Consider the following 72,089-nt stretch of genomic DNA (forward strand, 5'->3'; position numbering starts at 1 on the left):
ATGGACTTATCCTGCTTAAACCATCAGTACATTTGGACACTATTTTCATGGTAGAGCATGCTTTCCTGCAGCTGGCTAAATTATCTGTGCTTACAAAGAAATATAATGAATTTAGCTTTTTTTCCTATATGTGAGGGAATCACAAGTAGATCTCAGCCTTAGCTTCCCCTCACATAAGCTTTCTCAGACTGTAGTTACTAATTTCAAGAATTCGCTATAATTTTATAACAGACTAAGCATCGCACATTTTGATTTTTCTTGATACATTCATAATTTTGAATGTATCCTTAAAGAATGAAATAATAATTAAATACATTATTAAACATAAAATATTCAATAATTGAATAATTGGGAATGAGTTATTTTAAACTGAGTGATTGCTTAAAAAACAGAAATAAGCAGGAAATTTGGATGAGCCCACTCAATGTTTTTGCAAATCCACTCATTTTTTAAATGTATACACTTGCAAACATGCCATTTAGCTTTTTTTTTTTTTTAATTTGTGTCTGTGTATGACAGAGCATACTGCAGTGGATTATGGACTGTGACTAGCCACATAGCTGGTAACAAATACAGAAGTATGAATTTGCCACCTGACAACTTGTGATTGATCACCTAAATCACATGCCACTGTAACTATTCGTCCTACAGTTTGATGTATCTATTCCTGTCCCTCTTCCTTACAGCTTGAGTGGTTGAATCTTGTACTTTGAATTGGTAAGGGCTTTTTTCAGCATGAGTTCAATAGCCATAGGATGAAAATGAAGTCTTTTCAGTTGAGTGATAAGGAAGGATTAGGTTTGCCAGAAACACCATGCTTTGCATACAGAAATAGATGTTGGCATGGAGTACAGCCACTACAAAGGCACTGATGCAAAAAAAATTAACCTGTAAGATTATTTTTACTAGCAGTACAGATAAAATTGCATAGGTATAGCTGAGTGGTTCTGCAGGCCTTGATTCTTTGCTCCTTCGGATTGGACTCACTTGTTTTTCATTCCTTTGTTTTAAACTGGGTTATCACAGTTGGTACCGAACACGTGGGGCATCCTGTTGTGACAAGAGCAAAAACCTGGGTAGACAGAGGTATGTGCTCCAGGAATTTGAAAGAGAATAAAGGCATAGAATGAGATTTCCCTTTAAAGATCAAGTCCCTAGAGTTAAATATTACATCACAGCAATGCACTGTAAGTCAAAAGGGCTGGAAATTATAAATTGCAAGTTTGGATGATTCATGCTGTCTGGCAGAATCCAAAGCTTTGAGGGTGAATTGAAAATATCCTGTCACAGCTGGATTTATATAAACCTCTGGGCCAAATGCTGAGTCCACCAGTATCAATGGTAAGGCATGCAGATGTCACTGGAAACAAAATGGCACAGCTGTGTGAAAAACAGTGCACTCAGCTACATGGTCTGGTCTGGTCTGTGTGTGAGCAGACTGGAGTGTTATTCAAGCTTACCAGATGACTTCTAAGGGCACAGTTGCGTGCAAGTCACCCCCTTATAAAATGTGAGTCGTTATATGTTCTTAGACTAGTTTTCGTTCACAAGATGTAAAGTATAATGTAAGTAGTCTGCTTAAATGAATAAGCTTGATAGCTGGTAGTGCTCAGCATCTTTCCTGCTGTTCAAGTCAATGTAAATTATGGATGTTCTGATCAAATTACTTTTGAATTAACCAGACCATTTACTCAATGGTTACTTTTTCTCTGAAGATAAATGAGAGGGATTCCCATTCTAATCAAAACAAAATATAGAAAAGGAAATCAATTACTATTTAATGTTTTTTTTCCATCACTGTGTGCTGGAAAGCATCCAGAGGGACTTGGGCTTAAAACTGCAAAAAACATAAAATGCAGGAACATGGCTGGGTTTTACCTATTGGGTTTTTTTTATTTATTTTGTATGCTATCAGAAAATACTGTCAGAGTGTGGGTTTGTTGGGCTTTGGGTTTGTTCGTTTTTTTTTTTTTTAAAAAAAAGGTTAAAAAAATTCTAAACAATTAATTAAGGAAAAACAGACTACAGTAGATTGCTTTGTGCAATCAATCAAAATCTGTTAATACAGGTACAAAACACCTCCAAGCAAAACATTAAAAAACAGCCGACCCTATATATAAACCAGTGTGATTTTGCTGAATTCATTAATGAATAACTTAGTGGATTAGGGCTTGATAGATGGAGTGCTCGCATCCAGATGTTTACTGTGATTTGTCAATGGCCTTGTACTTAATCCTCCTGAACAGGAAATATGAGTCTTTTCTCTGCGGTCTCCCTTGAGGACTGTGGCAGTCTCTCTCTCTGGCCTGAATCATCTCAACACAGGATCAGGCTGCTGGGGAATTAACCAAGTGGAGGAGACATGGATTTGTTTTTAACCCATTCAGTTTCCTCTCAGCTTCAGCTGACTTCCTCACCATCTGCCATGATAGGCAAATTCTTTAGTTAAGACATGGAGAGGAAAAAAAGGAGTCACCCGTGTCACCCCACGAGGAACATTCATGGGGTCCCTGACCCCATAAAACGTGTCAAAGCAAACATATTTAGTCCTACCACCACTGAGGAGGAGGGCTGTGGGCAGATTAAGCCTCTAGATGCTGGTGTGTGCATCTCTCCACATCTCAGCATTGTACTTTTATTTTTGTGATGCTGCAGCTCCACAACCACTGTCAGTGACAGGGATGGCCCAAAAGGGAGTATCTGTGAAAAGACTGGATGTCCCTAAGGTCATACCTTAGTCAGTTATACCAGAGAGTATGTAGTGTGTGTGTATGTGCGTTTGTGTATGACTAAAGGAATACAGCTATTGAATGACAGCTCCCAGCACCTACATCACTGCCTTTTCTATGTAATGTATTGAGTGATGCCCATCAGCCCATGATGGCTTGGATCAGCCAGTTGCGGTCTGCCCCAGTACCTGAGAACAGGGGAGGCCAGTGCAAAGCTGAAAATGCAGCAGCAGAAGTGAGGCAGTTACAGCTATCTCCTACGTGGTGCAGGTGCCCATGATTACACAGGTCTGAGCATAGACATGCCCCCAGCATGTACAGGGCATAAAGATATGTTTATTCTTTTCTCCCCATGGCAGTTAAAGTGCCATTGGGGATGCAGCCTGCCTTTAGGTAGAAGATAAAGAATCTCTAGCCTGGACAGAGTTTCTTCTGCAAAGCTTGTATAAGCCCCTTATTGGTGCTAGCTGGTAAAGTAGAGACTCTTAGAAGAACTGCATTTAAGCAGCCCCTTGAGGCTGCCTACCCAGGGCAGTCCCATTTACTAGCCCCTTAGCCAGCCACAGGAGAAAACCTGCAAATGACTCTGCAGGATAAGCAGCTAAGAGTGCTGTGTGGACCTGGTATGGGGAGGAAAAGCAACACCCCAGTCAGAGAGCATGACAACAAGTTATTATAACTGGATTAGAAAAACCAGAGTGGCAGTGGGAGCTGGAGAGAATGGTTAAGTTTTGGTGTGGATGAGCTAGAGTGTAAGGGACTGATTGCATGCATGTATGTGCTCAGGGTAAAAACTACTTCTTGCTAAATCACAATGAAAAAAAGCAGAGACGTGAGGGAGCAGGCACAAGTGCCAGCAAGTCATCAGTTTTATGTTGTGTAACTGGTTACATCCATATGCAGGTGAAAGCAGTTAAGTGTCTGTGGATGCCTGTGACTGGCCCTGTGAAAGGGACCTAGTCGCTGAGCAGACTCTGAAGGTGGTTGTTGTGACAGCCAGGTGCCACAGTTCCTAGGGTGCGAGTTAATAATCTTGACTGGCAATGCCTCTGGGAGATCTGTATGGACATGTCTAGGGATGTTTCCTCTTGAAATAAAGTGTTATTTCTGAGGTAAGGTTTAAAAGGAGAATATCTTGCATTACAAGAGCTGACTGTGCAAGCTCTTCCTCCAGCTATAATATCTGGCATTCACTGAAAACAGATGAGCCAATACCTGCTGGGGTGCGCAAGTGTGTCTGTATTTATCGCAGTTTTCTGGTCCCAAAAGGTGTTATACACATTTTGAAGGTTTAATACATTATTCCATTAAATAACTGTAAATTAAAGGGTCATTATTTTAAAAGGGCTGCTCTAGAAAACTTATCTGTCATTTTGCATCTAGCAAATACTTGTGTGACTAAAGTGGTCCTTCACTGCAAGCACAGTGGCAGAACAGGTCAGCGATTCTGTGCTAGAGTTCTCAGAAGTAAATTAAGGGACACAATCCTGTTATGAGCAATTTATCTCTTACAGTAACCAGTTAATGTAATCACGGTTTTCTTTTTGGGCAGTTTCTAACATCTTTGGGCATATTTCATGCACAGAGGTGACATTTTAAATTAAGTGAAAACCCACTAATCCCTGTAAATCTAGGTAAACTTTTTGAGGGAGCTGTCAGTACTGGCACAAGGATTGAGTAAAAAAGTCACTGCAGTGATTCCAACTGAAGGGCAAAATGGTCTTTCACTTAATATTTTCTATACATATTTTGTTTGAAACCGAGAAACTGCAGGAATGGAGAGGCATATATATATATATATATGTTTTAAACCTATAGTATTTGTATACATATTAAGTATATTCCCATGTAGATCTTCAGTAGAATAGATGGGTCCATGATCAAATAAGATCTTAGCAAATAAGCATGGCAAATAAGATCTTAGCATCGATTGTATTACTGAACTGTAATTGAAGTCACTGTGTAAAGCTGCTTCAATTCCTTTTCTTTAATAAAATGTGCATCTACTGAAACATATCAGCCCTGGACGTGGGTTTAAGAATGCATCAAAGGGAAAGTACAGTTTGCAAATGCCAACATGAAGGTAACCCGATGGAAATGTTGTCATTTGCTGGCTTTGGAAGCACCTTTCTGGTGCTGCACCATGATAAACTGGGGGGAATGCAGGGGGGGGGAGAACAAGCAAAACTGAAAAAAAAAAAAAAAGAAAAAGAAAATACCCAATCCCTCCCTTTGTTCTCATTACGCTGGGGGGGGGGGGGGAGGGGGGGGAAGGGGAGCACACACACCCCAAGAAGCACCAGGAATCCCCGGGGCTTTCGTTTATTATTTATGATTTTCATTACCGGGGACTGCGGGTTGAGAGCCAGAGCCCTCTCTGCGAGTAATCCCTTTAGCAAGAAAATCACGCGTGGGGGCCGCACCGCTATCCCCACGGGGAGGAGGGATTCCCCCTTCTCAGGAGCGGGTCCCCGCCGCGAAGCCCCTGTCCGTCTCCCCATATCCCTTCGACGCCGCGGTCCAGCGGAACCTGCGGGCATTCTCAGCGGCCGCTCTGCTGGGGGCCCACGGGTGCGATACACTGCCAGGAGCGTGTCGCTGCTCCGGTGCGGAGCCCTCCCGCGGGGCGGAGCGGGGGGGAAACGGCATCCCGGTGCCTGCACAGGAGCGCGGAGGAGAAGGGATCCTCTTTGACGTCAAGCGACCATAATATAATGATCGCTCGTTCATATCCGGGTCCCCGGGCGGCTTCCCCGGCCGCCGGTCGGCCGTGCGACGCCGCGCAGTGAGGCGGAGGCAGGCAGGGCAGGGCAGGGCAGAGCAGGGCAGGGCAGGGCAGGGCAGGGCAGGGCGGTCGGCCGGAGGTGACCGGCGGCGGCGGGGGCGGCAGCGGAGCGGCGAGCGCAGCATGCCCGCCGCCTCAGACGCGCCTGCCTCCTGCCGCCGCTGCCCATGGAGATCGCGCTGGTGACTCTGGAGAACGGCGGCACCACGGCCATCGCAGGCGGCGAAGATGCCACGGCCGGCGGCAGTGCCCGGGCTCGGCGGAGGGGCAACTTGCTGCACATCGCCGGCTCCGCCGCTACCGCTCCGCGGGTGAACGACGGCAAGGAGGGTGCCCCGCCGCCGCCGCCGGAGGACGAGGAGCGGCCCCCGCTAACCCCTCGGGGAGGCGGCGAGAGGCGCCGCAGCGGCAACGCGTGCGGCACCAACGAGCGGGCGGCAGAGCGTGCAGCGGCCCCTACGCCCCAACCGCCACCGCAGCCGCCGCCGCGCCGCGGTGCGGGGATGGAGATGGGCCCTTCGGAGGAAGGGGGGCACCGCCGGGGCATGGCCATGGCGGTGGCGGGCGAGGAAGAGGAGGAGGAGGCGGCGGCGGCTGCGGTGGCGAGCCAGGGCGCCATGCACCACCAGCGGGTGCTGATCAACATCTCGGGGCTGCGCTTCGAGACCCAGCTCGGCACCCTCAATCAGTTCCCCGACACGCTGCTGGGGGACCCGGATAAGCGCATGCGTTACTTCGACCCGCTCCGCAACGAGTACTTCTTCGACCGCAACCGGCCCAGCTTCGACGGGATCCTCTACTTTTATCAGTCCGGGGGCAAGCTCCGTCGGCCCGTCAATGTCTCCATCGATGTCTTTGCCGATGAGATCCGCTTCTACCAGTTGGGTGAGGAGGCCATGGAGCGCTTCCGGGAGGACGAGGGCTTCATCAAAGAGGAGGAAAAGCCTCTGCCCCACAACGAGTTCCAGCGACAGGTCTGGCTCATCTTTGAGTACCCTGAGAGCTCCAGCTCAGCCCGAGCCATCGCTATTGTCTCCGTGCTGGTTATCCTCATCTCCATCATCACCTTCTGCCTGGAGACCCTGCCAGAATTCAGGGATGAGAGAGAGATGCCTGTGCCCCAGCCCACACAAGGTGGAGGTTTGAACGGCACGACTGTGGAACCCCAACCCATGCAGCCACCCAGTAGTCTCTCTGACCCCTTCTTCATCATTGAGACCACATGTGTTATCTGGTTCACCTTTGAGCTCCTCGTCCGTTTCTTCGCCTGCCCCAGCAAATCTGAGTTCTCCCGCAACATCATGAACATCATTGACATCGTGGCCATCATTCCCTACTTCATCACTCTGGGAACTGAGCTGGCCCAGCAGCAGCAGCCTGGGACTGGCAGCAGCAATGGGGGTGGGGGCCAGCAGCAAGCCATGTCCCTGGCCATCCTCAGAGTCATCCGCCTGGTCAGAGTCTTCAGGATCTTCAAGCTCTCCAGGCACTCCAAGGGACTGCAGATCTTGGGACAGACCTTGAAAGCCAGCATGAGGGAGCTGGGCCTCCTCATCTTTTTCCTTTTCATCGGGGTGATCCTATTCTCCAGTGCTGTCTACTTTGCCGAAGCTGATGACCCTGAGTCTCATTTCTCCAGCATCCCTGATGCCTTCTGGTGGGCAGTGGTAACCATGACCACTGTGGGATATGGGGACATGCGACCTGTCACCGTCGGGGGCAAGATTGTGGGTTCTTTGTGTGCCATTGCGGGTGTGCTCACCATTGCCCTGCCTGTCCCTGTCATTGTGTCCAATTTCAATTATTTCTACCACCGAGAGACTGATCATGAGCAAGCTGTTCTCAAAGATGAACACAGTAGTGCGCAGGGCAGTACAGCGGGGGGAGATGTGAAGAGAAGAGCCAGTAGAAACTCTCTGAACAAATCTGTTGTGCACTTGGAAAACAGTGAGGGGTTCAACAACGGCACCGGCTCCTTAGAGAAAACCAATATCAAAGCAAAAAGTAACGTAGATCTCAGAAAATCCCTCTATGCTCTCTGTCTGGACACCAACAGGGAAACAGACCTGTAAGGAGGGGAGAGAGTTAGTTCAGAGATGCAGAAGGATTTGCTGGTGTCAGAAACTTACTACTATAATTATTATTTTGGTACCAGTTAGTTTTTTTAACTCAGGCTGTATTTTGTAAATTGATCACTGTCCTGAGTAGTCCTCCAGGAATACATGTTTTTATGTTCTTTTTCCATGACACAAAGGGTCACCTATTTTTAAAATAGACTAAGAACAAGCTATGCTCCATGATGCAGGAGCTGGTAAATTACAACAGTGCAAAATCTAATTTGTAGAAACTTATTTTGGCAAATGGTGGTTGCTTTTAAATGGGTCATTTGTAACCAATTCAGCTGCTCCATGTTTAGTATTAAAGAGTTGGAGGATGCGTGTGTGGAGAATGAATGGATTGGGGGGGAGGGAGGTTGAGGTTTTTGTACTGTAGTTTCAAATTGAAATTATTCCAGTATGTTTTCTATCTGTATAATTGTATTTATAGTTGAAAGGGGATTTTTTATTCCTGTGAAATGCAACATCCTTAAAGCACTAGGAACATCAGCAGATCAGCACTTTCTGAGTTTTCCACTTGTGGTCTGTACAGATTGGTTACATAGTATGTGAAGTGAATTTGGTGCTTTTAACCCTATAGCAGAAAAATTCTATTGTCATTGATATGTTAGTTTCTTGTGAGCCTTAAATTATTAAATATTGTAGATACACTTCTTTATAAATAACTTTATTAATTACCTTGCTGTTTCAGAATTTCTAAATAATTTAGTCCTGTGCTTTACTGTCCCCACTCAAAAAAAAAAAAAAAAAAGTATGTGTAGTTTTTGTGGGTTTTGTAGTTTTACAGGTTTATGTCTATCTTCATTAGTTTTTTGAGACCCAAAGAGAAAAAAATACTGTCTGCTGTTACTGGTTTTGATCCAAGTGCACAACAGAGTAAAAACACGAGGGAGTGGATAGATATGAAAAGAGTATGAGTGCAATATCTGCAAAACTGTTTTCAGTGTACAGATTACTTTGGCATGCGTATCAGTTACCTTTATTCATCCATACCATTTATGTACACAGTTCACTGGTTCTAATTATCATAGACTGGAAATGGATGGCACTTGAAAGAGTCTAACATGGCATGCCGTGCTCTTAAATAACCATTGCGTGGCTTATATCTTGGACTTGGATGGAAAGCATCACCTTTCATCAAAACACATCCTTGTTTTCTTTTTATTTCCAAACAAAACCTTTTCAGTACTGTGGATTTTACAGTTAAGATGTTGCTGAAAGACAAATGACAGCTTATCTTCATCATGATAACACAGCACTGTACAGCTTACTAGTGAAGATGGACACAAAGTTGCTTCTTTAACTCAAAAAGCTGTGTTATTGTTTCTATTGCAAAGGACTCTTGTTTTCCCCTGAAACTTCTGTTTTATTAATGAAGGATGTTTCATGCCTTCACCACATACAGTGGCAGAGCAAGACTAGCAGAAAGAGAAGTCTTGATTGTCAACACTCAAGGTTTGTTTCTAACAAGTTTTCTAATACAACTTAAGTAAATACTAAATCAGGATTATAAATTATGCAGGTATCTCAGCTATATGAACTGTGAAAAATATAAATCAGCTTTGCAAAGCAGTGCTTCGACGTTCTTTCATCCAAACTCAAACTCTGCTTACCTGTCCCTTACCATGCTGTTTAATGATAATGGCCAAATATATGATGTTTTTTCCTTCCCCTTCAATAAAGCAGGCATGGTATGTGCCAGGCAAGTAGTATTTTTCATGTTTGGTATAAAGAGCTGTCAAACATTGCTCAGCCCAAAACCTGGGGAGAGGGGGAAGGATGTTGAATCTGATAATAGAGAACAGGGTCTTTCACATTAATTTTAGATGTTGGTTTCTTGGTTGATTTGCTTGTTTATTTAGAAGGGGATTGATGCTGTAATATGTTGAGAAACTGTTTGCAACATGACTGATTGATGCACAAACTGCCCAGTTCAGCTGCACTCCTGACTTGGGCAGATCTCTTGTTTGCTTTAGTGGGAAATGCAATGCATAATTAGTGGGAAATGCAATGCATAATTGTTGAAATGCAGTGCATAATTAAGCCCTTTAGTAAGGCTGAGCCTAAATGAAACGAGTGATATACTCGCCTGTTGCACACACTGAGATCTAAATCATTGACAGCCGTACAGTGAAGCTCCTTTCTCAGGCAAGTAGTTTGATTTACTTTCAGTGATTAAATCCATCTAACTCACCTGATGTACTGAACAATTCAGTGAGTCTTTCAGGACTGAAGCTTGGTTATGTCTTCCTCTAGCTACTACCTCCACTTCCCTGACCACTTTTGTCTTCCATACTTTGCTCTTCTAGTTGCTTATTGTGCCAAATTAGGCTGTCAGCTCCTTAGAGCTGGGGCAGTGTGTATATGCAGTCCCTCATGTAACAGTGGAACCCTGCTTATGGGGAAGGCTTCTGGATATTAATGATATGGATTACCTAACAGTGATTATTATAATTATGTATATGGGGCTATGGAGAGTGGGTTGAGCATTGCTGATGAAAAGGAAAGGCCTTCTATTCCTCCTTCCTTTTCAGTTTTCTTCCTCCCATTGTGTCTTTTTGTTGCTAACCCTGAATTGATTCTGTCCTTGTGCAAATACAAGTGTAATAAGCACTGCCTTCTCTTCCAGGAGCTGTTTGACCTCACTAATCTGGCAGAAAATCCAATGCAGCAACAAGAAGAACAAAGTAGATATTTTTCTGTCAAATTAGTGAGTTGTAAAGCGAGTGATTGCCAGAGCCAGTGCTAGGAAGGGATGGAGAATGTCCGCAGTTATAGGGAAGTGAGGAAGCAGGGAGGAGTGAAATCCTCACCCTTCAGTGGCAGTGAACTGTTATGTTATCACAACTGCTTGTTGAACCCTTCTGCATGTTTGCAGAGGTAACCCAGGACTTGGTCTTGCAAGGTGCTGGGCCCTTTAACTTCCCACTGGAACCAATCTGCAAAATGCAGCTCTGGATTACAGCGTATGTGCCCTGCTATAACTGAGACTAGAATTCTTCCCAGTCAAGACCAAGCTCTGAGAGCAGAATACCCTGATTACTGCACAGGGTTATATGCAAGCTTGTGAAATCATTCCTCACCTTCAGTTAGAAAGAACATGCTGCATATTTCCGTGTTAAACAAAGAGAACTTTCCAATGAAAAGGAGAACAATTATTCTCAAAATGTGGTTGAAAATATTTGTTTGGATCAGCTTTCTAAACAGTTGTCAACCACAGCTCAGGCAAACTCGGCCTTGACACCTTCTTTACAAGGATGCATTTTATTGGCTTATAAGGCAGTAGAGGATTTGCTTTCTAATGAGAGAGGTTGTTTGCAGAAACTGAGTAATATGACCAGAAACATGGATTGATCACAATTCAGCAAAGCACTTGGTTTGAGCTCAGCTTCAAGCCCATGCTTAAGTAAAGCATTGTTCAGCAGGTATTTTTGGATGCAGTGATCTTTGAGATAGTTATTTAAAAGATGAACTACATACCCTGCTGAAACTTTTGAGCCATTAGTTCCCACTGGACTTTGGTGTAAACATTTAGGTGCATAGTTTGTGAGCCGTAAACAAGTGGCAGTGCAGGACACTGTAAATCAGAGAACCAGATCCTTACTATAGAAAGAGTGCCTCTTCCTGCAGCCACTGCTCACTCATCAGAGCAGTCGTTTTTACATGAACAGTTGCAGGATGAGTATTAGCATTGTCTGCATGAAGAATTGCAGATTTGGCCCAGAGGAGAGTGTAATTGGACTTTCCTGCAGTGAGAACCAGCTTTTGCTATAATTGATTTTGGTGTCAAGAAGCTTCATTGAGTTCAGTAGGCAGCATGTGTCTGTGTCTGGGATACAAACAGTGTAGAAGCCTTGTAACATGTTGATGCAAATTTCCGCTGCAAAAATACATGAAAGGGAGAGCCAAATCACTCTGAGAAAGCTCCTGCAGATGTGAAACAGGAAGAGAGTTTAGGCTGTGTATGCCAGTTCTAGGCTCATTACAAGAAGGAAATCTGTCCAAACCATTATTGATTTTATGTTAGCTGACCTGGAATGAATAGCAAACTGAATAAAACCTCTTTGGAGTATCAAAAGCCACAAGATAGCAGAGCTTAACGAACAGAAAATCATTGTAAATGTAAAAAAAACCACCCGAAACCAAAAAACCAAAGTCAAACCCTAACACTTTTTTGGAAACTTCCTTTACTAGGAGCTACATCACAGAATATTTCTCACCCCATGCATGCCTACATGCCATAGTTAGTAATGGCTTGTTGTTATGTGCAGGACAGTATGTACTGAAATGCATTACCCTTCCATTCTTCCATTTTGGGGATACTGAAGTGGATATTCCTTTGTGTCAGTGGTGATGTTAGTTTGCTTAGCCTGGCCCCAAGGGAAGTCTACATTCCCATTTTACTTTTCCGTCATTCTAAAAAATGGTAAAAACTGGCAGTTACATAACTTCATTCATCTCCTAGCACTTTATGAACAATAGTACAATGATCTTCTATATACAAGCATTGTAGAGGAAAGGCTGTGGGAGGGAGGAAAAACCAAGCCTTTCAAAGGGGAAAAGGATAGGAGAGGCACAAAAATGAGTGGGCTTGGCTGGACTGGGACATCTAAAATACGAGATCTCAGAGGGGGAAGCAGGAAGAGGAGGAGAGAGATTCACCCTGTGGTCTCAATCCTGGTCTCTTGCATGGCTGTTGATGGCTCTGCAGGCAAGGGCTGTATGCCAGTATTTGTGCACTGTGACCCATCTGATGGGGTCACTGAACACTGAGGCAGAGTTAATGCTGCTTTGAACAGCACAGACAAATCTCTCTTTTGTGTGCTCTTTTTATTTGGACTTTGTGAGGAGAAAGTGGCATTTCTGTTGGCTGTTCTGTGGTGTTTCATACTGCAAACAGCACTGTTCTGGTGGTGGTGGTGGTTTTTGGGCTCTTGATTCACAGCACACTGAGTGTTGCTCTGAAGTAGCTTCCCTTCTCCATGCACTGGCTGTTCACCTCTCATTAGGTAACAAAGCAAATAGCAGTGCACTTTTAGTCTCAGTGAAGAGAGGTATGTATGCAAAAAGACTTACTCTTCTGAAATGTATCAGTTAAATGTATTAATTGTGACCTAAACCCTGGAGACCATTTAGCAGCATGCAACAGTGCCGCTTAGCTGTAGTGACAGCTACCTCTGCGAGATTTGTTCAGGTCATTTGGCAAGATGTCATGACCAGTAGTGAAATTTGACAAGGCCTACATGCAGATTGCTGCCACACTTGGGGAATAACAAAAGGAGGGCTTTAAACACCTAATCAAGGCATTGGTCTTGCTGCTTTGCCAGTGATGGAATTGGTATGTCGTATGGCAGTCAGTGTGTCAGAGACCTCGCTTAATAACAAGGTTGATCCTGCTGAGGGCAGAGGAACAGCCAGGAAACTGAGATAAAGCTTTAACATCATCTGCCAGCCTTTGGTGCAGCTTTAGCTTGTCATTGTGTGACCCACCAGTTTCACTAACCTCCCTCCATAGGCTAACTTGGCTACAAATTAAAAAATGGAAGAGAAAAGGCCTTTATAATAACATAGCCTATAAACAATCAAAATCATTGTTCCAAAATCTTTCTGCCAAGGTTTATTTTATATTCAGCAACTCAAAATATTTTCTTAGACCATGCCATTTAGTGTATTTGTAGCTTCGGTACAGTTTGGGGTGGGGTGGGGTGTTCTTGCTGTATGCATTAACCACTCCCCATGTCAGCTTGTTAAATTTCTGTTGCTCTTGCTTTAATTTGGGACATAAGGGTGCTGATATTCTTCAATAAACCTGGGTTATACTGTCTGATGTCCATATGTCAACCCACAGTAGGAATAAACAGTAACTCCAGAACTTAACCTGTGGCTCCATTGGCCAGAGTATCCCTCATATTTGTATGATGAAATATTGTGAAAAATGTGGGCATTGTATCATTAAAATAATGTGAAATAAGAAGCTTTTTGTTAACTGGAATAGGAAAAAACTAAAGCTCATCATGATATGACTAAAGAATTAATTGGAATTAGAAGTTGCAAAGATAAATATCAACTTGTTTAAAGAAAAAGAATAACATTAATACACAATTAGTATATATAGTGCAGTGCTTTCTCGCTTCTGTAATTTGATAACGTAGTGTCCTTATTTGGTACTTTTTGATTCCCAGGTATCTATACTCTTATTTTTACCACTGATGAAAAAGACAAAACCAGAGGCAGACCCAGAGCTGTTGTGAACCAGTACCTTGAAGATGGCTTGTTTACCTGGAAGCATTTTTATTTTCTTTTTTGCTTTTTTTGATAATACCAATTGATGCAATAAAAACTCATTTCTGTCTTCCTGAGTACTACAAGTAAGCATGTTCGTATAGTTAGTATAGCTTGGCTGAAATCATCAGGGTTGAAACCAGTAACTACAGCACCAGATTCTCATCACAGTATCAGCACTTCCTAACTTTGCTTTGTTCCCCACTGTTGTAAATGCATGGGGCTTGATTTTGTGCTTGTACCAAGTCATATGCCACTTTCCTTGAACTTACAGCTCAGCTGCCCTCTGTAAGGTAATCACATATTTTTGCCTATGTGATGAATCTGACTCAGCAAAGAGTTTGTCATTCAGCAATGTGAAATCCCACTCCAGGGCACAATGAACAGGTAGTCCAATTTAGGACTAGCTCTGCATTGCCAGCACTGAGGCTTTCCTTAAGAAGTTTATGCTAAGGACAGATACCTGAATTCTGTTCTCACTGATGCCTGGCTAAATCCAAATCAGAACTGTTAAAATCCAGTGGCTTGGACTGCAGTCTTGTTTCCGTTGCTCTGAAAGAGATGCCACAGGCTTTGTTTTCAGTGAATTTCTTCTTATTTGACTTGATGTGATATGAGAACGGGGTGGCCCTTTCCAGTGGAACAACGTTGCTTCAGATTTGCAGCAAATTGCCTCAATTTTCAGAATTGCCCTGACCTAATAGTAAAATTACAAACCTTCCTGGCTGGCAACAGTGTTTTCATTAGAGCATGGGCTTCCCAGCACACAAACACTATATGATTACTGCAGAATTAATAATTTTCAAAATGGAATTTAGCATTCACCCAAAGTTAGCTGCAGTTTCTCTTCTGTATTAGGAATTCACTCGTGCACTGTAATGAGGAGGATGTTTCTAAAGAAATCATTGTAGGTTTTAGAAGTTGTCTGACATGCAGAAGATGAAAAAGAAAGATATATCCAGTTTCTGTGTTTCAGCTGCAGTGTGCCATGGAGACTGTCATCTGTGATCTTGTGGGAAACAGCTTGCAAGAAGCCAGGGATAACTGCATTTTTTAAAAAACATCCTGTGTTGGTTTCTCCTTTGTAGTTTATGTCACCAATTGCAATTCTTCTCACATGAATAATAACTTAGACTAAGGGTTTCCCAGTCTTCGCTAGTATTATCTGAGAAGATGCAGATTCACTGCTTCTAAAAAGAGGGTGATATGCATTTTTGCCTTCTCTTCCAACTCCAGTTATTTTGTTCTTGGAATACCCTAGGTCTTACCCGTTGTGTTAATACCTCACTGCTCATTTCATCCCTTCCCTTTTGTCACACAGTATACTTGGTAGTGATAGTAGTCATAAGTGGCAGAGCTGTCTTGCTGCTATATGTAATAGATGTGATTAGTGCTGAGCACTCCACAGCTGCCTCCCTTCAGGTTCATGTGGATGTGTTGCTAGAGATGGTTATGTTAAAGTTGACATAGGAAAGCAGGTTGCTAGAGAAGCCACCTTGGATGGAAATGCTGTAATAACTCCCCTGTCAGGGCAGTGGTAATTCTACCCTTCTCCAGTTGTCTGACGTTGAAATATGCTTCTTTCAGATCATGTTTCTAACCCAGGCCAGGCAGTGGTGGTTTCCTGTAGGTGAGGAGTACAATGAAACCTTGCAGCCTTTATCACAAGAATGCAGTTGCATAGTAAATACTCATATTTTGGGTTGCAATTTGTATGAAGGTACTGGAGGAAAAGTTGCAATTTAAATATACTAGATTGGTAGCACAGCTGTCTAAGGGTCTGAGGTGTGTACAGGCAGCAGAGGTTGGTAACATTAAAGTTGTTTATATGGTTGCACTTCAGTGGTTCTATCCTAGCACTTAGTAATTTCCCCAGAGAATCTCATAAATCTATACCAGGATTTTCTTTGCTCCCTCCAGAGTTAGCAGGGACTAGTTAGATTCTACCATACTTAATTCTGTCAAGCAAGTTCGACAAATTTAAAACCTCTTCCACCTCCTCTTCCTCTCCCTCTTCCCTGTTTAAGTGCAATGCATGTGACTGGGGGGGAGGCGCAACTGAAAATTATTTGATTTATTTAAGCAGTGTAGCATTATAATTTTTTTCTGCCTTGTTTAAAGTGATTTGAAAATCTGAGGGGGTGCAATTGAGGGAAGGCTTTAATGTGAATTTGCAGAACAAATTTTATGAGTTCCTTAGTGCAGAAAACTATAATTTTCAAGGCAGTGCTGCATAAAAGGCTTGTTTAAAGAAAGATTGGTCTGAAAATACATAGTTGTTGTTATTATTTTTTAGTATGCAATTAATTCTTGTAATGTTTCAGTTAGGAAATATAATCTTTAACGTGCTGAGAAATTCTGGCCATGCACAAGAATGATGTGCAGAAACAGTCAACAGTCAGTCTGGAGGGTGACAAGGATTGTTCTGGGAAGGAATACCCTGTATCTAAAGCTTAGCCACTGTGCTTTGAAGGACAAAATGTTCCTCAAGCTAAATAAGAAAGAAAGGGAAGAGCATGAGTTTATAGCTGAGATATCAGTTTGTTTGCCTAAGAAAGGAATGGTGTCTTCCAGAGGGTTTTCTGGATTTCAGCTACTGGGCAAAATACCTGCATGATATCTCTCAGGATCATGTTTTAAAAGTCTACACAGTGCTTTGAAAGAAAGGATACAGGTACTTGTCTTTAGAAAAGTGTGCTTAAGTGTTCATTCAAAGCAGACACTGGCATCTTCCTGCAGGCCTGGTGAAGTAAGTCCCTGTAAATGGCAGAATTTTGTTCAAATTCCTGTTGCCCACTTGTCTGGAGGGGTATCTCTAAGTGACCTATTATTTGGGTTACAGTGCTCACTTTAGTGGCTCTGATGCCAGTGTGTTGAACATTTAGAAATGTCCCAAACCTTCCTGTGGGCAAAAACTGTATCCAAGGCATTTCAGTCTGGATTTCTCTGGAGCTGAGATGGAAACAGTACCAGTTCCTCAGGGGCCCTATCTGTCTCTGAAGCACAGACACCACCGACAGGTGTGTGTAGCTTGCTCACATACAGTGGTTGCAACAGGCAAACTATTGCAGAAATGCTAAGTATCATTATTACACAATGGAGAAAAATTATTTATCATTAGAAGCTAAATATTTTTCTAACTTCATCTGCTTGTTTTGCTCTGATAGCAAAATCCTTTTGACTGCACAACATAGTGTTCCCAAGGTTGTCCTGGCTAAGTTTTGGAGGATTTTTTCTCAAATGTTAGCTGTCTTCTTGACATTCTGAATTGAAATCACTTTGAACAGGTGTTGGAAGAGTACCAAGGATGTAAGAAGGATCTCAGTGATGCATGCTGATAATGAAGCAGAGGCTGAGGAGCGTAGAATTTTGGAGCATGAGAAAGAATCTCTCTGGGAGGCTTGGAAACACTCTGCATTTCAAAATGGAATTTGCACTGCTTCTTGGTAGTGGAAAATGGGGTAGGTTCTGTTCTTAATAAGGAAGCTGGATATTCCACTAAGGAGGAGATACAAATTCTCATAGACATCCTGACTGCATCTATATTAGAAAATGAAATGTGCCCAGGAGCGTTCTCTGTCACTGAGGCCAATTGGCATGCAACAGCCTGTGTTCATACTGTTAGAGTCTCCCTCTAAAACAAGGTGGCCGGAGGCAAACTGCCTAATGGGCTCAGTTCCTGGCCTGTGGTGATTGCCAGATTGTACCTAGGAAGTAATTGAAAGAAAGGTCTCTGGTACAAACTTAGAAGTGTGACCAGGAGCCTTTAACAGTATAATCTATTGTGATTATGGCCTGGGAGCATTCCCTCAAACTGATTAACTGACAAGTGTAGATGTTGCTCGGTTTCACACTTTGGGTTGAGAAGCATGCACTGCTTTGATGCTACATGGCATCTTGCCTTAAGGCAATTTCTTGGAGTATCTCAAAAGCTTTATGCATTCCCCCATTGGTACTTTCTTAACCTTAAACAATAATAGTCTCTATTCACTGAGCACAATTATTTCTGCAGCAATCTGTTCTCATCTAATTCTGCTTCCACCTGAGCTCATGTATATGCAACTATACTAAAAGGCACCACCCCACCCTCGCTCCCCCCAACATTTTAAGTGCAAATGGAGGAGCACAAGTGAATTTGACAGTGAGAGCGGGATACTGTTGCTTTGTTTTTTGTCTGACTGATTTTCCTGTTTGCACAGCCCTAGTGTAGGCTGTAACTTATGTTTCAGTTGCTGCATCTTGTATTCTGCTTAGGAACTGTGATGCAGTTGAGGTTCTGGTAGCCAAGTGCAGCTCCTGATCTTGCTGTCTGCTGGGCTGCACTAGACAATAACGAAAGGAAAAATAAGGCACAAACAAACAAGAAAGGGGTTAGGGGCACGCTTGTACCTGTAGGCAAAGAAATTCAGTCAGGATGAGACCTGCAGAGATCTCACTGAGGCCAGCTTCCTTCCCAAAGAAATGGTCAGCCTCACTTGAATGATCTTCTGCAGATGTTTGCCTGGCCTGTGCCTGACATGGACAAGGCCTTTCTGTGCTGGTCCATGGGTTTTACACAGTTTACTTCTCTCTGCATGTATGCTAAAAAGGAGAATTTAATCCTAAACTAACAGCAACCTCAAAGGGGAATAACTATAGGTCTAAACAAATACATTCTTTCTGAGCATAGCTTCCAGATGGTTTGACTTCTCTAAATCCATTGAGGTGGCCTCAGAAAAATGTGTATGCAATTAAAGACTGGTCTGAAAGCATCACCAAGCTTCCCTTATGGAACACTGGGATTTTGAATGTAATACTGGAAGCAAAACTGCTAGAAGCATGTGTGACTGTATTACTGCTTCTAATGCTGTAGAAACTATGGACCACCCAGCATGAGCAGGAAGTGGAACACCACTGGAATACTGTAACTTCAAGCTGAATCTATATGCTGGCATGTTGCTCTGCTGTGGTCCCAAAGGACTGGAACATTAGTTAAGTTCAGTCAGGCTGAGAAGCAAGAGTGCGTGTCTAGAAGTAAACTTCCACTTGAAATCTTTTCCGACATTTTAATTCTTGGATCTTGACAGCTCTAACTGCAATAATTCAGGATGGTGATGCTGTCAACCACTTCAACAACTGGGTAAGAAGCAAATCCCTCTGAAGGGACCACTAAGGACAAGTGAACCTATGAATGGGCTTTCATTTTTAGTTTTTGTATAGGCAAGCATGCATCCCATATGATCTTCCACTGATAATAGTTCATCTCCTAATTACTCAGTTTTCTTCTTTGTCTCACTTCTCTGACAACTGTTGTCATCCTTGAGTAGGAGTGGCAGGAGAAGGCTTATGAAGGACTCTTCAACGCAGGCAGCTGTTCTAGACAATGAAACTTACTGGCTGAGGAATTTCTGCTGTAGGGGTGGTTTTCTGCAGCAGATGAGTAGGTCAATGGCTTAGGTGACTATAGCAAATACCACTAAAATTTGGGGTCTGGAATGCTGAGGTCCACCACCTGGAAAATCTGATAAAACTTTTTATGCCAGGGCATCAGTCTTTAAGTTGTTTGTAAAAATGAGTAAGGATAAAACCTCTGTTCATAATATTTATGTATTATTAAGCTTACAGACAGGATGCAAACTTAAAATCAACATGTAAAAAAACATGTAGATCTACAAGAAAGCAAAAGTATAATTCAAGAACTAAACACATCTTGGAGGTAAGTGAAAAAAATCACCATTGGAGCCAGCAAGAGGAGGGGGCCTTTCTATTAATTTCCCCTAGTGAGAGAAGTTGTAAAGTCATTATTGCAGTATTCATGGCCAGTGAAATATGTATTTAAAGTATTTTAGGAACACATCCTGCTCTCTGTTCATTCTGTAATTATGGCTTAGTCCTACTGAAGTCAACTTCTGTTCCATTTCAGGAATCCTACTCAGATAGACTTTAGGGCTGCAGTCATACCCTTTGTTTTCTTTGAGCCTTGACAGGCTGAATTAAATAGAGATCTCTCTTACAGTGATAGCATGCATGCTGACAGCACGTGCTGTGGGGAAAAGAGAGTGTGGAAACAATATTGCTTATTCCTGAATTCAGCTTGCAAAATGGCAGCATAGCATGTCTTGTTCGTCTACACTAGTTTCTCATGCGAAGCAGATGATGCTGGGAAGGTGTGTGAAAGGTCCAGATTTGGAATAGAAAATAATCAGAGATGTATGACGGGAACAAGATGCTCAAGCCAAAATGGTTCCTCCCTGGGGAAGCTCTCCCACAGTCAAATGCAGTGCTGTTTAACTGTCTGGTTTTAATCCCAGGACTGCAAAGAAAGCATGGCTCTTAAGGCTCTGCCTGGGACCTTTTTTGTCTCCTGTTGAGTAACAAACCCAAACATGCAGGAATCGGGCCTGAATAAGAATCTCACATACCATCACCTCTCAACCCTGAAACCCGTACTATTCACTTGTCTGATTCTCTAATTGAATTGTCATGGGTGTAAAATCACACTTTAAATTTTCCTCCTGTTTTTTTTCATAGAGCACAGAGGCAGGAGCCAATGTAACATACTTTGAATTTGTTTTCCTTTTTAGAAGGGGCTTGCATTTTGGATCATGTTTTTTTTCCTGGGCTAATGTACATCTGATGTCAGGCTTCCCAGATGAGAGTGGTTAGACTGGCGTTGACATTTTTAGAAATATGTGCGAATGGAAAAATATCCTGGGAGTGCTGCCAGCGGCTGATCCTGTAAAGTTTGAGTCTCTGTTGAATTGGAAACATGAGCCAGGTACCTTCACTGAAAAGAAGCCTTACTCATGAAGTGTCTCTCTACTCAGGTGTGTGGCATACACACCTAAGGAAGGGGCAGGAGGGAATTCCAGCAGGCTGTGACTCATTCAAGCAATACTCAATTCCCCTTTCTGACCAGATGATAAACAGCCAATTAGCATCTTTCCCAATTGGGGGAACAAGTACAGCAAAAGATCCTGGCAAAAAATGGATTTTCCAAGTTTTAACTCCAAGGATAACAAAGTGGTCAGACAAATCTCCCTGATCTGTGGCTGTTCCTTCGAGTTCAGTGCTGACGTGACTGGGACAAAACGGTGTAGAGCGGAGCTGGAGTGCAGTGAATCAAGGCTGCAGCTTTCCATTTCACAGTGAGGTGGTGGAATTTGGAGGATGAGCGCAGCTGATTAATGGTGCTATGAACGTCAATAATTTTTATAGGCTTTGCAGCATGCTCATTTTAACTGCCTCATCAGAGCAAATGTCTTGTTAACAGATAGTAGGCTTTCACACAGCACAGGTCAGGTGCTGCTCGCCCTTGAAGAGAAGTGGACCATCCCAAGTGAACAAGGGATTGCACAGGGGTTAAACCAGTGCAGGACATGCTCTAAGGGTTCAGCATCAGTCCTCACTGAGAACAGATTGGCTATGTCTACATCCAGGGCTACAGCCAGCTCCTGCTGAGCTGCTGGCTCTGCTCAGTTTGGATGTCAGTAGGAGCCTGGAGCCAGGAGCTGGTGCTTTTCACTGAGGCAAAACAGTGCTCAGTGAGTGGCAGGGCCCTGCAGCTCCAGCTGAGCTCAGTACTGAGCCCAGTCTGCTGACTGGCAGCCTCTTGCCTCTGTGAGCAGCAAAATCTGCTGAGCTGCCCTATGGTTCTCCTGGTGCTTTGGTGGACATAACAATGCAGTCGTCCCTCTGCTCTCCCTGGATGCACAGCAGGATGCTTGGTTGTGGCATGGTCTTTGCATGCTATCATGCTCCCAGTGCTCTCTCTCTTTTTCAGAGTTAGCAGTCTCTTCCTCATCATCATCTCTCCTCTGACATGTTGGCAGGGCTGTGTGGATGTGGTTGTGCCTGGTGCTGCATACACCAGCTTGTGTGCTATTGGGTGCAGTACTCTGGCCTTGGCAGGGCTCCCTGGACCAGCTCTTGTTGTGAATAGCTCCCCACACAGGGACACTGTGGCTCAGTGGTGGCCTTAGCAGGAAGTGTAGATATAGCTATTTTCACACATCATTTGCTGGTGGGATTGCTCTGTATCTGCTGCTTGGAGCACTACAGAAATAGATTATATCAGCTTTACAGACAACAGTATGTTCAACTGAACTGGGTTCACTCTGATTCATTCTGGAGAAGGGTTTGGTGGTTTCCAAGGGAAACTAGGTTCCTTTAGTCACTCTTTTATGTGGCAGTAACTTCTGAGCTTGTTGGCTATTTGCAACCAAATTTGGCAGAAGGACAACAGCTCTGAAGAAACTTTTGGGATTTTTTTCAACTTTTATAAAGGTAACTGACTGCATGGGGAAAGAAAGACCTGAGTTACCGCTGCTTCTCTTAGGAAAAAGCTGTAACATTACAGCTCTTAAATTGTTGCCCTATCAAAACAGGAAAGACATGGTGAATGAAATACACTAACAGCATGTTCACAGACATCTCTGAAGTGCAGCAAATACTGTTTAGATGGGATTTATAGAATAACAGTGAGAAGCAGAGCTGTGCTTAGAAATAAGTCAAATAGTGACTTACATACCAGGACAGACTTCCTTCCTTCAAGTATTACTTCCAGAATATTTTTCAGGCTTCTAACTTGTTCTAAAGTCTATTTTATTTGGAGGGAAAAGGGAGATATGCAGGGAGAGAGAGCCCTCTTGGTTTCAGTGAGTTTGGGGTCAGCTTCATTATCATCCATCTTATGCCATCCTGGTGTTTTACAAGTTGACGAAACAAAACTGCTGCATTGCAGTGGTGAGTGTGGAGGGGTAGAAGGAAGGAGGAGAAGAGTTTACAAGAAGGCTGGATCTTTTCTATTGGATTTTAAATAGACTGGATTTAAGTAGATTGGCTTGCATGCCCCTTAGCAGCCCTGCACAGTGGCAGTTCTAGCTGCAGCTCCTCTACTTCCTGGGACCAAGTAATAGCTCATCCTACTTGCTTTTCTAAGCATAAGGCACTCTGTGAAGAGTTCATTCTTCCCTACTTACTAACCAGCTATTCCATATATATTATGCTCACCAGTGGCATTTGCTATAGGACTTTTTGGCCTGATAAAAGAGTAGACAGGAAGAAAAGCAAAACATGTTACTATGCTGTGTTTAAGACTAGATCTGAAAAGCATAACTGAGTTCTACACAGCTTTCCCAAGATCACACAGAGCTGGGGTGCAGAAGAGAAGGCACACATCCTGATGGGGAGACTAATACCTTAATTTTTAAAGACCCTGTGGTCACACTTTTTGCCCGTATGTTTTATAGTCATAAACTAAAATGAAAGTGTAAGGTATACCTAGCAAGAATAACTGCTCTCTACTAGGGTAGCTGTTACATGCATTTTTGTGTGTTGTCTGCAAACATGTTTGTCACCCTAATCACTAGACTTTTCTGGTCTAGCCAATGAAGTGTTTATTGAGATTCTTATACTGTGTTCATAACCAATTCTGTGAATGAGACCCTTCCAGTGATGCCATAAGAGGCTAATAACCCTTGTGCATTTGCTCTCTCAGCCTTTCCTCATGAGAGCTGTAAGCAGTGAAGCAGCTGGGGTATTTAAAAAGAAAATATAGATACATATGCATTAGCATTATGTGATTTCTGAGAAGAAAGTACATTTTGGAGTTTGCTCTTTATGCTCCTCGTTTTGGCCCTATCCCAGAGGAGGTGTTTTTTCCTGATCCCTTGTTGTTGGAGGTTTTGCTGTGCTAGAAGAAATGCACTCCCTGTAACTATCAACTTGGAGCTCTTAGCTGTTCTTTTCAATACCTCAGGCCAAGGTTCAGTTTTCTCAGGGGACAATTCTAGGGCCAGTTCTGTTCAATGTGTTTATCAATGATCTGTGTACAGGAGCTGAATGCACCATTAGTAAGTTTGATGATGCCAAACTGGGAGGTGCTGTTGACTCTTTTGAGGGACTGGAGACTTTGCAGAGGGATCTAGATTGGAGCATTGAGCTATGATTAATGAGATGAAAATTAGCAAGTTGAAATTCTGTATTCTGCACCTGGGATGTAGTAGCACTGGGCACAAATGTAAACTGGGAGAGGAGTGTCTGGTGACCAGGCCTGCAGAAAGGCACCTGCGGATGCTGGTTGACAGCAGGCTCAGTGTGAAGCAGCAGTGTGCCCTGGCATACAAGAGGGCAAACCACATCCTGGGGTACATCAAATACAGCACAACCAGCCAGCCAAAAGAGGTGATCATCCTGCTGTAGTGAGCATTGGTGTGGCCTCACCTTGCATGCTGGGTGTAGTTCTGTGCCCCACAGTTTAAGAAGGACGTGAAGGTCCTGTAATGTGTCCAGAGCAACAAAGCTGATGGAAGGGCTGGAAGGCATGTCCTGTGAGGAGGAGCCAGAGGACTCTGGGTTTGTCTGGTTTGAAGGAGGCTGAGGGAGAACCTCACTGCTCTCTGCAGCTTCCTGAGGAGGGAAAGTGGTGAGAAAGGTGCTGGTCTCTTCTCCCTGGTATTCAGTGACAAAACTCATGGGAATGGTTCAAATCTGCGCCACAGGAGGTTCAGACATGACATTAGGAAGCATTTCTTTACTGACAGGATGGTGAAACCCCAGATCAGGCTTCCTAGAGAAGTGATTGATGCTCCAAGCCTGTCAGTGTTTAAGAGGCATATGGACAATGCCCTTAATAATATCCTTTAACTTTTGCTCAGCCCTGAAGTGGTCAGGCAGTTGGACTAGGTGATCATTGTTGGTCCTTTCCAACTGAAAATATTCTATTTTCTGTTTTTATAATCTGTTTACTAAAGCATCACCCTGGAGGCAGACAGTTAAACTTATTGGTTTACATACAGACAGATCTGTGCAGGGATTAGAAGGCATTTGATCTGCTGATATTGTTAAGAAGGACTGCATCATTTTGTCATCATATAGTCGTGGACTTCTTGTAAAACCGGCTCAAAAACACTGGGAGATGCTCACTAGATGAGACACTAACAGTAACTCTGACTTTATACTATGCAAATTATGCAGTATCTCTAACAAGCCGAAGGTAAACAGGAAGAGCCCTACATTTGAAATCTGATTTTTAAATTAACCTTATGATGCTGTGAAACCTGACTCATGATCGTTGAATACTCAGCCTATCCTATTCTGTCAGAAAGCACTTATTTTGAATGGTAAGAAATGCTGTAGATGTGCTGCAGGAGAGGGGCAGAAGCCCAAACATCCTGACCTTGTAGCCAGTGGGGACTTGTAGTTTCTAGAAAAAAACTTCAGTAAAAGCCTTGTGCGTGATTTGTTTTCCCTCTGTATTCTTTTACCACTAAATGTAACAGTCTGCTGCAAAGCAAGTAGAACATAATCTGCCATTTTCTCTTGACCGTTTTGAAATAGTCTGCTAGAACAGCCAAAAAATGATGGGCAGGCAGTTTTCAAAATCATTTTGCATGAAGGGATTTCAAAAAGCTTCCCCAAAAGCTACCTACAAGTTATTAACTCACACTTGGGGGCCATCTGCCCAGTGGCTTTTCAAAATAATGCTGTAAGCACACAGGCTAAAGGCAAGGAACATCTTACAAAAGCATGCTTTCCAGAAAAAATAAAAAAAGACAAATCCTCATATAGTTGAGCCTTACATTTTGTTATACCCATAGGTGAGAATCATAAGGTAGGGTTGGGAATAGAAGTGTCTCTGGGGTGCTGCCACCACATATGTATGTTCTGAGAATCATCTCGCAGTTTCTATTGCAGAATTTTGACCTGTCTTGGTGCAGCTACATTTGTTTGGGAAACTGCAGTGTATGTAACAGGGACATTACTATGGCTCTTGAGACTTTGCTATCAGGAATTTACAGCAATTTTCCTGCTGTAGAGAAAACCTAAGCATTGGCGATAGGGTTTTTTCTAACGCTCTAAGGCTTTGTCTGCATGGGAACACTTGGGAAGCATAACGTGAAAGAAAAATACCTAGATCTGAGGTACGATGACTTGAAATGGATCATACTCCTCTGTGAATAATCATATTTGTCTGGAATAAAGGTAGGCCTGACTTGTGTAATTTTGTCCACTTCAGAATGCTAAAACAAGTTCAGTCTTTACTATTTTAAAAGAAAATGACTGTGCAGGGACTAACCAGAACAAATATGGTTTTTCCCTGGGTAGACAAACACCATTTTTAAAAGTCACCTGAGGATTCAGGAATTCACTGAAAGTGATTGGAAAACAGACATGCCACCTCTACTATTTGTTGTACACTAGGAGCAGAATTCAACAAATTGCTCAGCAATATGTGCTTCAAATGCTAAATTCCTTTTATCATCTGTGGATATTGAAGGCAGTTGTTTTCAGCCATGATGAAGTACACATGGCATTGAGAATGACCTGTGCTTCTCAATATGCAGATAAATCATAGCTCTTATCAAATTTCATGGGTATGGAATGAAAAATAACTTAATCCTATAACGTATGAAAAAACTTTATCATTCTTAGCTGGAAAACATGCTGATGGCTGGAACCTGGACCAGAGTGATGCCTGCTTCACCCTTATTTCGTTCAAATTGCGTTTGTACCCCGAAGGCCTGCTCTGGGTAGAAGTTTTGCAACCGGCTTTGGTAAATGTAGACTCGAATAGCACTGCTTGTGCTTTCGGTAAACTTCCCCACTGCTGGTTGGACAGAGTAGCAGCCAGTCTGAGCCTTGTTCTGAACAAGAGAAAGCCATCACCGAGTGTGAACTTCAGAAAAGGGTGGGCATGAGATAATTATAATTCACTGTCACCTCTGAGCCTAAATGATGATCCAGTCTGTTTCTGTGCTCTCTAGAAAGGCATCACATGGCCTTAGCTAAGGCTGGGTGTCACTGTCAATAGGTAATGCTTAACCTGGAAAAAATGGAGCTCCAGAAAGTAGAAGAAATTTAGAAATTTGAGGCAAGTGAGGCTTTTGGACTTTCCTTAAGAAAATATATCTGAAAGGTTGCAAGTAAGAAATTGATGTTTAAAGGCCTTGTGTAGCATCACAGCGTGCCTTGCTAGTAGCTAAATATTTGAAAAGACAGTTGGAACAGCAACCTATGGTTTTACTGTCTGTAGTTTATAATCTGGATATTTCTGTGTTCTGTCCCTTGGGAATCCAGTTAAGTTTTTGGCCTGTGTGACTGCATGCGACACTAATTTTATAGGTTAATTACATTTATGCAAAAAGGAATTTCTTTCCCATTTTTAAATTTCCCCCCTTACATATTATTCACTATCCTTGGATTTACTTTCTTTTTTCTTTTTTTCAGAGAACAAAAAATCTGAGTCTATCTGATTTACCAGGTTTTGTACAGAATACATTTTGCCCAGAGTCTTCTTATTTGTATCCTTTATAAGGCAGTAATCCAGTCTTTCCAACAGCTTTCAATATGACAGTTTATTGAGGCCCTGGGTCATTACCATGTGTCCTGTAAGTCTTTTCATCTGTTCTGAGCTCCAGCATCTAAAGCTGCACACGGGATCCCAAAAGGGGCTGATAACACTGATTAAGGTAAATATTACATGACATTTTCAGCTTCAGTCTCTTTTCCACATGCACATTAGCATCTTTGTAACTTTAACTGTAGCTTGCATAGGTTATCACAAGCCTTCACTTTGCAAGTAATGAAGGCCTTGTCTACACTGGTGGTCTTTCTTAGTAACTGAAGTAGAGCACGGACCTGAAGTGATGGCAGCCAGGTCTTTTCAAACTTCAGTGAGGCAAGTGTCAGGCTGTTACAGATTTAAATGTTAAATTTGGGCTGGCTTCTTTTCAACAGCTTGTATAGACATATGCAGAGGTGCTCAAGCCCTTTTTTGAAACGTATAAAAGATTTAGGTCTCTGTAATACATGTAAGGATTTTTTCTTTACAAATGATGTGGTTGCAAGTTTCACTGGCCATTTTGGTGTGTATTCATCTAGCTCTTTTCTCATTCTCTGAAGGAATCTCTCAAGATTCCTTTTCATCCCAAATACTGCAAATAAATTGAACATTTGCAGGTGACTATCTCACTTCTATCTTTCCAGAGAAAATGTAAATATTAATGAAACAAGATCAACGGGATCTTTGCCTGGTCTTCTCCCACAATTACACCAGATGTGTCACTAACAGTGGACATTCAGCCTCATTAAAGTAGATTCAGGCTTCACAGGTACAAATGACTAACGCATTAACATGCATTGACTGTCCTTTGAATACAAGCTAGAAGGTTATGACCTGTTGGGATCTAATTGTTTCTCTAGATTTTAGGAGGACAAACTAGGCTGTTGTGTGCTTTAATGTAAGAGGAACAACAGAAAATATTATTGGGCACTGACTGTATCCACTAGCCATTCCGAGCGCAATGATCTTATTTCTGAGATGCTCAAGTGTTGTAGTGAACGTAAAACTGTGTGTCTTGGCTGTGGGTGCGTGGGACTCTCCTGAAACGTGCTTTCATCTTTTGCATTTGTGAATGGCCTGGTTCTTTGTACAAGCAAAGCCTTTAGCGAGACTGCCTTCTCAAGCTGTCCTGATAGTTTTGACAGCCTCTGTGAGGAGACAACACCTCCTACAGGCTCTATCAACACCTGTTGAAGTTAGATGCTGTCAGACTCAACAGTGCCTTGCCAGCCTGAATTTGCCTTTGTCTAGGCAGCTGGTAGCTGCAAGACCCAAAACCTGACCTAATACTATATTGTATTTGTTTCAGCAAACCCTGTGTTTTTCTGAGGTGAATGTGCTCCTGGTCTACATTCCTCCTTCACAGAGAAGCAGTCTGCCCTCACAGGACCTGTGTAGAAGCAGGAACAGAGGAAATGCGATGCCTCAGTGTGATTGCTTTCATATTGCTGAATGTATTTGACCAATCTAATTAAACTGCATTCATGGAAATGAAAGAGCTAGTCTAACCCTTACCATGGCAGTCAAAGTGTGCAGATTAGGTAATTGCCAGTGTTTGTCTTAAAAACAATAGTCCAAGTCCTAATGTGGTTGAAGACATTTGGCACTGAGTTACTGACTTCACGGGGGTCATAACTGAGCTCAGTGTTTTATTTTAGACAGAGCACAGTTCAAGGAAAGGATACTGATCTCTGTCAATAAAACTGAACCCAGTCACAGCATCAGATAATTTCTTAGGAAAGTTTTGTTTGTTTCAGTATCAATAGTGGGTTTCAGAGGTATATTTGCTGAATTGTTCTTCTAGTAAAACCCCTTAATAAGCAAGTCTGTCTGCTCTCCATCTGGTGCTGTTCTCACTTAAAATACAGTCAGATTGGCAACTAATTAATTCACGGACACGATAAGTTTAAAAGTTGCATAAATCAGTTAATACTGGTAAATCCAAAACTTACTTGTAGTTTCTTAAAAAAAAAAACCAAAACACACAAACCCCCCCCCCAAAACAAAGTAAACAAAGTATGAAACTTTCCTCTTAGAAACTCTTTTTAAGATAGAGAAATATCTCACACAGTTCTGGTGTTGAAATAGCAAGTTGTGATGTTTGGGTTTTGCAGATTCTTTTCCTATTAATTCTTGCTCCAAATACAGTACTATACTTGTCGTGAAACTGGTTACCCTTATTGTTCAAGGCAAAATTCTTGCACTTTAAAGATTCCATTTTGTCTTTAAGGATTTAATCTTGCATCAATAACTTGAAGTACTTGCCAGTGATGAACTGTCATCCTTCTTTATTGTTTTCAGTACCAAATAACATTTACATCCAATGGTGGGCCTCCATTTGCCATTATTTATTGTTTTCAGTACCAAATAACCTTTACACCCAATGGCCTCCATTTGCCATTAAGATGCAGTTACAGGAGATGCAGTGGACAAATGTTAGGCAATTTGATCAACTCTATCCAGAAATTATCATTATTAACTACATTTTAGGATTGAGTTTATGTTCTACGTCCCAACTCCTTCTGAATCGCTAACAGAAAATCATACTAGGGTTTGGTTTTTTTTCTGTTTAACATCTTGTTGAAAATCAGCATGGGAAATCCACTAGAAGGTAAAGATGAAACTTCCCAGCCTAGAATTAAATGAGTTCAGAAGAGAAAAGTACATCCATGGTTTTATTGCTTACCAGTGACAAAAAGCTTTTTTTTTTCAGATGAAGATGTAAATATCCAAACTCAAAAGGTATACTGACACACAGCAGCAGTCATAGGATCAGAGCTTCACTGACCTTTTCATTAAAAGTTCAGGATGGAAAAAGAGGTTGATCTTGATGTCTTAGGCTATCAGAGATAAATGAAACTTCCTGAAGCCTTGAAGAAGTGTGAAGAAATTGTGGGCTGCTCTATTTGACAGACAGTCAACCAAACATTACAACTGCATGTTCTATTCCCCACCCAATAATTTCTATTTTCCTTTCTGCATAAACTCCGACCATAAGATTTTCCATGTAATATGAAAGAAGAATAGTTCACCTCATACACATGAATAAATAGTAGACATTCAGGTGCAAGTTCCTCATCAGAATGCTGCAACTTGGGGTTTGATCTGGCCCTTTAAAATTCAAAGTGGATAGCTGCTAAAGGGTTGGAATTGTATTGTTGCTCTCTTTTTTGTTCCCCACAAGCAATCCCATACATTGCCTAACACGTATCAAAGAATAACATAGGCCAAGCTTCATTCAGTCTCCTGACTGCTTCATTTGTGAATGTTGCAAGACACAGAAATCCTCCCTATTAATATCTCTTTTTCAGTCTTCTGCTCTGTGGTTGTAGTGTTCACTGTTACCTTGTGAAGTCACATGGAGTGAGACCATTCTTTGCACTGTTTTACCTAATAACATGCTTAGTGATCCAGAATGCTGATTCAGAAAAAGATTTGCACAACTACCGTCCAAGATACATGGTCTTTCAGCCTACAGTGCCCTGTGGCCCATCAGCCACACACAAACAGCTAACACAAAGAGACATTAAAATGCAAGCCTGCTACATGTTGTAGGAACTGCAAGTTACTGTTTCCTAGAGATGGTAAAGAGCCCATCTGGCTGAGAAAACCTTTCCCAGAGAGCACAGTTCTCAAGAAGCCTTATGCAAAAAGCAGTGAATGACAAGATCAATACTGTAATACATTACATTACTGTTCTCCTGCAAGTGAGATTAAAGAGAGGAACAAACAGAAATCAATTTTCCCCATTACTTCTTATAAAAAAGTATATTTTTACTGAAGTAACAGGCACCAATTTCAAATTTAAGAGAAACAGTGGGATGATTGAAGAAGAATAAATACTACCCACCAAAATTGAAAAGTCTGTGTCCAGGAAAAACGTCCCTTCCGTGGACCTAACATCCTCTGAAGAAAATGGTTCACTGAGGGAGTCCCATTTTGCTAACATCCTCTGAAGAAAATAGTTCACTGAGGGAGTCCCGTTTTGCTCTACCCAGTATACCAGTTGACTACAGGTGAGCAGAAAAGACTGTGCACCTGCATCTGTTTTTCCTTGTGTTGGAGGAGACCAATGGGAGGAAGTGGGAGGAAGTACAAAGACCCAAACCCAATCTCATGTGAACAGAGAGCTCCTCCTTACAAGTGGTTCCCTGGCTGTTCTGATCATTGCTTTCCTGGCCTTTTGTGTCTCTGAGATGATAAGACAAAGCTGAAAAGTAAGATGTTGTAAAAGGCCCACTTAATGCGTACATTCAGCTTAGAACTGCTGCAGACAAATACAGGTTCAGGACAAGAGGCTGCAGCTCAGGAGAAAAGTAACTCTAAAAGACTGCTGATGTGAGTTTGACAAATGAAAACTTGTTTAAGTCAGTAGCACCAAGGAACCTATCTGTGAAACAAAAAGCTCACAGATGCTCACAGCAGGACACTGCTGCTTTAACAAGATTTTCTCTGGATGCTCCAATTCCCTTCGGCCTTTTTTATGGTTTTATTGTGGGGTTTTTTTTCTGGTAATCATCTTTCAAACTGCAGCAGCATTTGTTGCCAGAAGGTGCTGACTCCAGTGGAAGAGATTCTAGTGGAAGCTGCTATCGCAGTTTGCACAGGCTACATTTTAGGTCACTAATCACATCCTCCTGAGTCTCTCCTTAGGCTCTTGCACTGATTGTCCTCCAGCTGGAGGAACTGTCTGAGAAAATGACATGACTGGTGCGTTGGGGGTCACATTTCTAGATTGAGGGTGGGCTGAGGGAAGCTTCTGCCCTTTGGATTCAGGGAAGACCTGACATTTGAGTGTGGCGTGGATGTGCAAGCTTTCAGTTTTCCTTCTCATCATGCACATCTGCTGCCCTCCAGGCAGCCAGTTACATGGGGTATGGACAACAAGAAGAGAGAGCAGAGGATGTGGTGGGTGATTTGAGCTGGTGTCTGGATGCTGAGCAGCAAAGTGTCTCTGCTGGATTATGCTTCTTCACTAATAAAAGATTAGCTGTCTATTCTCTAAGTTACCATCAGAAATCCACATGAAGTACTTGAAGTGATAAGGTAGAAAGTTTGCCCCAAGGCAAATTTGGAGAACAAAGCAGACATAGAAATAAAACATGCTTTATGTATTCCAGTATTACCTGTATAACCAGATTTGACAGAGTGGAAAAGCAGGCAGCCAGGGGATCTAAAAACATGAGATGAAAGGTAGTTGAGATCCTTTGGTACATTTTTCTGTGAAAACTGGAATAACACAATGGAACATGAATGATCCTTCTGCTAACCTTACTCTGGAGCCAAGCTGACTCCTACCTACCACCTCATCAAAAAGGCATATTACTTTGGCTAGACACATTCCAAAGTCCTTAGAGGCCTTGGTCTGCCCATTGATCTAGAACCTACCTGAGAGTAATCTTGCTCCTGAGTGGAATTTTCATCCCTGATTTAGGATTTTATTCCCCTTTTACCACATAAATGCCTTTTTTGGCAAGACGTACATATTCTGTGACCAAGGCTTCTTTGACTTTTTCCAATGAAGTTCATATTATAAAGCAACAGGACAAAAAAGGAGAAAACATGACTTTCTAGCCAGAGGTTTGCTAGTTAATTTTCTGGTAAGAATATTTTTTGAAGGATGTTATAGTGTCCAGTTGCTGATTCAGGTGTTATTCCCTCCAGCCTCAGGAACATTTGCTGTTAATATAAAGAGTGAAGCCTCTGTGATCTTGGCTTGTGACTGGTTAGAAAGTGCCCTCAAGAAGATGAAAAGTTCAGATACAGGCAGCTGGGATTCTTTAGCAAGGGCTCTTAATACTCACCTGGGACGTAAGAGAAAATAATTATGCTTCCTCTGAACATCCTCATTTCTGGGATGTGGTAGAACTTAACTTCCTAACTAGTGAACACTGTATTACTTCCAGATTTAAACAGAGGCCAGAGCCTAGGTGCCTGGGAAACTAAGTCGACTAAGAAATATGAGTGCAGTATTATACAGCAACACACTGAACGGGATTTTAATGTTCTACATTTTGGATCACAGTAGGTGTGCGTGCAATTAGCAAGGATTTAAGATTCTAATTCCTCTTGTGACCTGGCCTTCCTATCCCACATCAAGTAACTGTGTTTTGGCCTCAAGAAGCATATATCCTTGATGGTCAGTCTAGTGTGGTATCAAAGACCGTATCTCTGAAGTGATAAAGTTAATGAAGAAAAGTGTAAAGAACAGCTCTTTTACCAAAGTCAAATTTCATTAAGCTGTCCTACAAGAGCCCTTTATCACCACACAGAATGAGCCCTGTAATTTTTCTAAAAGCTTGTGCAATGTCAGCTTTCCATGTGACTCTGTAACTTGGAACGCTTTTGCCACCTTATATTCTGCCACATCACCAAGGCTATAAAAACAGAGCTACAACCCTCACAAATAGTGAAGACAGTTTGGTAAAAAGGCTGCAACAGTCAGAGTAGTTGTGTGATAAATCACTAAGTGATATTGTCTCTCTCTGGTTTCAAGAGCGACCTGGAGCTTGTGCAGTAACGCTCTTCTCCAGATGGCTTTCCACAGCATCGTCTTCCTTAACACCAGTGAGCCACGAGACTGAGACAGAAATTCCAGTGTGGGGAGGGTGTGAGTCATGAGATGGTGAGTGAAAGAAACAGCAGGATAAAAATAACAGAGCACAGTACGATGCCTAATATTAATCTCTTACCCTGTGTTATCCTAGCTTGCATTACATATGCGACAGTGTTATACTGTAGATGCTCTACTGCTCAAAACAAATCTCTGTGCTGTTTTGAAAGATTATGGTTCAGGATGCCAGATTGCAGGACTTCTAATACTCATGCCTTTAGGTTGGCTGAAAATTCTCAATCAAGAAGTTCCTGCAACAGAAAATATATCATCAAAGAGTATCTAAATGCCACTTCTGCAACAGTCATACTTTTTTTATATTTTATATGAAAACATCAAGTTCAGTTTATTTAACCTTAATTTAATAAATTTATGTATTCAAAAATTAAAGTTACATCTCTTTTAAAAGCCCTCTCTTTCTTCAACCTTTCTTTTTTCCTTCTTCTCCCTTCAGGAGGAGAAAAGAAAAAAAAAACAAGCATGAAAATGCTGTAAAAAAAATGACATAAAATTCATCTTTGATTCTAGCTATTACAAATTAGTTGGGGAAAAAAAAAAAGTAAAAAAATCAGAATCAGTAAAATCAGAAGACAGGACAGGTATTTTATGTTGAAATGTGAATCCGTAGTTTTCTACTCAAATCTGCCATTCCATTCCGGCTGAGCTTAATTCTGAGATCACTCAGAACAAAATCAGGAGCCCTTCTATGGAGCTGTTGTTTTCAGCTCAACTAGTTTAAAGTATGTAACCCAGTCACCTTGACATCTTTATAATCACTGGAGCAACGCAGTGATCTTCAGAGAGCTGTTCAGAGCTTAGGAAGCCTATTACCATGTTAGTTTTCAATTCAGTCAGGAATCTGGGCATCATAAAGACAGCAGGTGATTTCCTTTAACTTCAAAGGGTGATGGCTCTGGCACTGAGTCTTCACTGCAGATTAACACATAGACAGCTCTTTTGATAGAAACTGTCTTTGTTATTTTGGAGTGGAAAGAAATGTTTATTTTATTTCACACAGATGCAGTCCAAAATCTTTCAAATGGATTTCACTTTGCTTTTTTTAACATGTAAGTCACCTTCAGGCATTGTCAGCGCTGTGAAAACTTTGCCAAAATTGGGGAACATACAGACAAATGACAGGGCAACCTTCTCTGACAAGCAGTGAGGTGTCTGTGTGGTCTCCATGCTGCAGCATTCAGAATGTGAATGAGCAGTCTTTGTAGGTCTGTCTCTCTCTGCCCTTCCAGGGCTGCCTGGTGAAGTAACGCATTTATACAAATGCTGAAAAAAGATACCATTTAATCATAATCAGTTTAAGATCACTTGATTTAAGGCAGGTGAGTATGTAGATTGTATGGTTTAGGTATGCACTTAAAGTCAAAATGCTAATTGCTCCCTTTCAGACCCTGTTGAAACCAGTTTTTTTGGATCCCACTAAGTTGAAATTACTTTGAAAAATCCTTTTTTTTTTTTCTTTTAATATTTTTTTTGTTATAGAGGCTGTCTAGGAAACTACTTGGAAATATCTTTTCTGGTTTTAAATACTGTTCTTAAGCAGCTTTCTGTAATTTTTTGAATTTATATTTCTGTCTCCTTAACGTATTCTTGTATATAAAGTCTTTATTTTCCAATACGTAAAGAAAAAACGCTTATTTTTGAAGTTATACAAAAATGGAAGTCATTGTAATCATGATTTGATGTCCTTGGAACACATTTTATTTACTATTCAATAGCCACTGTTTTCATTAGGACATTGTTTGAACGCAACTTTAAGCCCAATAAAGTTCCAGGGCTAATCTCCTGGGAGAGGATATTTATGGTCCATATTTTCAGAGAGGGAGATTGGAAGTAGAAAAAAGGCTTAAGTATTTAGGCCTCGGTTCAACTCTGCAGTTAGGGGAAATCTGTCCATTGCAAATAGTGATTTGACCAGTTGAGGTAGTCAGTTGCATGTGCAAATGCCCAGGTTGAAGGGGTAGTTGCACTCAGTGTACTCACTGCAGTCAGAAACATAGCCTCAAATTGTGTATATTACTGCAGGGGAAATGACCTATTTTTCTGGACAGAAAAAAGCTCTACCATAAAAATCTAATTTGTAAGAACTGTAAGAGTGGAAACAGTACTGTTTTTCTCTAGGATATTTAGTTATGCAAACAAATTGATGAAGATGACATTTCCAGCAAGAAAAACCACGGATGGTGCCTTAGTGTCACTCAATTAATATTAACTCCCTTGAAATGAAAGTGAAATAATGGTGCATTTTTCACTTGTTTGTAAGCCATAATTCTGTATCCAGTGTGGAGCCTAACAATTTGATCTTGATGTTTACTATAGCTTTCTACATAACAGAAGTCTGACTGCTTCCTTCCTGCAGATCCTGACCGTCAGGAAGAAACTGATTGAGAGACTGAAACCGAACCCATTTATTCTTTGTTCTCAAGCCATCTTGGGTTAGAAGTTGCTGAAAAATTTTCTCCTGCATAAATAACTGGGAAGTCCCCACCAAGCATATGTCTTAGTGAGTTGGATTTCATCATTCAGATTGTTGAAAATCTGTTCTGCTTGGAGTTTTCTTTCATAGAGGAATTGTTCAGCACCACGAAAGGAGCGTGAAGGGGTCCCATAAAAGTTTCAATGCTTTGAACTCACTCCCAAGCACAAGAAGACTTTACTGCTTGAGATTTTGTTTGGAAATACATGAGTTTTTGTCATAGATTGAGTATCATCTACCATGGTTCTTACATATCAAAATTTCTCATCATTCTGGAAGAAGATTCAAGTATTTGTTCTTTTCCTTTTATTTGCGTTCATTTTGTTATTTATTTTGTATTCCTGAGATGTATTGCATCTCTGGAGTTTGTATTTCTACTTTTAGCACAAAGATATTGTATATACAAGTCTAGAATGCATCTGAAGATTAGTCTGATTTTTCATGTGACTTTGACTTGAACATGTTTATGTTTATATTGCTATTTCAAAAATGTGCATTACCTGTATTCTTTATGCCTTTATCCATCTGTAACTCAATAAAATTCTGTCCCCATTCTGCAGAACCATATCACATGTGCTTAACTCTGTAGCAGTTTTTGAATAATAATGAGTGATAATTGAAAAGAAGTTAATCTATATCTATAGATGTATATCTATATCTAATCTGTATCTGTTTGTCACAGTTTGAAATTCTTCTGATGCAGGATTTGAGATGGTGAAAACATTGCCAGTGAGCAGTAAGCTCAGCTCAGGAATAATTCTTCGTAAAGCTATTTGGACGCGAAAAGTAGATTTTCCTGTTCCCTAAAGATGTATGCTCTTTATTTCAGTTTTCACTATGGCTAAGTTTAGAACTGGTATTAGCCGTGTGAGTCAGTGGAGAGCAACCCATTTTATCAGGCTGCACATGTCATTCATGTCACTAAAGCTCAGGGATAAATAAATGCCTACAACATGTACTTTGTCACAGAATTTTCAAGTTTCTAAGGAGTGCTAGCTTAACCTTTCACATCTCGCTGTCACTGTGTGATTAAGAAGGATTATAGCCCAGGAGATCTGTCTGGAGCAGCAAAGGTTTAGTTATGTTGAATAGCCTAGCATGAGTTTTCTGAGCAGGTGTATTAGATGAGTTCCAAGCATATGGCTCTCACTGGAAGTTAAAAAATACTAGTTTGAGTACAGCATCTAAAATTTCTATGAGAGTCCACATACTGCTGACTTGTTCATGGACCCTACAGTTAAAGCAGAAAACAGACAAAACCGATCCCTTCTGATAAATAGCTGTTTGGTGAATGAGCCTAGTGAGCAGCAAAGCAGCAGATCCAAGAGGTGGAGTTTGTTTTGCCTTACCATTTGAAGATAACACAAAAGAGAAGGCTCTTAGTGGGAGGACAGTACTTTCCTGTGCTACCCTTTAAACTGAATGGACCTGGCTCTGCCTTTTTAGAACCTTTAGGGCAGATTCTCAGCAGGCATGAGCTAGCCTAATTTCTTCAGCATTAGTGGAGCTCTTCTGATTTATGCACCCTGAAAACCTGAGAGCTTAACTACATTTAAATGGAACTTTTTTTATATGAAGCACAATCTTTTTTTATTATTTATTTTTTTTATCCTCTCTAGTAAGAAGAATAACTTCACCTGGGGAATCTGTTCACTGATGCAAGCCTTAGGCCTTTAACTGGTGGACCTTCACCATTCTTATGTGGATATTCAAGTTCTTTACAGCTTGTTTGATTTTCTGGACTTCTATTTTGTAGCGGGTAGATCTAGTGAGGTGCTCAATTCTGTGCTTAAGTGTAGCCCTAGCTGACATGAACAAGCTGCACACATGCACAAACGGATGCAGGGCTAAAGCTTTAATGAGTAGATCTTGGAGCATTTGGAAACAGGCTTTGATCTTAGAGTGAACTTATCAAACTTCTGTGGGCGATGAACATTCATAGACATGAAAATCCCTCAGAGCAAGGACATTAAAACATTCAATGTCTCTTCTGCTTTGTGGAGATTCAGCTTCTTTTGGCATATTTGTTAGAAGATTTTCACTGCCAGAAGAAACTTGAGGCCATTGTACAATGTTATAGTTTTACTCCTGTGACATTCCTTTGGGTTTCCAAAGTTTGGAGAAGTCAATGGGAAAGTTCCTTGTCAGTTTTGTCTTGGGAACATATCCTTGCTGCAAGCAAGACTCCATCACATACAGTTACTTACAAAGCATTCAAAGAGGGAAAGACATTTCCCATTCTTGTCCATTTAATGCTGTATGCCAAGCCTGTGTTCAGTAGTTTTAATCATATAAATTGAAAACTGTTCCATTTAAACAATGCAGCCTGAAACAATTCAGTTTCCTACTCTGAAGGATATTTGCCACAGGGAAAGGTCAATAGGACCTGCAATGAGATGTCTGAGGACTGTGAGATATGACAGTGGTCATGATGGCAGGTGACTAGTCTGACTGTACCTACCTACACCAAGATATACCTTTCTCACGGCACTGTTGACTGGAGTCATATTTTGTCTTGTATCCAAAAATGACAGCTTCTGACTCCTGTTACATCTTGCACATATAATATACAAATCTAGACATCTCAATAGATGATCTAGACAATCAATAGCAAGATATATTAATGTAAACAAACATCTGTAGCTGGCTTTTAATAAGGGTTACTAGTTATAGGACATCTTTCATTTTATAGGACATCTTCTTTCTTTTATTTATTTCATTGAACTGTTGCTACTGTTTTGCCAAAAGCATGCTCATTAATTTTTTTCTAACTTTTCCTTGTTGTTATTAGAGGATAGAAAAAGAAGTTTGATCTCCTGGAGGAAGTTATTTGCTCTCACAAACTGCTTTTATTAGACATGGCAAATGGTCTTTCTCTTCATTACTTTTCTTGCTCCGTTTTTCTGATAAATGCTGCCAGGACAGTCATATCTTACAGTGTCCATTTTTCTCTGTTCTCACAATCACAGCATCATAGAATAGTTAGGGTTGGAAATCACCTTAAGATCATCTAGAAATTCATCCTTATAGTCCTTATAGTTTAAAGAGAAGCACTGTCTTTGAATTGAAGTATAGCTATTGCTACAAATTTTGCAGAATTCTGACAAATATGTGGAATTGCAACATAAGCACAGTAAAAAAGACCCAGGACTTTGTGTCTACTTGTTATGGTAAAGCCAGCAGAGCACAGCCTGAATATAAATCTTAAAAAAAAAAAAACAGTTATAGAGTGCAGCCCTCATTTCAGGAAGTCCCCTAAAATTGACTGACAGGAGCCAGGAGGATATGCTCTGTTTCTAGCATTCCTCCTTAAGTATCTGCCATAGGATCAATAAATTTTGGTTTGCTCTCGTACAGAATTTCCTGTTCAAGGAAGAAACTGGTAAGGGGGTTCAAGAAAAGATAACCACAAAATTGTAACCATTTGAAGATTCATAATCTTAGCTATGTGAGCTGCTCTAGTAAGATCTGTACATCTTGGCGGACCAATATTTTCATAATAGACATGGAAGCCTGTGATGTTGCATGCTGGGATCAAAGCACGTAGGTAGCTGAATTGGGTTTACTCATTCTTTGAGAATTAGGAGGTTTTGAGGATAATTTCTGCTTTAGGCTGGGGTGAAAAGCTAAAATGGCAAGTATGTGCATGGTTTATAAAGCTTATATTTCAGACTAGGATAAGCAAATAGCTTTGATTCTATTTATCAGCTTTTAATTTACAGTAGAAAAAATAATTTGAATAAAAATATATTCAACTTAAAAAAGGTACTTTGATTAGAAATTAACTCTGTCCCTAACCACAAACTAGACTTATGCTTGGGATTTGTACCTGAAATTAAAGAAGTCCAAGGTAGTAAGGAAACACAACAGAAAAGTCTCCTACTGATAACAAAGCGGATAGACTGAAATCCCCAGAGGTGAATGTGGTGCAAAGACCTGGCTACGACAGGGTGTTTAATCGTAGAATTCAGATCCATAGACTTGTGTGTTTGTAGCAAAGAAATCTTGCAGAGCGTGTGCCTGCAATATGCCCAGCTAAATCGGTCGCCAACACTCTACTGAACACTGAATTAATTCATTATTATTACTGGGTTTTTAGGAGGCAAGATGAGCAAAATCAACATCAATCTCCAACAGATGGGACTAGGGAAGGGCAGCTGTAGGCATACAGTGCACTACATAAGGCATGCAAGCACACGTGGAATCCTCTGCCCCCGGAGCTCTGGCATTTCCGTTATACAGGCAGCAGGAAAATACAATTATCTGAATTAACTGTAACTCCACAAATCCCTTTAGTTTGTGCTGCCCAGTCAGAAAAATAGGCAGAAGTTGGGGAACACGCCATACAGAGGTGCAAGTTGTCATATGGCAGCAAGGGCAGCAGTGAAAGAGCGTATTACTGCCTACGTGAGATGAACAAGGGCATTTCTGTGAGCATCCTGCGTTTTCTTTTTTGTTCTTGGTATCTCCTTTTATTTTTTACCTTTGGGGCTGGAAAGCTGGTAAATAAAATTACAGCACAGGCATGCAGAAAATAAAACACAGCAGGAAAATATGTAAACAAGATTACTAGGCCAAAACAGTGCCTCTCAGCATGTTATCTGCACTGTGGGGGATGTACAGCTGGGGCAGGCCTTGAGGCATTTTTGCTTGGGTACAGCATATGCGGGTGGAAAATACTGATGCAGCGCTCTTGACAGAGCTGCTGTCATCCCTGTTCATTGAGTGTAGACAAACTGGGGGTGGGAAAGAAGCATAAGGAGTTTGATTGGGGATTTTAGATTATTCTTTCCCCCCACCCCCCTGAAACCGTGTTGGATTTGCACAACTTTTAAAAGGATCTCAGATGTTATTTTCCTGTCTCTGCTGCATATATACCCACATACACATTCTAGCTCTGTAGGCCACAAAGATACGGACATTAGGAGTCACCTTAGAACAAGAAATCTTATAATGACAAAATATGTTTTCTTAATGATAGGGAGGGGATACTTTGGGGTAGGCTGTTTGTCACTGATTTAAAATACTTGAGCTTGCTGGCACAGCCCCTGTCTGCCCAGTCTGGTAACATGTCTTTGGTGTGATCTGAAGCGCTGTGAACTCCTATCTTGGAGAACTCTACATGAGGAAGGGGCCACAGGAGAATAAAATTAGCTTGTGTTTAAAAAAGCAAAACCAAAGTCACGACAAACCCTCCACCTTTCTGCTTTCTGGCAGAATCTCTGCTCCCTCCTACACAGCCCCAGCTGGAGAGCCTTCACTTGCAGCAAAATCTACTCTGCTTGTGCCAGTCTCTTTCCACTCACTGCTCCCTCTCCCTTCCTCCCTCATAGGTAGCAGCAGCAGCAGCTGCAGCATCCATCTTTTCTGACTCCAGAGGGGTGCCCCACCGATGTTATTTGCAGAAGGCAAAGAAGGAAAACATTTATTTGGTGCTAGTAGAGTCAGGGTTATCTTCCTAGCTGCAGAAATTAACAGGTCCAGTTCTGCAGTGAGCATCCTACTTCACTTTCTGGTTGGAGTAGTTTTCTGCCCATAGCCTGAACCTGCCTCACCCATAAAGTCAAGGCAGAGAAGCCCTCTGCCCATATACTTACGGGGTTTAAAAATGTCTTTCAGCCTATAGCTTAACCTGGTGTTTTGAGTCAGGCTAAGTTAATGGGTTGTGAGGATGGTGGCATGTGGAAGCTTTCTTGCATGTGACTGGCAAACTCAGGTCTGCCTTGGCAGCATGGAAGGATCAGTGCTTCTTCAGAGTTGTCCTCAAGTGAGAATGTCCCCTTATTCCCCTGTCAACCAGGGGAAGGAGGGACTAAGTGTCGTACTGAACCCTGCTGAATCCCAGCCCTTAGTTTCTATCCATAGTGAGTGAAACTTAAAGTAGCTTTTGAGAAGAAAAGGTGGTAGAATTAATTTTCCGCTGGTAACTCTGGGGTCTGCCCCATTCCTGCCCATCAGTGAAGTGCATGCTTGCATGGAAGTTCAAAACAGATGTGTGCTCCACTAGTTAATGAAGCATGGACTGCCTGCTTCCCTTCTTGCTTAGGAAGTACAGCAGAGCCCTTAGTTTTGTGCCACAGGCAAATCTCCAGTCTAAACTGTGACTCTGAAGCTCCTGTAAGGCTGCTGAAGAAGAAGTGTCAAGGAGTGAGGAATGAGCTGAGAATTCTTTGGGAACTGAAGTGGTGGCAACAGCTTCAGTGATATTTATATGTAGCTAAGATCTATTTTATAAATGGATCACAGCTATCATTCCTCAGCTGCATAGAGGTGACAGACCTCTGGGAAGGATAGTCAATAAATGGGATTAACTTAAACATGAAAACTCCCTGAAAGAAATACAAACCACCATTTTGAGAAAAGCGTGCTCTTAAAGTATAAAAAGATGGGAAGACGACCAAATTGCCAGTTTTCTCTTATTTACTTTCTTGTGGATTCACCAAAGTACTTAGAAAGGTGGTTTTCTTCACATATTTCTGTGATATTTTTGTGGAGCTGGAGGTTATAATGGCATATTAACATGGATCATCAGGTAATTGTGCAGTAGGAGGGGTATTGTAGCCATTTTAAAAGAGCTTTAAGGTTTTAGAAGTTGACTGTATATGAGTAACAGAAGAACACTCATGCGACTTAGGTGGGCAGGGACATATCATGGTTATTGAGTTACAAATAGAAGCTCCCTCAAGCTTTATAATCATATTCAAGAGTTTGGAGCTGAGATGTCTCTATAAACATCTCATCAGAGTCACAAACAAAACTTGGGGGGTGGAGGAGAAGGAAATCCCATCTGTCAGTGAAGAATTCTTACACAAAAACCTGATTATATTGCTAAAATTCGTCACCCTGATATCCTGCAAGCTTCTTTCTACTCTTTCTATCATTTCTATCATCTCTTCACAGCTCACGCTAAAAGGCAAATGGCATATGGGAGAAAACCCTTTCCTATCTGGTTACAGAAAGAATTGCCTTTGTTCAGCAGTGAGAGTTTAGTAAAGAAAACCCTCCCATTGGAGCCCTCTCAATGACATTCTCCATCCTACGTTGTACGTTCCTGTGCCCTGCTGGCACTGCTTGGCCATGCATTCTCCATATGGAGAATTCCCAGGCTCAGCACCCCATCCAGGGGAACTTCTTTCTGGATTGCTTCAGCTTTACTAGATTTTTCCATGGTCTTGTTGTTTCATCAGTGTGATGAAAAAGCAGTCTGTTCCCTGCATGTATTTGTTATGCACACATAAAGGAAAGAATAAAGACCTTTAACTGTTGAGAGACATATTTTTCTCCTTGGCTTTTTCCATCCTGCTTTGCCAAACTGTCATTCCCAGGTCAGCCTCCTTTGGAAATCTCTACAAATAAAGCCCATACTGAAAATCTTCAAAATACAAATAAACATAATGAGTCCAACAGCTCATAGCTGACCAAACTTTTCTCCACTTCAATTGGAGTTTGTTAGGCAAGGTTTGGCATCCTGAAAGAGAAAACTAATAGCAAAATAATTTATATGATTTTTTAATGCATGAGGATGCAATTTGAAACAGATATATAGAGGCAGCTTTTATCACTCACTGTTGATCACCTAACAGGTTTTCTATGGGGAATATGAGCAAGAGCTGATGGGAAGAAGAAAGGGACAGGCAACAGTTAATGCTAGTTTTTAAGACTAGCGATCCATGTTAGTGCAGCTAAGTGAATGTGACAGCTAAAACTCTGACTTCCCTGACTCTGTCTATGAATTGCTGGTAAAACAAAATACCTTGCCTTGCACTGCGATGAACACTTACCCTGTTATAGTGGTGTAGGTCCTGAAGAACTCCATGGTGAGCATTGCCATTCTCTGGATTTGCACTGGTACAAATAAGAACAGAAATTCCTCCTCGCGATTTTATTAGTGATATAAGGAGATTCCAAGAATAAAATACAAGTAATTACCTCCTGACTCACTCTCCAAAAAAAAAAGCCGCAATGAAGCTCAGGCCTAAAAGGGTCTTTACATTTGTCATTGTCTAGTTTAGAAATTTATGATTTTTATTATCATTCTCATAGTGTTCAGGGCAGACACAAGGGAGAATCTTTTGAAAGTCATCCTCTTAAGACCTACAAACAGAAACACATGAAAGAGTGTGGATGTGATATGGCATAATAACGTTTCCTTTTGCCAAGAAGTTGGTGTTGCTGATAAGCAGATGAATCAGATGAAAATGAGGTAAGAATATTTTCTTGTTCTTCCCCCTTTGGCACAGAGACGTAGCAGGTCTATTCTGAAGAAGGTTAAATTGAATTGATTAAATTGAAGCTATTTTCAGTCTATATTTCACTTCCCTTTCTCTGTGTAGAAGTGAGCACCAAAGCTGTCAGAATCCATTTTAGTAAATAAAAGTACTAAATTTCAAAAAGGGTTGGTTACTCTAAAGACTGTTAACAGCCTTATAAAGAAGGTATGAAAGGCTTGAAGTAAGAGGGCTTATGGAAAGTTTCACAGTGGGATAGAAGTAATAGGGAATAATTTAGGAAAAAAAGTAAAAAAAAAAAAGTGATTGAAGTCCCAAAAACTCAGTGCAATGAATTGCACTACATCATGGGTCTCTCCCATAAAAGTAGTCAAGTACCCAACCTGTGATTTGTTAAAATAGGCACATGTTGTTTAATACTGCAGTTCCCAAATGATGTTACAAACCAAATGATCTCATAAAAGAGATACCTGTTCTCACCTTGTTAATAAACAAATAATGTGGGCCTGTGAGGGCCTTGAAAGTCAGCAAGCACACTGTTGAGTCAGCCTTACCTTTTCCTGTATTAATACCAAAGGTGTAAACTGGTTCTTATTAAGTGTACGTATTATAGAATCACAGACTTGTTGGTTGTAAAGGTCCTCTGGAGGTCTGGAGTTCAGCTTCAAAGCAGGATGCCTGTCAATGTTAGATTAGATGAGCTGCAGCTGCCTTCACCCAAGCCTTAAAAACCGCTAGGAGTATTTCTTAGAATCACTTTGCTGGGTCACCCCTCCAGGGCTGAGCTATGTGTTAGTGAAACACTTCTTGAGGACCAGCTTGAATCTCCCAAGATGTAAGTAGATATGAGGTGAAGTGAAAATTATGGGATTTACCACAACAGCCTCTGTTAGAAGAAAGAACTAAGAAACTGATCTCAGTGAACTAAAAGGCTGGTGCTGGTACAATGTTATCTTTTACAAGGTGCGCTGATTTCATCAATCTTTTCCTTCCAGTAAAATGCCTGAGGACATGTCACATTAGTATCTTGGAATGAGATTCTGCTGATAATATCTCAAGTGAAAAAGCCATAGAATGAACATGATATTTCCATAAATCTATTGTTTAAATTAGCTGTGGTATTGACAGCAGTGTTCATGACATTTCCTGAGAGAAATTGCAAAAACCAGCTTCACTCAAGGACCACGTTATCAAGGTAACCATTTTTAAGAGTCTAGAAATAGTGTTCAGCTATTTCCAACTAAAATTCATTTCCATTCCAACAAAAATTTCTAATTGTGAAGCACACAACAGTGTGTGTGATTTAAAACACATTGTTTCAGAAAGACTTTTGGATTTCTCATTATGTGGATTGATGCCTAATAGTTGTTTACAGTCAACCACTTTTTATATCAGTTGGGAAATTCTTATTTCTCATATTTTGAATTCCCCCCCCCTTATATTTCGTCCCAAACATAGAATAGTAGTAAAAATACTTACAGAAAGCGACTGCAGATTTTGAAAGCTCAAACTAAAACGTTTTTGTAAGCTAGCCATGAACAGAATATGTATGAAATTGTGGTTATACTTAAATAGTCTTATTTGTATTAAGTGTCATAGAAATCAGCTAAGAAGATAAAACAAAACTTTACTGTTATGCTGGATGAAATGTCTCCATTTATCCAAACCATGTTATCCAGCAGAATATTGTTATAATATTTTTTGCTAGCTCCTTTTCTGCTGGAAATTACATGAGACATCTCCCATTTGCCAGGAAATTAAAGAGTGAGGAAATCAAAGTGATGATCAAGATAGAACCAGGGATTAGGTAAACTCTGCATCTGTTCTACTGTGGAAGATGATTTTGTCTGATGTGTGTGGTCAGGTTTCTGTGGCTCAAATCCAGGATCCCTGTCAGCCTGTTTGCAGGCTTTCCTGTGTCCTTGTAGTCTCAAAGCACCTCCAACAATTCATTGGAACCATAGAAAACAGGTCCTGCACTGAACATACTGATCTAACTCTGTGCTGGCAGACTGATATGGTAATATGAAGAATAACCTGCGGATATAAGAGCAGCTTCATATCTCTGATCTCCATTCTGGGAATAACATTCTCTTCCAGTGGTAAAATTCCTTAGCTACCCTAAATTAGAGTGAATAAACATCCCATATCTCAAAGCGTGTTTGTCAATACAATAATATAAAGAGGAAAAGTATGAAACAGATCAGACTTATGGTAGAGTTAAGAATAATGAACAGGATTTTAAAAATACCATCCTTACTGAGGTAACAACTCTGGTGTGCTTCATCGTAGCATTACATCCCTTGTGTCTGTTTCTGTTGCCAGAAAGCTTAATGGGGATAAGGTTTATATCAGTACTTGAAATTTTATTTTGATATTTCAGATACAACAGAACATGACTCAGGGAAATAATATCATTTCCTTTTAGTAGCATTGATCCAATTTGAATCTCGTGTTATTCTGAGCTCTAAAAAGTCAGAAGAATTATCTTGATCTTAAAGTAAGCAACAGAAATGCCTTTACTTATGAAGATTAAGATAAAATGGTGTGGTTGCATTTCATTTCCTTATGTAGTTTAAGGAAAGAACATGTCCAAAACCTTACCTTTGAGCTTTGGTAAATTTGGTAAGTTTTTTTGCCCTAGCCCTTTTTAATGTCCTTCAAAATATACTTCCCCCCCCCCCTTTTGATTGTAGTTATTTATCCTTTCTTCTTAAAATTTATGGAAAAGAATGATCTCTTATATTTATCTACATAATCATTGATTGCATATATTGTCGTATTATTGCATCTCGTTACGTTTCCCTGTCTCTTTGGATTGTTCTTTATTTAATCATTGTATTTCACACTTAGATGTTTAAGAAAATAATCTTAATATCTATCGCTGTGAAATTAAGAGTGAATTATTGTGGTTCCCTAATAATGTTTGGTGGTTAAGGTGGCCCAACAACAATTATTTTTCACATGGGATTATATTTAGATTGTTTTCCACCCTGACGCTTATCTGATGGTATGCAAATACTAAATGGGTGAGAAAGACTACAAAGTTGTATTCAATCTGTGTAAGTGCAAATAAATGCACAAAGGACCAGTGGAAAAACTTCTATCTTCTTTGTCACACTGAGAGAAGTTTAAGTGCTGGTCTTTGGATGAGTTCATACCAGGTGACTGGGAGAAGCTTCTAGGCCAAAAAGATTGAACTGATCACAACATGAAGAAAACTTGACCTGACAAAACCAAAATCTGCCCTTACATTAGCTGCAGGATCAGTGACCTCAGTGGCTCTTTCCCCTTTCTCTCTAGTGATTTGCTTCATACACCATGAAATGTGCATTAGTTTGACAGCCAGCAGAGTACTGAAAGATGGAAAGCAAATAGAGCAAATGTAAAGTTGTTGACTCATTGATCTGATCTGGCAAAGTAGATGTGTTTTGTCATGTATGTCGTTCTTTAAATTTGAAATCCATGAAATTACTTTAAGAAGACGGTGACAAAAAGAGAACTTTTTTAGACCTATAATCAGCTCTTTAATTTCTGATTCCTTTCCTATCCACTGTCCTTTGCTAGCAGAACACTATTAACCAAAAGTCAGATTCATGAAACAGCTCAAAGCATATCATGTTTGCAGTAGAAAGTTTGCTTCTGATCATTTGCAGTCAATGCTGTTTGCTCCTTGTCTTGATTGAAGATAAAAGATTTTTCTAAAAGCAGCTGCCTAGCTAAGAACAGAATGTGGAGAGCTGAAATTCCAGGGATTAAACTGGATTTTCCCATGCAAAAGCACGTATACAGTGAGGTACATACCATTCTGTTTACTCCTCTATAGCATCCAATGAAGACAGCTTCAAAAGCTTGCAGATAGCTCACATACCATGAGAAGTTACTTCTTAGTGATGAATCCATACTAAATTTATCTCAATTCCAGAGCAGCAGTTTATAGCGCTATAGTTTATAGCAGTTAATATTTTTAAAAAGAACCTTCTTTCCTTGCTGTCTGAGTCTTAAGTTTCACTTGGGAAACTTCTCTCAACAGCTTTGTTTTGTTATTTTCTCTTTCAAGTAAAATCACGAGCTGCTGAAAGGTCCCAATTTAAGTTCTGTGGGATGGCAGGCCCTCCCAAAAGTTCTCTGCAGAAATTACTCTTGGCAAAGGCCACATGCCTGCTCTTTCATTTGATTTCTTCTGTCAAGTGAAATTCCCTCGACAAGGACAAGCATGGGCTTTAGAGGGAAGGTATTATACAGTCCTGGAAGACCGATAGTCAAGACATTAATAAGCTTAACCTCAAAGTGATGGGAGGAAATACAGAACTTTTAATGAGTATATGAAACAGATAGGTAAGGGTAGAAGTTATGGGGGTACAATGAGAAAGGAAGACAAAAAGAATAGTATGGGGGGGTATTGTCATCTGCTCTGTGAAACAGGCCATATAGTCGGTGAATGCCACTGAAGGGAAATCTGCCTGGGTACAGGATATAAAAAATAAATTATTGCAAAGAGGTCACATAGTCAGATAGTATCGTCGGAAATCTGGAATGACTGCTCTGAAGCATTTTCATTCCCCAGTGAAATAGGTATAAGATACATTGAGAATTTATAATTACAGAGGTTTCTCATCGTTCTCAGGCTGGCAAGCTGAACATAAAGAAAGGAAACTCCAATCAGACTAAATATGCAACTGGTCTCTCTGATAGGCTATCTTGGGGGTGCTTTTTTTCATTATTTTAATAGTTGTCAAATATATTTTGTAAAATAGGTGCCAATAGTGATAGCTGGAATGCAAAATGGCTCTGCTTATTTTCCTCCAATTTCTCCTCTGAGACTTAAGCCTGGAATCAGATAATTATAGGTGGACCTTTTTGGCCTGTATAGGCTTATGTCGTTCCCTCTTCCTCCGCTGGCTTTGGTGGATTTTGAAGCAGGTGCCAAGATTACATCAGGTACAGGTTAAAGGTATTAATTTTCAGATATGAGATGTTTCAATGTGTAGAGCAGTTTTGGTGGTTCTAGGATGCTAGCAAACTTATTTCACACAGATACTCATTCTGATGCATAGTTCTGTCCAAATCATGTTGCTCCTACTGCTCCATATCCTTGTTATGTTGAGGACACCAGAACTGCACACAGTGCTCCAAGTGGAGTCTCAAAAGATTTTTACATATGCAGTACAGCATATGTAAAATATATTGGTCACATGATGTCAGTAAGAACATGGTTAAAGATCACCAGCTCTAGTGTATATTTTGGTCTATATGACATTGCAGAACAAACAAAAGTTATGTATAAAGCTTTGAGGTAAAAAGTGCAGTGGAAATGTAATCCACACTTTCACATCCTGTTCCCAGTTCTGTAATGACAGAAAGTATGTCTTTGGTGCAGTCCTAAAGAGTGAACTTTGAGTAAAAGGAGAATTGTAGATTCATGTATAAGCACTTCTTTCTTGGGAAAACTACTCAATCCCTGAAAGGTGCAGCTGAGTAAGCTAAGGTGAAAGTCGTGAGTCATCTTAAGCAAGAGAAGCAGAGACAGCAGAAGAGGTGCAAGCAGTCTGGGGAGCCACACTGGATCTGGAAAAACAGACCAAAAATTTAGGATGTAAATTAGCAAGGAAATGTGTGTGGTCTTAAACTCACATGGTTCCCAGATTTTATCTAAATGACTGTAGAAAAGGGCCAAAGAGTTACACTGTGGTCCATGTATTTGCAAAATCATAGTAAGGTGGAAAAATCTAAAGTTATCCTGGGATGTATAAATAACTACGTTGGATGAAATATCCTTGAAATAATTCTTCCTTTGTACTGAGCATAAACATGATCTTGGCCGGTGCACTCTGCCTCCAGGTTAAGGAAACTGAGCAGAGATTGGAAGAAGTTCCCACATGAGCAACAACAATGGAGTTCAGAAAACATGTCTTCTGGGCAAGAATGAAAGAGCTTGGTTTTCCTAGTTTGGAGAGAAGTGTCAGGAGAGTTTTCATGTCAGGCAAAGAGAAGGATAATATTGCTGGAGGGCATTTTGGAAGTGGAATGAATGCTGGAAGACATTTGTGAATGGAAGCAAGACCAGCAGAGGAACACCAAGATGATTTATGATGTAGGAGGAAAGGATGAAGGTGCTGGATTTCTTCAGCTGGAAGAAGAAAAAGCTAAGTCGGACATTATTGCTTATTTCCTTTTAATCATTGGATGGTTACAGAAAACAGTGGATCACTTTTTTCTTTCTTGGAGGTGAACAATGATAGGCTAAGGGGCAGCAGGCAGTTCACAGTGAAGCAAACTGCAACTAGGTATGAGAAAAAAAGACTTATAGTGAAACTCAACAAATGGTGGAAGAGGTTGTACAAAGAAATTGTGGAACTTTTCGAAGTTCAACTGGAGAAAGCCCTGAACAACCTGACGTAGCTTTCAACTTAGCCCTGTTTTGAGCAGAAGGCTAGACTATAGACTTCCAGAAGTCCCTTGCCACATGAGTATCTCTGTGATTTTGTGAAAGATTTATTCAGGTTACAAATCAGTTGTCATGAATTTATCCAAACTCTCATAGCTTTGGCTTTTTCTTTGACTTATCTGTTTTTCCTAGCTATAGGGAAGAATAGCAAAAGTACTATCTGGACTGAAGTAGTGAATGTCTGATAGTGACATGATACGTTTTATTGGATCTTGGATATGTGGGTTGAATCATAAATTTTCAGGTGCTGGTCACCTTTAACTCCTCAGCTGCAGAAATTAAGCTATGAGAAGGACAGCTTCAGCTTTTCCTTATGTTTAAAATTCCTTCCTGTCTTCAGAGAATACGTAGATCATATGAATAGAATAATCTAAGGAGGCAGAGGTCAAACCCCATCATTTCTTCTGGTTGGTGTTAACAGTAGAGTGAGAGTTGGAACATTAAGACTCAGGCTTGCTCTTGAGTTTGTACTGTTATTTAATTACCCTAACAATGCCAGTCCTCAGAAAGGGGAAGAGCTTGTCATCTAAAACAAACAAAAACATTATTAACTATTTGCACCAGAGGTACATTTGCTTCCAATATAATTTTTCCAGTGATGCCTGCTTGCATGTGTTTAAAAAAGTGCCTCCATACCTAAGGTCACCCTGTATTCCAGGCAGAAAACAAACAAAAAAAGATCCTGTTTGAAACTGTATAAGAATGTTGCTGACCATGTGGGAGAGGTTGCCTGTTAAAGCAAAAAAAGATATAAAATTTAAATCACATGATGATTACCTGAACAGCTCCCCCAATCCTTGCATGCTGTCCCATGTGCTAGAGGAATAAAGTAAGATACCTGATTGACAGTGCAACTTCACTCACTCATTTTGAAAGGAAACAATACTCTGTTGGATTCTTGCCTGCTTGCATTTGAATAATAAATACTTGCAGTCTGAAGATCTTAAAGGCAGCAATCTTCTGTGCAGAAGAAACCATCTTTAGTTTAGTGATGAAAAGAAACAGATGGTCTCTCCTTTATGCACTAATCTTCCTGTATGTTCCATAAAATGAAGGTCTGGGAAGTGGAGCTGGGAGGGGTAGCGGATGCGAGTTCTTCTCCTGGGAGAGAAAATTCAACAAAAAACAATTCAAGTAGTTTCACTAAAAATTATTTGTCTTTTTATGGATCAGTAACTTGCAGGCAGGTTGCCTATTACTTTTCCAGAAAATTAACAGCTTGTTTTAGCAGTTCTCTATTATTCAACCTTTTTGTATCCATCTTCTCTTGTGCTGTTCCCGATTTCATATGAGCTATATTGTGCCAAAGCAATGTTTTCTCTGCTGCCCGCTTATGTACAAATTCTACTGTGGTTCAGTGCCAAGTGTTCTTCACTACATGGTGTGAAAAGGCCGATTCTCATCTGGGATTTATTCTTATTCCACTTCTTTTGTGCACTTCAGATGAAAGACTTTCAGAATTAAACTGATAAACTGCACCACCCAAGTCTTGGAAGGCAGACGCAGGGACTGTGAGAATGAAGACCTTGGGCCCACTGTAGGAGAGGAATTGGTTCGAGACCATCTTAAAAAATTGAACGTGCACAAGTCCATGGATCCTGATGAAATCCATTCGCGGGTCCTGAAGGAGCTGGGAAATGAAGTTGATAAGCCGCTGGCCATCATATTTGAAAAATCATGGCAGTCAGGTGAAGTTCCTGATGACTGGGAAAAGGGAAATATAACCCCCATTTTCAAGAAGGGGAAAACGGATGACGCAGGGAATTACAGACCAGTCAGTCTCACCTCTGTGCCTGGCAAAATCTTGGAGCACATTCTCCTGGAAGACATGCTAAGGCACATGAAAAACAACAAGGTGCTTGGTGACAGGCAGCATGGCTTCACTAAGGGGAAATCCTGCCTGACCAATTTGGTGGCCTTTTATGATGGGACTACAGAACTGATGGACAGGGGCAAAGCAGTTGATGTCATCTACCTGGACTTGTGCAAAGCATTCGACTCTGTCCCACACAACATCCTTGTCTCTGAATTGGAGAGACATCAATTTGATGGATGGACCACTTGGTGGATAAAGAACTGGCTGGATGGCCGCACAGAAAGAGTTGTGGTCAAAGGCTCAATGTCCAGCTGGAGACCAGTAACGAGTGGTGTCCCTCAGGGGTCAGTGTTGGGACCGGTCTTATTCAATGTCTTTGTTGGTGACATGGACAGTGGGATTGAGTACGCCCTCAGCAAGTCTGCCGATGACACCAAGCTGTGTGGGTCGGTTGATATGCTGGAGGGAAGGAATGACATCCAGAGGGACCTTGACACGTTTGTGAGGTGGGCTGATGCCAACCTCATGAAGTTTAACCATGCCAAGTGCAAGGTCTTACACCAGGGTCGGAGCAATCCCAGACACAGCTACAGGCTGGGCAGAGAAGAGATTCAGAGCAGCCCTGCGGAGAAGACTTGGGGGTGCTGGTCGATGAGAAAATGAACATGAGCTAGCAGTGTGCGCTTGCAGCCCAGAAAGCCAACTGTATCCTGGGCTGCATCAAAAGGAGCGTGTCCAGCAGGTCGAAGGAGGTGATCCTGCCCCTCTACTCTGCTCTCATGAGACCTCCCTTGGAGTATTGTGTGCAGTTTTGGTGTCCTCAACACAAAAAGGACATGGAACTGTTGGAACAAGTCCAGAGGAGGGCCACGAGAATGATCAACAGACTGGAGCACTTCCCATATGAAGATAGGATGAGAAAGTTGGGGCTGTTCAGCCTGGAGAAGAGAAGGCTGCGTGGAGACCTCATAGCAGCCTTCCAGTATCTGAAGGGGACCTATAGGGATGCTGGGGATGGACTCTTCATTAGGGGCTGTAGTGATAGGACAAGGGGTAATGGGTTAAAACTGAAACAGGGGAAGTTTAGATTGGATATAAGGAGGAAATTCTTTCCTGTTAGGGTGGTGAGGTACTGGAATAGGTTGCCCAAGGAAGTTGTGAATGCTCCATCCCTGGCAGTGTTCAAGGCCAGGTTGGACAAAGCCTTGGGTGATATGGTTTAGAGCGAGGTGTCCCTGCCCATGGCAGGGGGTTGGAACTTGATGATCTTAAGGTCCTTTCCAACCCTAACTATTCTATGATTCTATGATTCTATTTGAAGAAATCAGGTAATTCTCAGCTAACTTGGTTCTAATGTATGTTTTTATCATATAATGTTCAATCTAATTGTATACAAATAGAGTATCACACTTCCAGTGTTACTAAAGGGGAGACTTTTCTGACTGAGACTTTCATCTGCTTCCTGAGTTTTTCACAGATTTAAAGTTTAGGTTTTGTGGTAGGTTTTTTTTTTTTTTTGGTTGTTTGTCCAGTTCATTGTTGTTGGTTCGTTTCAGCATTTTGACATGTGGCTTCTTTAAAGACCTGTCCTTAAGATCCTGTCTGACATCCACTCCAAGTATACTAAATTTTGCATTGAGAACTAGGAAACTGGCCAGAAGTTAGAGAACCCTAGGGTTGTATTTGCTTTGCGAACAGCAAGGAATCTATGCTTGCTAAGAAAGCACCAAAGGAGGAATTCTTCTGCCCAATTTTCTTTTTTTTCTCTGTTTAAAATTAGTCTTCAGTGTAGGCAGAAAACACTGAACATATGGCAATGGATCTGAGAGGGTAGTTGGGCCTGTGTCAGTCATGTATTTGTCCTCAGAATTCTTTACAGTCAGACAGCATAAGGTAACGTTGGTGGAGTTTCATGTTATTGTGCCATGGTAGTGCATGGGACAATGACAGCTTGGAGGCCAAAACTTGCACAAAGGTGTTTCAAACGTGTAGCAGGTTATTTGTAACCTTTCTGCTTCTGGAAGGTTCTGCATCTTGGGTGTTTGGTCATTATCAGATATGTTATCATAAGGTAAAATTTACTTTGGGGTTGGAGTTGCAGCACACACCATAGGTCTTGTTGTAATACGTCTCTTGTTGCAAAGAGGCTTAGATCTTCCACTGATGCAGGTATACAAGCTTAAACAGGACAGCAAGTAATCTGTCAGATGCAGCATGACTGCAGCAAAATAACTTACGGTGTGAGCTATCTAGAAGAGGTGTGTGCAGTTATTTTGCTAATAAACATGCCATATTCAACACTGGAGAAATGATCCTAACCTCTTCTATAACTGTCCATCACTCATTAAAAGAAGATGAAAGAAAGCCCATAGGCATCTGGAACTTTCTTGAGTTAATTGTTTCTACTTTGGAAAGAACATTTCTAAGAGCTTGTCAAAGCTGGAAGTAAAAATCTCAAAAGATGGGAAAGCAACAAATTTCCCTCAGCAAATTTAGAAACAGAAAGGAAAGTTACAAATACTTGAAAGCTTCCATTATGTTCTTGTGTATTCACTGGACAGAAAACTATTTTCTGGACAATCAGTGCAAACTTTCTGCTACATTTTGATATATAGATTTTTTACTACATTTGCAGGAGTAATGGGGGTGTGCAGGCTTCTATGGTCACAGGAGTTTATTTCTGTTTCCTTACATCTTGTCTGAACATGACCATGTTAACTTCATGGAAGTTATGGACATGATTTTAAAGTGTAAACAGAAAAATGATTTCCACATTTCCATCCTCCTGATTTTAATACAAACAAGTGGCAGTAGGAATTGGTTAGTACAGTGGCGTTATGATGCTGCATCAAAAGCTGATCGTGTTTCTTCAACATGTTATATGATGAGGCATTGCCATCTTGACCTTCAAAGCAAGGTTATAACATGCAGATGCACACATCATGACCAGTGAATAAGTGTTGTGGTGGCAAAGCTAGATTTCAAGGGCCTTGGAAATTAAGTTGACTGAGACGTGCTTTTCTTAAAACCAGCTGCTATGCTGCACTGTATTCACCTTTGTTTCTGATTCCAATGAAAAGCATTTGCAGTGATATGTGATATAGCCTGCTGACGTTTTGGAGAGGTGAAAACTAAAGGCTAGTGTGAGGTTTCAATTAAGTGATTTCATAAATTAACTTTAATGTGACCTGTAGTTCCTTTGTGAAATAATAGGCTAGCAAATGAATTTGAATATGTATTATCTGAAAGATGAAAGCTAATGTTAGCATCTGAATGGGACCTGGAAACCTGACAGATTTTTATTGAGCTCCAGTCTTCTTATCATATCTGGTGAATAATTCATGTGCTGAACGTGGCTATGGTAGAATGACTGCATAAGCAGACATGAGACAAAACCAGAGACATTTACCACATCCTTTTCTCACTTTAAAGTGTGTGTTCAGATAAAAAACAAGACTCGTAATTTAATTTCCTTAAGCGTTCAGTAATTCACAGCATCTTGGTTCAGTCTTCCGCTTCAAAAGCATGGACCACATCACTGTGCCAGAGAAGACAGCAGGAGTACAAGACAAAAATGCCGGTGTTTGAAGTTGACCGGTCTATAGTATCCCACTGCAGAAGCTCCACTGTACAGTGAGCTTCTCATGAGCCCACTGATAAGGGTATGCCCAAAGATTTACTTCATGCATGTGACATTATCCCATCATGGATAACAGACAGGTGAGAAGAGATACAATGTGGATGTGCGAATTGCACATTTCACTTAGTATAATATTGATGTGTATAATTTCAATACATCATTTATATAGCTGTTGCCCAAAATTCTTGCAGGTTAACATAGCAGAGTGAGCTAATCTTAATCTGGGAACTTGATTAGAATAGGCCTATGAAAAGAAAAGGATTGTCTTTTATTTCTGCTTGCGGAACTTGATGACAGAAACTTCTACTACGGTCCAAGCTGAGATCACAGTGTTTCTTTTTAAAGCGTGCATCTGATAGCTGGTTCTGATTCAGGTCTGGCCTGATTCAGATTTGGTTCTGATTCAGGTTTTCACTTTGAAAAACTATGGGGCTCAATGGCCATTCTCAGACCTGACATGCCTGCTGGAAGGTATGATGCAGTGTGTTGCAAATAACCTGCTTTCTGGAAATCACTTAGTGGAGAATTATTGAATGATTTTCTCAGTGAGATCAAGGAAACAAAATGCTCATAAATAATTGATTCTATTGCTTGAAAATACCCACTGAAACTGATGCCATGACTGAGACCAGTTTTGTATTCAGAAAGTAAAATGTCAAATTAAATACAACTCTATTGATACACTGAGAAAATGGTTCTTGGTATGATGCCAACATCAATAATTATAAAGGGGAGACAGCAGGCTAAAAGGCATGGCTGGCAGCAGTCTGGATATATTTGTCCTTGGTGGGACCAGAGACTAATGTAGTTTAAATTTAGATTCCAAAGAAAACTAACATCTGAAAGGGAATATCATAAAACTTACAGTTTTATTTGTTGCAAATCAGAACAAACAAAATACAATAGAACTATCTTATACTGCCTTTAAAATACTACAACAATGCTGCAGTATGCTGAGCGAGTCAATTCAGTTCACAGTGGGTGACGATTTATCCATATAAATCACAAGAAGTGGGGAAACAGTAATATGAATTTATGAAGGCACACGTTTGTTTAACAGGTACTTCCTCAAGCAATGCCAAGCAAAGCCTCAAATGCTCTATATTCAGTGTTAGCCTTTATGTTAAGCAGACACTGGTCTTTTCATCTTGTGGTGTTCTCAGGTGCAACCCCTGTAGAGCAATTGAAGGCTCTTTGATTTTTTCTTGTTGGGACTTATCAATGGCTACATAAACTATTACTGGCATCCAAACATGATGCTGGCATTTTCCGGGGAAATTTCTGAGGCTTCTGTTAAGATTGCAGGCGATCCTAACACTCCCTTCTGAATCAAAATGCTTTTAATCTCCATGGTGGCACTAGACAAAGTTACATTTGTGCATCGATTGGTTCTTAATGGTGACAGAAAGGCTTGCATGGCACAGTTTCATATGAGATGGAGCACTGGGTGGATTTCAAGTCATAACAGTTTGTGGGAAGTTTCTAAGTGAGACTAGACTGTTCTGCTTTTGAGGAAGAAATCATGTTTTCAGGTCTTTATTTGTCAGTATCTATGAGCATGTGGTATGCTCAAAGCAGTTCCACAAGATGAAGAAATTTAAATGGACATATTCTGTCTCAGTCATTGCTCATCTCTTTACGATTATCTCAAATAGGAAGCAGGTCCTGAGTGTAGAGGGCATATAAAAGGTCTCCAAGCAAATATTAGCTATTAAAGTCTATTGAGTGGAAATCTGCTTGTAGTTTACCAAGTGGTCATACACTTAGTTAAGGCAAAACCTACTGCCAGTGGGTGATCTAAACATTTTCTGACAGATCCTGAGAGAAATCAATAAGACCAAAGTTTGTGAAAGAAAAAACCTTGTTGTTAGCTCATTCAGCATTCTCCAGTCTGTGGTGCATGAGCCAGTGATGGATCAGAGCATAAACATGGCCTGAGGTGCACTGAACACTCATGACTGGCACAGGTGAGAAATACCTAAAGGAACCTGATTTGTCAAAATAAGCAGAAGAAAGTTTATTGTAACTTCCTACAGCTTCTACTGTGGCAGCCTGCTCTGTTTGTAGTACAGAGAACACATTTCACAGGTAGCATTATAATCTCTGGGGCAGAGAGAATAATGTTTCTGGATGAAAAGGAGATGACCTAAGTCTTTTGGACTGTGAGGTGCAGTGGATGATCTTTCCTAACCATTATTTTATAGTTCCACACTCAAAGTCATGCCCCTTCAAAGAATAAAATAAATAATGTTTATCCTTTCAAGCAAGACTCTTCTATGCAGCATGCTTTTCCAAATGTATTTTGTCAACATTTTACAAGAATATCTAGGAAAGAAATTTCTACAACTGTCCTACAGCTACTCTGAGGAAGACAGTATCCAAATGGGGATTTTTGGAGGAACTGATTGCCTAGTACCTTCCTTATAAAATAGTTCTCCTTGATTTACTTCTATGCTTGGGAGAAAGCTGTTGTGTTTTGTAAGAAAGAGAGCTGCAGGAGTGGTTTTAGTTTGCACCATGAAATACTTCTTTCAGTAGGATGTGAACTAATACAAATGGTCTCTCACATCTTGCTGCTTCTCGGGCAACTTACAACATACTTATTTAACAAAAAGTCTTGTATATAAAGCTGATGCCTACTCTAATGTAATGACAAATGCTAATTTGGAAATGCTGCATCTCTCTCAGAGAAGTTGCCTGTTATTGCAATGCATAGTTCTAATAACCCGTGTTAGATTGCAGGTCTAGCCCTTGAATAAGGATATAAATTGCACTTCCCCTGTAGACTTGGCCTGTGGACCCCTTGCTAAACAATCTATTCCTTCTCTAGGAAGTTTCTTGGGATTGGAACTTTCTGAATGCAAGCCATGGTGATGAAATAAGAATGCATTAGATTTCCTTTGGTCATTCCCCTGAGTATCATGTTATTTTTTTTACTAGCACTCATTTGGTCTCACCTATTGTGCCTAGTCCAGCAGTTACAACAGGAGTCTGAGCCAGAATCTGAAACTCTAGTGATGGCAAAAAGGATACTTTTGCAAGAGCTTTTTTGAGAGCCCTTCAAAATAGAAAGATATCAATGTGAGAAGTTTTTATGGTCTCATTGTAAATGAGCACTCTAAAATTCCAAGTGTGACACCCTAAAAAATGAAAACATGCAATATATATTAACTTTCCAGTAGTTACATTTGAATTTGCAGTACATTTTATAATACCAGTGGGTTTATTTTTTCTGAAGAGTTATTGTCTAGTTACTACAATAGCTGTGTAGTCCCAGTGGAGATGGCACGTGTTAAATTAAGACCTTTTTTCCTGTGCAGCTAGAATGTTCTGTAATCTTTTACCTTCTATGTTGTGAAATTACTCTACAAATGAATATTTTTTAAGGAATTATTCAAGATTGTCATTTGATTGTGTTCTTTTCTAACTCCCTATGAAAACCTGTTCTCTTCTACCCCTCTACCACCTTCCCTACCAATAGGACCGCAATTTCTCTTGAAACATTTTAAATATCCATAGCATCATGCCAGGTCACATCAAGTCATTCAGGCTTTCAAGACGTAACATAAGCCTACACAATGTGACATGCTTACTGCATCATGTCACAAAACTTCAGAGATATTACAGTTTTTTAAAAAATGAATGTGGAAGTTACCATGGCTACAAACCCTCGTTATTCTGTTCAGATTTGAAACATTTTTAAATATTGAGTGAACCACTCTTTCATTTCCAGCAACAACACAGAAAGAGTTTCAGATGTGCTTATTGTCGAAGTTTCACTGATGAAGAAACCCCCCAGCATATTTCCATGGGATTTTATCAGCTGTAATTTCTCTTTCTGGTGTAAGTATAAAATGTGAAGAAAGGGATCTTCTTGCTATGTAAGTAGCAACTAAAAGGACTAGAAAAGAAGTGATGTTTTGCTGTTGTTGATCAGTTTGACCCCAGTTTACACTTACTCAGTGGACCATGAAGGTCAAGGTGCGTGTGGGTTAGAAAAGTGCAGTGTCTGGAGAAGGTGGCAGTGCTCTGTGAATGTCAGCTGTCATTCCTGCTCTGTAGTTCTGAGTTTTGTAATGGTTCTTATTCTTTCCTTAGAGCTAATCGCAGAAACATTAATGTGGAGCAGCTTGTGAGGAAATACTCCACTCTGTCCTCTGGTGAACAGCATGGCAAACAAGCTTCACTTCCCACCGTAATACTGGTGGGGATTTGCTGGCTTTATCAGTGAAAGTGTGTTATCTCCTTCTGCAGGTTCTAATGATGGTACATTGCAATTGTTATAATGAATGGAAAGGGTAAAATAGTGCAAAATGTCAACTCTATGAACCTGAAGGCTATTTGCCTTCTTGCCTGTGTGTAAGGTACTTACTTAGCTAAATGTAGGATTCAGCATGCTTGTTCAAATGTGATGTTCCTCTAGCCCAGACTTCTGCTTCGGATGGTGGCTGTCACTGGGTAGCCCAAAGGGAAATTAAAAAAACATTGAGAGAGAAGGATATGAGTTATGATTCTACACTAGTCATCTTCTGATACCTCACTGTCAGGCTAGCACTGATCTCTACTAAGGAGAGACCTTAAAGTAGGTGGTTTAGTAAAGTTGGAGGGAATCTCTTTCTGTTTCTCCCTCTTAATTCCTCCTCATTTCTCTTTCCTTTCTCTTTTCTCAAGGCAAAGGATTTTATTTTCAGTATTCTGGTGTCCTCCCCTAGCAAGTTCCAAACTCTGACACTCTTTCCAAGAAAGCTTGTATGACTCTGTTCTGAGTTTGCAGACAGATGTTGGGAGTTTCAGAGCCTGGGGAGTAATGTAGCCTAGGAAAATAACTTCTGCAGAAAGAAGGTAATTTTCTAGAATCATTTCACCAAAGGGGGACCAGTTCACAGTATGTCACACGACACATTGCAATGACAGACTAGCAACATGGGTTCTTGCTCGTGGCTGCTACATTCTGGGTGAAAAGAAGCCCTTGGGTGCTGGTTCTTTATTTCTACAGTAAAAAACTTACCTTTAAGTTGAGACAGTAATTGCTTCTTCCATTTTCTCTGAATGAGAAGGAAGACTGGAAAAATGAGACATGTAGTCTCCTATGAAGTCCTGCAAGATGATTGGTGTGTTCTAGTGAAGTTCTAATGTGCCCTTACATTCATCTGAAGAAAATTCTAAGATGCTGTGGAGGCAGCCTCTTCTGGCAGAGAAATAAGCAGCTGAAAATGACAGATAAAATGTAGATAGCTCTTCCACTGGTTACAATGCCTTCTGGCTACCATGCCGAGGGAATATGAGTGAGCAGGAAAATGCTGGGAATAAGTGGCATAAGGTTTACATATATTTGAGGACCAGATGTGAACAGGCAGTTAGAATCATAGAATCATAGAACAGTTAGGGTTGGAAAGGACCATAAGATCATCGATTTCCAACCCCCCTGCCATGGGCAGGGACACCTCGCTCTAAACCATATCACCCAAGGCTTTGTCCAACCTGGCCTTGAACACTGCCAGGGATGGAGCATTCACAACTTTCCTGGACAACCTATTCCAGTGCCTCACCACCCTCACAGTAAAGAATTTCCTCCTTATATCCAGTGTAAACTTCCCCTGTTTCAGTTTTAACCCATTACCCCTTGTCCTATCACTACAGCCCCTAATGAAGAGTCCATCCCCAGCATCCCTATAGGTCCTCTTCAGATACTGGAAGGCTGCTATGAGGTCTCCACACCGTCTTCTTTTCTCCAGGCTGAGCAGCCCCACCATTCTCAGCCTGTCTTCATATGGGAGGTGCTCCAGTCCCCTGATCATCCTTGTGGCCCTTCTCTGGACTTGTTCCAACAGATCCATGTCCCTTTTTTGTTGAGGACACCAAAATTGCACACAATACTCCAGGTGAGGTCTCACAAGAGCAGAGTAAATGGGCAGGATCACCTCCTTTGACCTGCTGGTCACACTCCTTTTGATGCAGCCCAGCATACGGTTGGCTTTCTGGGCTGCAAGCACACACTGCTGGCTCATGTTCATTTTCTCATCGACCAACACCCCCCCAAGTCCTTCTCTGCAGGGCTGCTCTGAATCTCTTCTCTGCCCAGCCTGTAGCTGTGCCTGGGGTTGCTCCGACCCAGGTGTAGGACCTTGCACTTGGCATGGTTAAACTTCATGAGGTTGCCAACAGCCCACCTCACAAGCGTGTCAGGGTCCCTCTGGATGGCATTCCTTCCCTCCAGCGTATCAACCGAACCACACAGCTTGATGTCATCAGCAGACTTGCTGAGGGCGCACTCAATCCCACTATCCATGTCACCAACAAAGACATTGAATAAGACCGGTCCCAACACCGACCCCTGAGGGACACCACTCGTTACTGGTCTCCAGCTGGACATTGAGCCTTTGACCACAACTCTTTGTGTGTGGCCATCCAGCCAGTCTCTCCAATTCAGAGACAAGGATGTTGTGTGGGACAGTGTCGAATGCTTTGCACAAGTCCAGGTAGATGACATCAACTGCTCTACCCCTGTCCATCAGTTCTGTAGCCCCATCATAAAAGGCCACCAAATTGGTCAGGCAGGATTTCCCCTTAGTGAAGCCATGCTGCCTGTCACCAAGCACCTTGCTGGTTTTTGTGTGCCTTAGCATGCTTTCCAGGAGAATCTGCTCCAAGATTTTGCCAGGCACAGAGGTGAGACTGACTGGTCTGTAATTCCCCGGATCATCCATTTTCCCCTTCTTGAAAATGGGGGTTATATTTTCCTTTTTCCAGTCGTCGGGAACTTCTCCTAACTGCCATGATTTTTCAAATATGATGGCCAGTGGCTTATCAACTTCATTTGCCAGCTCCTTCAGGACCCGTGGATGGATTTCATCAGGTCCCATGGACTTGTGCATGTTCAGGTTCTTAAGATGTTCTTGAACCAGATCCTCTCCTACAGCGGGCCCAAGGTCTTCATTCTCACAGTCCCTGCATCTGCCTTCCAAGACTTGGGTGGTGCGGTCAGAGCCTTTGCCAGTGAAGACCGAGGCAAAGAAGTCATTCAGAACCCCAGCCTTCTCCAAATCCTGTGAAGCTAGGTCTCCTGAGAGCTTCCAGAGGGGGCCTGCATTGTCTCTAGTCTGTTTTTTATTTGCTAGGTACCTGTAGAATCCCTTCCCATTATCTTTCACATCCCTAGCTAAGTTTATTTCTAACTGGGCCTTAGCTTTCCTAACCTGGTCCTTAGCTTCCTGGACAACATCCCTGTACTCTTCCCAGGACATCTGTCCTTGCTTCCACCTTTTATAAGCCTCTTTTTTCATCTGAATTTTCCTCAGCAGCTCCTTATCCATCCAATGAGGTCTCCTAGCCCTCCTGCTGCACTTCTGTTGCTGGTACTTCCACTTTGTTGATCACAAGAGACATCTTGGATAATCTTCCATGTGTGTAATTCTGGTACACACCATAGCTTGTCTTGCTTGGTCGAAAGAAAGAACATACTTATCTGTTGCCTTCTTTGCTTTTAATTATTTAGATATATTTTTAATTTATGGATTGTAATATTGAAAAATTGATCTTCGTTTTAGCTAAAATACATCAGTTTATGCCAAGCTTTCTGTGCTTGCTCTCTTAGTAATGATTTTGGATATTTACCAAAAGTAACAAACGGTAAATTTTCTGGAATTAGATCAGATGACTTAGTATTTTTTGTCATAATTATGTAATATCCATATGATGTAGATGTGAAATCTAGGAATTTAAAAAAATTGAACATTATCTTCTTTTCATTCTGGGGATTTTACATTCTTAGCTGTTGAAGGGCTCTTCACTCGAAAAGAAAAATCCCGAAACCCACCTAATCCAGCATTTGAAGTTATTTTCTTTATTTTTAGGAAAATTGCTAGGACTAATTGCTAAGAAAGTAGCAGTTGGCAGGATGGAGGACCTTGAAGTACAAGTTTTAGTAGGAAGCCATATGTATTTCGAACCTTTTTTCTGTTCATTGTCATCATGAAAACTGAATGAATTTTAGTAATTAAATATGGGGGTTTTCTTAAATCTGCCTTCTCAAACATGCATACAAATGCTAATGATCTTAGAAGGGATAAGCCTACTATCGGGCCAACGGCAGCTACGTCAGACTTGCAAAGTTTTGTATAGCAAGAGTCAGTGTGCAGTCTCTGAGTCCTGCAGTTCTCATTTGACTTTTTTTTGCAGTGTATTTTTCCTTTGTATATTATTCAGTTGTGTCTTCCTGTGATTAGTTTCTGTAAATTCCTGTCACTAATCTGCTTCTTAGGTGGCTCTTTTTGTAGCCAACCCTCATTCCCTGGATGAATGAAACTTTGCCTGAATCAGTGGGGGCCAATGGCATCTGAAAAGAAGGTCAATAAAAGTGATGCAAGTAGCCAATTTAAAATGGCAGAGGGGGATAACTGATGTTCTGATTTTTCTCCCTCGGCAGTCTCCTCACAGTGGGTTTGAAGAAAGCATATTCAATTGGTTTCTGTTCTGTGCCAATTGCATATCTTTATAATCCATCACCCAAGGACTTTTAGCTTCTGTAATTTTTGTTATCCATTTCAGAGGGAAAGCTGGATGGGCCAAATTTAATGAAGACTTTACTGGAATATGATTCCTTTCATTTCTTATACCCATTCTATCTGGATATGAAGGGATTTAAGATAGTGTAATTTAAGTATCTGGAAGCTGCAAACAAAAGATAAATGTTATCATCCTCTGTTAAGTAGTTCTTTTTCAGCAAAACACAATTTTGAAAATAAGAAGCAGAAGGAAATGAGTTATCTGGCTCATTAGACTGTAATCTTTGTTGTGGGGCAGCAGGAAAACTTCTCTCACACAATGGTTCAGTTACTCTTTAGGGGTTCCAGTTTCCCATAAGGCATGATACTGGCTCATACCCTCTTTGCAACACGCTTACCTCTATGACGGTACTGTGTGCAACTTCCTTGAAATGTTTTGATGATGTGTGTGTCTCTGCATGCGTCTGTGTGAATAGGTGGACGGCAGATTTGGGGGTAGGGTGAGAGAATCTTCAGGAATTTATGTTTGATATTTTTAGAAATCAGCTTTTTTTCCGCCTGTTGTCAGGGAGCAGCAAGGCAGGATGCTCCATGAGGAAAGGTGACCTGAGAACTGTGGCAAGACAGAAGGGAATAGCACCCTCATCAACGAGGGCAAATCTCACTGATTCAAACATTCAAAACCCTCCTGGACACATTCCTGTGCATCCTGCTCTAGGTGGCCCTGTCTTGGCAGGAGTTTGGACTGAATGATCTACAGAGGTCCCTTCCAACAGATTCTGTGATTCTGTGAAACAAGATCAGAGAGGAGCAGCTGAAAATGAAGCTTTGTTGTGGCATGCAAGGCATCAAGTCACTCTGGCTGATACTCACTGGATCCAAATCTGGGCATCCAGCCCCATCCTACTGAGTGGGTCTCCAGGATTGACTTTAGACTGGACCCTGTGGGACTGTGCCCTGATCATGAGGACACTGCATCTGCCCATGTTGTCGTCATCGTTGGTTTCTTGCTTGCTTTCCTGCACAGAATACCCTTGTTCCTGTTCCTCCCTAATACTACCTTGGGGAGTCTGATATCTTTAAGACTCCTTTTATGCCAATGATGGTAGGGACAGGCATGTGAAGAGGCAGTTCTGCTCTCAGGTAGGTCTGAATTGTACTTTTGGGGTGCCTTTATTCCTCCTTCCCCTCCAGAGGACACCTAAGAAGGCTAGTCCCCCAAACTTGCTAATATGAATAGCATGAATGGAGTGAATATAGTGCACTGGCAGGAAAACTCAAGTGAGTGTTATGATAAACAAGTGTGCTGCTGTTGAGAGGGTGAAAAACAAAATTAACAGAAAGGGATAAGGAGAACAAACTGGAAGAATAATCTAGAAAGGCAAGGTGTTGAATGGAGCCAAAAACATTACAAATAGAATGCTCCACAAGAGCTGGAAATTGCCAACCAGCACAGGATTGAGAAAGGCTATCCACAGATATGATAAATAATAAATCCTTCCTGTGCTTGCTTCTATCATTGTGTATGAGCCCAATGTCGTTGTGTCTGAACCTTCTTTCTGCGAATTTCATCTCAGCCCAAATGGCACATGTTTTACCCTTTGGCTAGACGAGGTACTGCTTGTGTCCTCTTTGTTCTTAGGAAGCCTTCTTTGCTTATTTCTGAGTTTTGAATAAACAATAATCTTGACAGGAATCCCCACTCAGAAATGCTGTGGCTGCTTCTGCATCTACTTCTGCCACATCCATCCTGTGTTCTGAATCCCTAGTTGTGAAAAAGGTATTCCTGCCCTCTATGCTTGTTTGGCTTTTTTTCTTTTTCTTTTTCTTTTTCTTTTTCTTTTTCTTTTTCTTTTTCTTTTTCTTTTTCTTTTTCTTTTTCTTTTTCTTTTTCTTTTTCTTTTTCTTTTATTTTTACTGGGACACAAGTCATCCTGTGCAGTAGAGTCAGTGTAAGTCATAGAACATTAGAATCATAGAACATTTAAGTTTGAAGGGACTTTCAAAGGTCATCTAGTCCAATTCCCCAGCAATGAGCAGGGACATCTTCAACTAGATCAGGTTGCTCAGAACCACATCCAGCCTGGCCTTGAACTTCTCCAGGGATGAAGCATCCACCACCTCTCTGGGCAACCTGTGCCAGTGTTTTACCTTCCTCATTGTAAAGAATTTTTTTTCTCACATCCAGGCTGAATCTTCCCTCTTTCATTTAAAACCATCACCCCTTGTTCTGTCACAACAGGCCCTGATAAAAAGCCTTTTCCCATCTTTCTTATAGTCCCCTCTTAAGAACTGAAAGGGCATAATAAGATCTCCTTTGAGTCTTTTCTTCTCCAGGCTGAACAACCCCAACTCTTTCAGCCTTTCCTCACAGGAGAGGTGCTCCAGCCCTCTGATCATTTCTGTAGCCCTCCTCTGGACCCTCTCTAACAGGTCCATCTCTTTCCTGTACTGAAGACTCAAGTTGGATGCAGTACAGCTGGGGGGGCCTCACCAGAGCAGAGTAGAGGAACAAAATCATGTCCCTCTACCTGCTGGTCATGCTTCTTTGGATGCAGCCCAAGTTACAATTGGCAATGTGAGGTGGTAGGGAAAGGCTAGTCTGAATAAAAAGAAAAAAAAAGAATTGGCTTTGGTATGGTTGTGTTTCTTCAGCACGATTTCTCACTGGTGGGATCCTGAAGCACAAAAGCTGTGAGGTGCCCCATTCATGGGAAAGGCAAAGCCCAGCCAGTGTATCCTCCTCTTTCCCATATGATGTGTTTCACTCACAGACTAGCTGACCCCAGTAACTTGTTTCGTCCAGTTTAGCCATTACAAATTTACACATATTTAATACAAAAAATAAATGGCCCTGCCAGTGATTTTTAAAGACCTGGCAATAGCACATGGAGGGGGTTTTATTGCTCTGCATAGTGGTTCTACTTATGAGCAAAATGCAAATGGAACCAAAGCTTCACGTTTCCCAAGAGGGACCTAATACCTAAAGGGTCTATTTTTCTAACATTCAACTGAATGATGACTGTACATTTCTAAATGAGCACTATTTTAAAGGCATCGCACTCATTACAAGTTGCTCCAAGTATGATATCAGCATCATGGATTGGATTTTGGCAGTCGTTTTCTTCTAACACCTTAGTCACCCAGTGATGGAGAAAGGGAACCATTTGGTGGAACTGACTTGGAGGTCCAAGCTTCATAGGCTGAAGTTTTACTAGAGGCTAATCCTGGTTATTATGAATACTGTGGTCTGATTTCACCATGCTCTGTACTGTGCTGTAAATCCACTGTGCTTCTAACCATGATCAGACAGCTTTGGATTTTCCTGAAGAACTGATGGTGGTGCTCTAGGGAGAGACTGAGTCACGTCTGTAAAGCTTTACTGGTGGATGGTGCCTTCAGTACCCATTAAACTGAGCAGGAGCATCTGCTGCTCTTCCTCAGAACAGCACCATGTAAAAGCAAGGTGCTGGTTAGCTTTTCTTTTGCTCAGCAATGCATTGGCCACTAATAACAGCAGGCTAAATGACTAACCATCTGATGAACGGCTGAGAGTCTCAGTCTCCTTTGAAGCAATACACTGTGGAAAACTTGGATGCAGCTTTTGAAAAATACTGAAGCAAGTGGATGCTTTTCTATCTGAGCAAACTGTCCCCTAGCCAGACAATCACAGCTGATTACAGCCACTGCACAGGAGCTGATGAGTGGCTAATAACTAATACCAGTGGCTGCAGGACTAATGCTCCCTTTGCAAACACGATCCTGAGCCAACCAAAGGAAAAGGTCAGGTTTGCCACAAACTGTGGCAAACAGGGTGCTGCAAAGGTGGTTTTATGCTAAACTTTTTAAACTGAATCTTAAAAACATTTTACTTCCCACCAGGGTTTGAATTCCTGAACCTAGCTCAAAGTCTGGATTTTGTAATGTTTGCTAGCTCTTTTATTTAAAAAGTTTCTTTCGCTGTGTGCATGTATTTTTAAGCTTCTGTATGAGTTCCCAACATACAAACAATTTAATATTAACAAAGTTTTATTTGTTTGCTAGTACCTGCTTTTGGATATATGAAGGCTGACTCCACTGAAAACAGTGGAGCAGCATCTGTGCCTTTGATGTATTGATGCAGAGAACTTCATGCAAACAAAAATAGCAGACAACAGCAGAACTGTGCCGTTCCACTCTTAGAAATCAAACTCCTTCAGATGATTTAATGGTAGTGACAAAAGCTACGTCAAATGATTTCCTTGTTTATCTGTTAGAATCTAGATATGTCAGATATTACAGCTCCACTGTGCTAGGCTTAGAGCTTATATATGATAATAAATATTCCTTGCCCCAGAGCTCTTGTTGTGTGGATGTGCAGTAAGAGAGAAACTGACAGGAGGACTGCATGGTAGCTGTGAACTGATTAAGATTAGCATAACGAGCAGCAGCCATGGTACACCAGCCATCTCCCCTTTGTCTAGAAGAGATAGAGCAGGGGGTAAGTCTTAAAAACATACGTGAAGAAAGATATGGCAATGGATTTTCAAGTTATGACTGGAGGCTTTTCCCATACATAGAAGATAGATAGAAAAAAAGATGAAAGGATGAGCATGAAGAGAATTCCACAGAGAGTCAACAAGGGCAGGAATTAATATCTGCTGTGTAATCCATAATTGAAGATTTGTTATCTGTATTTCTTCCTTTTTGCTTGTAGTGAATTATTGTAGTTACATTTCTTCATATGTAACATACACATCCACCAAATATTTCAGCCAAATAACCTCCAACCTCTGGACTGCTTGTGAACTGTTAGTTTCTTTGCTTTGCTCTTCCTCCTAAATTTCATGCCATTTTTTGTCTTAATTACATGAGTGAAAGAGGTTAAATAGAACAGTAGATAGTCAGTGATGAAAGCTCCAGTGTGGCTTTTGTTATACTAAGTACACTGAAGTTCATGAGATTTCCATTAATAAAGACCAAAGTGTCTGTGTAACCAATTAAAAAAATACTTGTGTTCTTTTAGCCTTGTGGGCTGATTAACATCCTCCTCAACTTCTTTTAGGGAAACATTTATGTATGTTTTGCTATACAACTAGCAGCACTTGTAGTAACTATATGTCCTCTCTAAAATGTACATACACATCCTCTATGCTAGAAGTCTCCCAAAACATTCAGCTACAAATAGCACAGAAGTTAATCTAGGATGTGTAGAGGGAAACAGACTCTTTGCTTGTACAGATCGGGGGGCAGCTGTCACGTCGTGATCAAGTCCACCAGCCCCTGTTCCTATAGTAATATGACTGGTGCAATGCCAGAGTTTAGGTCTTGAGATAGTTGGTTGCTTTGGTAACTACGGCTTATTTTTATGCCAAAATATGTAGGCTTTAGCCAGCGGGACAGTCTGTGTTCTGCCACTAGCAAGTTTTTTACAATAAAAATAAACTCTGCTGCTAGTTCATCAAATGGATTGGATTTGGCCTCTATATACATTTTTTTCAGGCCTCTGGCATGACAAGCTTTAACCTTCTAGTGGCGCATCTGTGTCCTTCTGTAGTTTGGAGAGGGTAAATTTGTTTGTTTCTTTTCTTGCAAATAAATTGGTAGCTTACTTTTCCTCCCTTTTTAATGTCAAAAGAACTGTTCTCTGTGCTCTTTCACTCCAATTTTTAGGAAGATGAAACGCCCATTGCGAAGCAACTACAGCAGGAAACAGCATACTCCCACGTAGTGCTCGCAGCAGCTCAGTGTAGCTGAAAAGTAGCTTCAAACAAGCTGGGAGCAAGGCTGGCAGGAAGGGGAGACACACAGCTGCACTGTAGCTCCCTGGCCCAGCACACCAATCCTATTCCCTCCTATCGTGCTTCCTGCAGCGTTGCTAACAAACACAGCTCCCAAAGGCTTTTGTCCTGTGCTCAGTTACAGCAGGGCAGTGGCTGCAGGTATTCTCTGAGCAGTTCACTCACTGACTGTCCCCCCAGTGAAACCCCGAATGCTCTTGCATCAAATAAATCCTTGCAGCTAAGTCCGCTCTTGGAACTGACCTCCCATGGGCAGTGCTGATGTGCAACAGGGAAGTCCCTGGGGCAGGTGCATGCTTTGAGATTTGTAAATACGCACTGTGTTTTGTCTTGTTTTCTTTAAGCGCTTCACAACCCAGTTTCAGTTTCTGCCCTTCTTTCTTGTTCTTTTTTCTCTTGTTGGGTAAGTGGTATTACTGGAGTGCTCTGCTGGCACGTTTGGCCAGTATCTTGTAGAGTTTTATAGAGTGATGCAGAAAAGGATATATCTCAATTCTGTTCTTGGGAGGGAATATGATGTGGAGTTGTATGAGTTGCAGCTGATACAGGGAAGTTTTTGCTTTATCAGCTGTGGAAGAAAGTGGTATTCTGTGTCTTATGGCAAAGTATTTAATAGAAAAATGTGCTATTCTCCCTCACCTCCCCCTGTTTGCTCTATAAGCATATTGTGAGCAAGAAAAGATGGAGTGAGGGTAAGGATATTTGTGCTTGTGCACCTTGAAACTAAGGTTGACTCTGTGCTGTTCTTAATAAAGTACAGAAACAGCTAAACATTTCTGCATGAAAAATTATTATAGTTTTTTTATTATTGTAATTAAACATTAGACTTTTAAAAAGAATATAAAAAAAAATCTGGAAACAATTTATTTTCATTCTGCCCAGGTTTGTAAGCTTAACAGGACAAGGCCTCCTTCTGCTTCCTTTGCTGATCTTGACAAGTGCTTGACTGAATGTAGAATCACGTTGCTAACAAACATCATCATGCCATGGCCCTGGCCTCCTACCTGTGCTTACCGACCCCATCCATTCTGTTGTTACTCCCATGCTGTTGCCTTCTTCTGAAATGGACTCTGCAAATAAAGGGAATTTTTTATTGCTCTGTACTGGCCTGTATTCACCTTTCACATGAGCACAGGGGCTTTTTATGACTTGACCTCAAAACTTTTTCAGGCTCAGCAGATCTTCTGCTGGAGCTTGTAAGGTCTGAGATGAGATATATAGCTTTTCACACCCTCAGAGAGGTATTTTTGGCGCCTGGGTAATTTGTACCTTACGCAACTGACAGGTTTTGCACATGTCATTTAAGAACTCTTTAGGTGAAAACTACTCAAA

The 72,089-nt window shown here is 41.2% G+C and overlaps 1 protein-coding gene and 1 long non-coding RNA gene across 3 annotated transcripts; one reads left to right on the forward strand and one right to left on the reverse strand.

Moving 5' to 3' along the window:
* The first annotated feature begins 5,299 nt into the window (after positions 1 to 5,299).
* LOC133214747 (potassium voltage-gated channel subfamily A member 5-like) lies at positions 5,300 to 36,908 on the forward strand. Of its 2 annotated transcripts, XM_061357972.1 has the most exons (3): positions 5,300 to 9,086; positions 33,734 to 33,862; positions 36,225 to 36,908. In XM_061357972.1, exon 1 carries the CDS (start codon positions 5,682 to 5,684, stop codon positions 7,584 to 7,586), a length of 1,905 nt encoding a protein of 634 aa, XP_061213956.1. In that variant the 5' UTR covers positions 5,300 to 5,681; the 3' UTR covers positions 7,587 to 9,086; positions 33,734 to 33,862; positions 36,225 to 36,908. The 2 variants fall into 2 exon arrangements, with proteins under 2 accessions (XP_061213956.1, XP_061213946.1); XM_061357962.1 differs by lacking the exon at positions 33,734 to 33,862.
* A 6,434-nt stretch (positions 36,909 to 43,342) lies between these two features.
* LOC133213987 (uncharacterized) lies at positions 43,343 to 45,202 on the reverse strand. The gene is made up of 3 exons (XR_009725948.1): positions 45,124 to 45,202; positions 44,123 to 44,186; positions 43,343 to 43,713 (listed from the first exon to the last, which is right to left on the reverse strand). It is a non-coding gene; the product is annotated as an uncharacterized LOC133213987 (long non-coding RNA).
* Between the last annotated feature and the right edge of the window lie 26,887 nt (positions 45,203 to 72,089).

The sequence above is a fragment of the Neopsephotus bourkii genome, unplaced genomic scaffold (assembly GCF_033783945.1).
Source record: "Neopsephotus bourkii isolate Nb327-2 ecotype Australia unplaced genomic scaffold, CSIRO-AGI_Nbou_v1 NB_107, whole genome shotgun sequence".
NCBI classification, from domain to species: domain Eukaryota; kingdom Metazoa; phylum Chordata; class Aves; order Psittaciformes; family Psittacidae; genus Neopsephotus; species Neopsephotus bourkii.

Excerpts from the sequence above, each read along its gene's own strand:
- LOC133214747 (XM_061357972.1), top strand. The coding sequence starts at position 5,682 with ATGGAGATCGCGCTGGTGACTCTGGAGAACGGCGGCACCACGGCCATC.